This window comes from Pinus tabuliformis, chromosome 6, assembly GCF_031772625.1.
Source record: "Pinus tabuliformis cultivar Carrire ecotype Pingquan chromosome 6, CPIR1, whole genome shotgun sequence".
Taxonomy (NCBI): domain Eukaryota; kingdom Viridiplantae; phylum Streptophyta; class Pinopsida; order Pinales; family Pinaceae; genus Pinus; species Pinus tabuliformis.
In genome coordinates, this window is record NC_142292.1 from 806,111,674 (window position 1) to 806,183,762 (window position 72,089).

Below are 72,089 nucleotides of genomic sequence, written 5' to 3' on the forward strand. Positions count from 1 at the left end.
CTAATTAACTCATGGTGAATTAATTAATTTATTTTACAAACAACTTCTAAGATCAAATTCGAATTTTACTTCACTATTTTAGTTCAGGGACTAACTAAAATAGGAATCTATCCCGAACTACTAAAAATAGCATTGCTATTTTTAGCACTTCCATTTTTCATTCCTTGTTGCTCAGTCCAGCACTGGTACCTGAACTGCTATTTATAGTAGTGCTATTTTTAGAATTTCTTGTTACCATTTTCAACACTCCCTCTCAACAAGAAAGACATTCAACTCGAACCCGATCCTGTACCTTTGGAATGTTGTGCATGCAACACTTCTACCAAGTGTGGTTTCTCGAGCAACTCTAGAAACAAAAAACTCCCCACTGACCTCTCTGTTGGGCTAGAAACATACTCTGATGCTGAAGCTATACCTGTTTATGACAAGTGCTCCCTCTCTGACCTCTAAGCTGCTGCAACACTCCATGCATCTCACACCATTGCACACATCTCTGTGCCATCCTGCACTGGTGCAACACTCCTATGCCTCTTGCATTGATGCAGCATGCTAGCTCTACACAATCCTGGAACTCCTGCACTGTAGCACTCTTTTCTGTTCCATCTGCATCTATCTCTACCCACTCAGTAAGTCTTGCTACTCCTTGTCGGGGCTTTCGTAGGAAGGTCAAATCAAAGAGGTTGGGTACCTCAAAGATCCTGCCCCTATTCCAGCCTTCTTGGGACGATCTCTCCACATCACCCCACCTCCTACCTGGAGGTATGGGTGCATGTGATCCCTCTGCCCACTTGGCTCGAAATTTCCCCCTATTGGAGGTCTCTACACGAGTGGATGCCTCCACTCGGTCTCCTCTCGGCTTCACCAGTCTACTCCACAACCTCTTGAAGTTGCTTCACCAATCGTGGCTCCTCCACAATCGTTTGATACTTCTCCTGTGGCTGAATGTTGAGAGGTAATGTACTCTCCATCTCAACCACCAAGTCTCCATTAGTTTCCTTGCTCCTCAAGGCTTTTCATACATCTTGAACCTCAAGAGCATACAGGTTCTTGACTCGTGAACTGATCTACTTCACCTGTCTAGTGATGATGTGTCTAAGGAAAATCTTTCCCTTACTGAAGACTACATCATAGCCTCTGTCTTCTAGCATCGCGAGCAACACTAAATTTATCTTCAATCCTGGTACATACTTAACATCGGTCAAGGTAATATGAGCTCCATGCTCCCTCTGAAAAACAACCGTGCCTACACCCGAGACACTATAGTTTTCATCATTACCCATCGCTATGAGTATCTAGAGATATTTCTCCTCCAAAGTACTGAACAAACTCTTGTCATCGGTCATGTGGAAAGAAGCTCCACTGTCAAAAAACGAACCACTTCCCACCATGATGAAACCATGCATGCGAACAGTGTGAAATCCAACTCGAACTATAAGGCCAGTGCCTCACCTTCTGATCCTTCCACGGATCCCCTCTTGGATTTCCTCAGTGGACAATTTGAACCAAAATGGCCCACCTCATGACAACAAAAGCATCGCACTTTCGATTTGTCAAACTTCTTCCCACCTTGGGACGAACTGGATTGGGAAAGAGAATCCTTCTCCTTCCCCTTCCTCACCTCACTCGCTAAGGCGCAATTTTCTTCATCCTCCATGGATGAAGAACCATCTCTGGTGCTTCTTCTTATCTCCTCCTGCATCAGATCCGACCAAAGTCATTCCCAATCTAGCAATTTCTCTCTTCCATTAACCGAGTCTTGGTAGTTATGCCAGATCTTAGGTAGACCGAGGAGTGCAAGACTCACCATTTCATCATTAGTTGTCGTGATCCCTACACTTCCAAGTGCATCCCTGCATGTGGTAAGCTTGTTCAGATACATAGAGATCGTGTCGGCCTTTTCACAATTAATCTTCCGAAGCTTGTCTTTCAGCGCCAGCTTCCTCTGATCACTGTTATTCTAATATAGACTTTCAATGTTTTTCACATTGAAAATGGTGTCTCCTTCCCATGGAGACTCGAGACTGTGTGATCTCAAACTCCCTCCAGAAGGATTATCCTTGTTCTAGCCACACATTTCTTCCATTCCGCCAATTCTTGGGAACTAGATGTTGCAGGCTTGGGGACTTCTTGATCAATGAAGTCCTTTAACCCATTATCCTCTAATATTGCTTCCATGCGATCCTTCCAAGCAATATAGTTTGAGTTTCCATCAAGTGCATACTCAAGCCTCAAACTGTTGAACGCCATTGGTGGAAATGAGATCTGATAAGAACTCGATTTCTATATTTAGGAACCACAAACTTCGAACTTCTTCCTTCTTGTATACAATTCTCTCCTTTGATCACCTTTGCTCTGATACCATGTAGAAATTCCCACAGTAGATCAACAGATTATGCAATATACTAACACACAATACAAGATCTACTTCTACAACACTTTGCGGAAGCTTAATCAAATTGAGCACAATCAATGAGAACACATATAACTGAGAATTAAGAAATCAATCACATATAACATGAAGAAATAACCCGAGAAAACAGCCTAAAACCCCAACTCTGTATTGTCATACAAGTGGAAATATAGTATGGATTACAAAAAGAATCAGCTCACAAGCTATCTTGCTCTCTCTACAATCCATCTGTTGCTCATAGACAGTCAAAGGTCTCTCTCAAACCTTCTCCTATGCCCTCCAAGCCTCCTATTTCTTTGCACAATTTTTCTTGGGGTCCAGTGAAGCCACATGTGTGAATTGGCCTCTTCACACACTCAGTGACCTCTGATCTAACTGCGTAGTCGTGAATGAGATAAATCCTTCTCCATGGATGAGTTTCCTTTATAGGAAAAATCCATCCAACTGATAGTGCATTGTCCCTCATCTGATCTCAACTGGGTCTCTATCTGAACTAACATGCATTAGATATTCATGAGAGAATATTCAGTTATCTAAAGAACAACAATTACATGCATGCAAGCATTAACTAACTGAACTCACACTAATTTAAACAAACTATTTAAATCAATCTAACTATACTTGACTCAGTTAACTAAGCCAACTAATTACAACTCATCCTTATCTCTTTAACTGAGGGATAAATTCCTCAATTAATAGAGAAACTGTTGCATGTCCTCACATAGACTTCATGTTTGATTTTTTACAACTAATTAACTCATGGTGAATTAATTAATTTATTTTACAAACAACTGCTAAGATCAAATTCGAATTTTGCTTCACTATTTTAGTTGAGGGACTAACTAAAATAGGAATCTATCCTGAACTGTTAAAAATAGCAATGCTATTTTTAGCACTTCCATTTTTCATTCCTTGTTGCTCAGTCCAGCACTGGTAGCTAAACTGCTATTTATAGCAGTGCTATTTTTAGCACTTCTATTTTTAGCATTTCTTATTGCCATTTTCAACACTGAGGCTCCTGGGATGGCCAAGCCCAAGGATTCTTAGAGTTCTATGAAGGAAACCAAGCCTTAGAAGCTTAAAATGACACCAAACTTCATTATTAAAGTCAATCCAAGTACATCCCCGCTAGAAATAAAAGTAGAACTATTAAATAACAAGTTTTCTTCACAAGAAGACTAAAAAGCTATGTCCCTATAGGCTAATTCGAATTGGTACTTATACAAATTGATGGGGAAGCATCCTCCTTGAAAGGAGGTAGATTTCCCCTCCAAAATTCCTCAAAAAATGGATTTGGTTCCCAACAATAGGAATCTTCATTAAATACTGAGTTATCGTTTCTCCTGTAGTAGGGAACACATCTGTAGATTTTATCAATAAGTGGAAATCCATAATATGTCAATAATTTCATGATATATTATTCATTTATTGGTACATCCTGTAGTAGGGATAAAGTCCTTAGATTATCTCATCTTCCAAATCTTCAAAATCTGCATAATATTCTCATAATATTCTACAAAAATAAATAATATTAGGCACATAATAAGCAAGGATAAATCAAATTCATAAGGACCCATTAATCCTATGAATGAAATCTATGATGTGCAAGTAAATGGGTTAAATACATATTTTAAGTGTTTAGAAATAATCAAATAGGCCTAATAAAATATACAATTTTGGGGCCCATCAACAGGTTCAACAAGATGTGCATTCTCATGCCCTATAAAAATACCACTAGAGGTCAATGAACAATAAAATTGTTCTTTTAATAGCATTGGGTGCACTTTGGGATACTAAGGAGGTTAATTTTAGAAAGGGACACCAAATTTCTAAATGCATTTTGGACTACATTATGGGAGAATATGGATAGGAAGTTGAAGAGCTCAACAACATTCCATCCATAAAGAGATGAGAAAAGAAAAGTAGTTGGTGCCTTTGGTACAAATTTTGAGGGTTTAAAATCAAAAGAATCCTAAAACCCGAGATGGAAATTTGATCTATATACAAAACTCTTACAACAAATCAATCCACAATTCTACTAGTAAGTCCCCATTTGAAACTTGTTTTGGATATTTTCCACCTTCACCTTCAGATGTTGTATATTAACAACAAGGAGGTGTGAGGGAGGATCTAACTAGGGATGTTGTAAGAAAATACCAATTTATTGAGAAGATCGACTAGATCCATTTGCAAGTATTAAAGAAATTGAAGGAGTCACAAGAAAGGTAGAATGCCAAGCATGATGAACAAAAGTTAGAGAAGTGATTTAGAGTGGCAAACAAAATAAAAAACGCCTAAAAACCTGGGATACAAATTTTATCTATATACAACACTCTTATAACAAAGCAGTCCATAGTTATACTAGTAAGTCCCCATTTGAATCTTGCTTTAGATATTTTCCACCTTCACCTTTGGATGTTGTATATGGGCAATAAGGAGGTGTGAGGGAGAATCTCACTTGGGATGCTCTAAGAGTAGAACAAGTTATTAGGAAAATTAGGTAGATCCATTTGCAAGTATAGAAGACACAAAATGAATCAAAATAGAGGTACAAGGCTAGGCATGCTCAAAAGAAAATAAAGAAGTGATTAAGAGTGACATACAAAATATTGCTACAATTGAAAAAGGAAAGACTATAGGGAGCTGGTAAGAAAACCAAGGATTTGTGATATAGTCATTTTGAGATAATATGAAAGGTAGGAGATAATGCCTATAGGATCATTATACCTACATACATGCACATTTACTCAATGATGAATGTGGAAAATCTTAAACATTATAAGCCTTCCATGTTGGATAAGGAAGAAGAGTATGTCCTACCTTTCATAGAGGACCTAACACGAGATGTTAAGGTAGAGTTAACAAAGAATACAATTTTTCAAAATTGGTCTAGAACTATAAGGCATGAATAGCATGACCTTTGGTAGATTGGGTTGAAAGGGCAACTTCCATGCAAGGATAAAATGTGCTCTAGGGAGAAGGTAGAGGAAAATATTCCTCACCTCATTTAACAAAAAAATAATTGGGACCAAAAGGGAAATATGGAGGTATGATTCAAATTTGGTCATTATATAATTTTTCATCTATTTTGATTCTTTTAGAGTGGAAAATTGAAGGAATAAACTTGCAGGAGTAGTTTTATCAGTGGTACATCAAAGTTTGGAGAATTGGGATCTTAAACCTTCCAGGGCCATTTTGAGGCCTCAAGTTATCTTTTCTTGGGGTAAAAAATTATTTCTTATGTGTTTGACGTAGTGAATCCATTAGTAGATTCAGTTGAAAGGACAACTTCCAGGCAAAGCTAAAAGGTACTCTAGGGAGAAGGTAGAGGAAAAACTTCCTAACCTCATTTAATAAATATTTTTTGGGGATCAAAACGATCCCAAAATGGGGAGGTATGATGTGAATTGCGTTATTATATAATTTTTCATGTATCTAGGGTGGGAAAATTGGAGGTATCAATTTGTAGGAGCAATTTTATTAGTGGTACAAAATTTGGAGAATTGGGATCTCAAATCTCCAAGGTCATTTTGAGGCCTTAAGTGATATTTTATTGGGGTAAAAATTTCCTGCTTAAGTGTCAAACCTAGTGAAGCCATTCTACATTCAAATGCCTTTTCCAACAATGCAAGAATCATGTCATCAAAGTTCAAATGCCAAAGTTATGCTTCCCAAAATTTAACCTCTTGTGTTTGACCGCCAATGTTTGAGTGGATGCTATGTCAACCTCCATTACTCATGTATATGGGGATAACATGTGGACTATGAATAATACTCTATAACGGGCAAAATTGTAACTCTAATTGAGAGTTGAGTGATCCAGACTTATACAAGAACACAAAAGTATACAGATACAAACATAAACACCGAGATGCAGTAGAAATAAAACTTCATTTCATTAATATCAAACAATCAAAATATGCTTACATACAGAATGGAAATAAACTATCTCGGACGATGGTAGATTATCTTTGAGAAGAGATGTGGTAGCTACATGCCTTTGAACTGTGTTACAATGAGGCTTGATGGAATTTTTATCATTGAAAAATAATGAGAAACCCTAAACATCCAAAAAGCTAACCTTAGGAGATGAAGCACCAAAAGCTTGTGGGCACCATTGGGGTAAGTTGGAACATCAACTTCCCGAGGTGATAACTTTGGAATATGATATTTTTTTTACTATCATAACACCTCATTTCGAATATATCGAAGAGGAAGCCAAAAAAACCTAATAAGTGAGATTGGCACTTTTCCGGTCTCTCCGTTTCCTCTAAAAATGTCTTTTAGTCCCTCAAAACGGTTCTAGAAGTTTAGGACTCGAAAAACTACCAAAAATAGTAAGTTGTGCTACAATTAAGGAAACTGAAAAAAAAAAAAAAAAAACTGTGGGGATCCAAGTGGAATAGAAGGGTGACCAACAATATCCACCTGGATCAGTCCTCCCCCCTAGGAAGCAATGGTCCCCATTGCGTTGAGTGCTTCCATGAGATGGGGAACTTCTGCTGAACTTGGTCCCTGGTGAGCCACTTTCCTTGGTGCAGGAGTTGGTAAAATTTGACAACCCGATACAATTGGATCTTCTATTAGTGAGTGTTCTTGATCTACGTGTCCATGATCCGATAAATTGTCGCCTATTCCATGCAGTCTAGGTTTAGCTTTGTTGGTGTGAGATGTTCTACAATGTCTGGTGTGTCCAGTAATGGTGGAAAGTATGGCTAAAGGCAGTCCACATTGAACATTGGGTGCAGGCCAAGGAATGGGGGAATGTTGAGCTTAAAAGCATTGTCTCCCACAACCTTAGTGATGGTGTAATTCCCATATCAGAGTGAGCGAAGCTTGCGGTGGGCCCCAGTGAGACGCTCCTTTTGCAAATGTAACCAAACTTTGTCACCAACCTAGAACCTGTGTGGCACGCGATGTTGATCATGACGCTGCTTGTACTTAGCATTGGATCTATCTAATATGTTATGGACCTGCTAGAGGATGTGCTTACTGCACTCAATGATGATGTTAGCCATGTTAGCTTCGACCTGGACATGAGCTGAATCTACTTGAGTAGCTACAAATGGTATGGCCACATCAATGGGACATAATGGCTAGAATCCCAATCCCACCTGAAATGGTTGTGGCCAGTTGAGATATGGAGAGCTCTGTTGTAAGTGTGCTAGATATATACGAGGGTTTCATCCCATGTGTGTGGATGCTTTGATTTGTACATGCACAGAATGTGCACGATCATCCTGTTGACGACATCTGTTTGGCCATCAGTTTGGGGGTGGAAGGCCATGGACTTAGTGAGCTTGGTATCTAGCATCAACTAGAGGCTTGACAAAAATGTACTTAGGAACCTGCTGTTCCGATATGACATAATGGACCGTGGGATCGAAAAGTGTACCCACACTCATTCAAAGAAGAGCTTAGTTGTGGCTTCTGTTGTGATACTTTTCTTATAGCTTGCCATAATGGCCATCTTAGAGAATTTGTCGATGACCACGAAAACACAGTCATTGTCATGCTTAGGAGAAGGAAGGTCTGACATGGAATCCATGAAGATGGATTCCTAAGACCAACTAGGAGTAAGCATAGGAGTATATAGGCCTTTCTTCTTGATGGTCGGTTTGGAAATGGCACAGGAAGTGCATGATCTAATGTACTTCCCAACATCCTGTCGAAGGTTCGGCCAATAAAAATAATTCTGCAACACTGCCACCATTTTCTCTACTCCAAAATGTCTAGTGACCCAACTATAGTGTGCCTCCCAAATCATTTGGGCACGCTCGCTTGAAGGAACACAGAGGTATCCTAGGTGGCATAACAATGCACCCTGGAGGTGAAAATCAAGAACTTTCTTGACTAATAGGAGCATCTGGTATGCGTCGCCACATTCTGGATCGCTCTTGTAAAGATGCGGCCATCTCAAAGTCTTATGTCCACAAGAGTGAAGCACAGTGGTCAGCACCATGACTGACAGTCGGCTGAGGCAATCTGCAACATTATTGGTGTTGCCCTTCTTATACTTAATGTTCAAATGGAATTGTTGCAGGTATGTGGACCATTTCTTATGGCGATCATTTTGAAACTTTCATTGTGTTTGTAGAACTACGAGAGTTGGTGGTCTGTGTGGATGAATGTTTCCTTCCCTATAATTTAATTCTTCCATTTTCGGTAGGTTTGTACAATGGAATACATCTCTTTGTAATAGGTGCGATACTTTCGTACTGTGTCTGAAAATGTCTCACTTTAATATGCCACTGGATGCCCCTACTGAGTAAGAACTGCACCAATATCATAGTCGGAGGCATCTATCTCAATATCAAACAGTTGTTGTAGGTTTGGTAATGTGAGTACTGATGCAAAGCATAGAAGATGCTTGAACTCAAAAAATGCCTTCTGTTGGGATTTAGAAAAAAATAGTTTTTCTTTTTCTCCACCCATGGTGACTTGACTCAAAGGCCAAGTGATATGAGATAACTCCAACATGAACCTGCGGTAGAAATTGGCAAGACACAAAAAGTTGTGGAACTCCGTTAGAGTGGTTAGGGCTGACCAATCCAGAATAACTTGTATCCTAGCTAGGTCCACATGCACACCCCACTCATCAATGATGTACACTAGATATTGAACCTGGGTCATACCAAAAGTGCATTTCTCCAGTTTGACACACAATTTGTGTTGTCACATGGTTTGGAGGACCTGGCATATATGGTGGAGGTGCTCTTCCAAACTCTAGATGAAGATCAAGATTTTGTCCAAAATTACTACCATGAATGAGTTGGTGAAGGGCTGAAAGATGTCATCCATCGGCCTCATGAAGGTTGTGGGGGCATTCATCAACCTGAAAGGCATGACCAACCATTTGAAAAGGCCCTCCTTGTATTTGAAGGCAATATTCCACACATTGGAGGGTTCGATTGGTATTTGGTGATAACCAGAATTCGAGTTAATCTTTCTGTAATATCTTTCCCCCTTGAGCTGGTCTAGAAGGTCATCAATCTATGGGATTGGATACCTATTCCAGACAATGATCTTATTCAATGCCTGACAGTCAATACAAAGTCTCCAGGTCTCGTCCTTCTTCTCTACCAACATGATTGGGCTCCCATAGGGTGATGAACTCAACCTGATGTGCCCTTTCTTCAATAACTCCTTAATCAGCCTCTTGATTTCATCATTCCCCAGAACATAGCATTGATAGATCGGCCCGTTGGGTAGTGGTGTGCCCGGGGTCAGATCGATGGAGTTCTTGACCTGACAGTGTAGGGGTACCCCTGTGGGTGAGGTGAAGATATCCCTGTACTCCTCAATGACCTTTTTCATCTGCTATTATTGTGCGGAGGATCCTTATCTGGAGGCCGCAGATGTGGCTACAACCTTCTTCTTTCCCTAAGGGTGAATCATAAGGAATAAAAATTTCCCGATCAGGGAAATGGTCTTACTGCATTGCTTTGCATAGATTAAAGAGATGCCAGTAGGCGTGCTACCGATGGTATCCTGTATAACTTATTTCCCAAAGAAATAATAATAGTGTGAGGCCTAGAATCACACACAACATGAGGCTTCCACAAGTATGGTTGGCCTAATAGTACATCAAAAACTTAAAAATAGGATAGACATCACACAATGCCTCAACTGTGAAGTGCTTAATTCTATAAGGAAGGCGACAATGCTGGCTGAAGCGAAGGTCTCATCCTTGGTGAAGCCACTGAATGGTGTACGACAATGGGTGTGGTGTGGTCGGTAGGCCCAATTGCTTCATGAACTTTACTGAAATGATATTCTTTAGGCTTCCATTATCAATAATGAACTATGGTGGAGAACCCTTCACCCACATCTGTGAGTGGAAGAGCCACTCCACCTCCTCTGGATCTTCAAGCTCAATCTTATGGAGATTAGTGGTGGAAACAGTGGCACTAGGCTTCGCATCAATAATTTTCTTCCCTTTGTCATTCCCCTTGTCGGGTTCTAACTAAGAGTCAAAACATGCATCTGACTCAGAATCTTTCAGTTTGGCCACCAGTGACTACTTGGCTCGACACTGACTTGTGTTGTGAGTGGGGTTCTTATGGAACTCACACCATTTCCCTGTGTCCTTATTAGTCTTCATGGTGTTGTTACTTGCTTGCAGATTCAATGGGTTGTCTTCCGTCATCCCACCTTGGCTTTGTCCTTCGTTTTGTGGTTTGGGGGTGCCTTTCCCTTGCTTCATATTCACATATCCAAAGTCTCGCTTTTTCTGTTTAAATTTATGCTCGATCTTGACAACATATCAATAGGCGACATAAAGCGAGGAGATGCCCAAGAACTCCATATCGTCCTGTATGTACTTGTGTATACAGTTGTTTGAATACCAAATGCCACTCAGAATCCTTGATACCCAATTTCGTGCGAAGGGTATGAAAAATATTTGTGAACTTTGGCACATCTTGGTACCTTCCCTACCACATCATGGTCCACTTTATGTATTTATCTTCATAGCTACCGACAAGGTAATATTGTTCCTTAATGGCATTTAAGAAAGAATTCCAAGTGGGCGTGGCTCAAAACAGTGAAGATTCCCTCTCGTCCTTTTGTTCACAGTAGGTTCCCACCTGTCCTTGACATGGGGAGTGACTTTGAGGAGTGAAAAAGTAATATTTTCCTGATTGGAAATGTCATGAATTAAAAAATATCCCTCAAATAGATTTAACCATCTATCTACAACATCTGCATCTATCTGGCCTTCAAATATGGGAATGTCAAAGTTGACTTGTACGTTAAAGGGAGTGGCTGCTAGATGAAGATGTGTTGCCTGGGGGTAGCCACCGAAGGATATGGGAAAATTTATCCATCATCGCGTTCCTCTATCGCTCGATGGCTTCCTCGAGCAACATTTTGGAAGGATCTCCTGCTCCCTCATCTTTCTTGTCTTCCACCATGGGAGGTCGTCGAGGTTTGTGAGGCTGGTCTTGCATAGGTTCAACCAGTTCAAGCCCTAACTCCTTATACCCTGACCTTGTTGGGGACATGCAAATAAAAATAGAGAAAGAACATATTTCTATGAAACCACTGAACTAGACTTATACAGGAACGCAACAAAATACATATACAAACATAAACACTGCGATGTAGCAGAAATAAAAATTCATTTCATTAATATCAAAGAACTGAAATATTCTTAGATACATAATGGAAATAAACTACCTCAGGCAACGGTAGCTTATCTATGAGAAGAGAATGTGGTAGCTACAAGCTTCTAAACTGTGTTACAATGAGGCTCAGTGGCCTTTTTATCATTGAGAAAAATGAGAAACCCTAAACATCCAAAAAAATAACCCTAGGAGATGAAGCACTGCAAACTTGTGGGCCCCATTGGGGTAAGTTGGAACGTCAACTTACCGGCATCGTAACTTTGGAATATGATTTCTGTTTGGCTATCATAATACCTCAATTCAAAGATCTCGAAGAGGAGGCCAAAAAAATCAATAAACTAGCTTGGCACTTTTCTAGTTTTTCCATTCTCTTTAAATAATTCTTTTAGTCCCTCAAAACGGCTCTAGAAGTTTATGACCCAAAAACAGCCAAAAATAGTAAGTTGTGCTACAATTAAGGAAACTTAAAAGAAATAATGGTGGGGATCCAAGTGGAATAGACGGGTGGTCACCAATATCCACCCGAATCATTGAAGGAGTCAATCCTGATCCCTAGTTGGTTATTGGGTTACGTTATAATTGAGCCACTAGGAGGAAAAATGATTCCATTATATTCTATTGTATCTTGTTCCATAATTGTAGAGAAAAGCAACTATGAGTGGGTGTGAGAGATCAAAACAAAGAGAGTAAGTGTTTTTTACTATCCTATAAGGCTAGAGGTGTTAGGTGATTCGATAAAGAGTGTCTTCATATTTGTGCTTGAATTATTTGCATTTAAGATAAAAGAGAGTAGAGCAACCTCACCTTCCAACCAGGTTTTATCCCATAAGGGTTTTCTAGAGCATATATTTCTGTTCATTGTGTGAATTTCTTTTTTGTTGCATTTTATTTATTTCATGCATAAACAACAAATCAATAATTAACAAATATAGAATCTAAATGAATTTAACCTTCATAATATATATTTTAGTTTATTTTTACTAGATCTATTATGATGAATCGTATTTAGTGGAATTTCAATGGAAGTTTATATGTTAGTTAAGAATATTTATAAATGAATACATCATTCCAACATACCAAACTATGTTAAGGAAGGAGGTTCAAAAGGTAAATGAAGCTAGAAAGGAATGCAAATAAATAATAATTATAAATAGAATGGATATTATTAGGGATAGAGGCCAAATTGACAGTAATAAATTAGAGTTTTGAACACTCGAGATCCTTTTTTGGAATTGTAATGGTTTACCTTGTGTAAAGGTTCTATATTTAGTTGGATCATGAGTGAAATTGATATTATATTTCTAATTGAAACATGGGAACATGATGAGTCTAAGGTCCTTGACATAAATAGATTCATCTTGTGGTCAACATGGAACAAGAAATCCTGTCATATTGTGATTGGAAGAATAGCCTATACTATATATATATATATATATATATGATATTGTTTCTCCTTATATTTGGTTTCATAAGATATATCCTCTTAATCAATACATTTAGATCGAAATATCTAACACTAATGTTAAGAGGATTTATTTTGCAATATGTTATTTCACACCTATTGATTCTATACTTGATAAGAAAAACAATCTAGATAAGTTTGTCCTTATAATACCCTAGAACAAGATACTCACATTCTAAAAAATTACAATAATATCCTCTTATTAGGAGGCTTTAATGATAGAAATGCAACTAACTAAGCTATTCTTCTAAGAAATGAATCCATACCTGATATTCTATGGCTAAATGAGGACTTTGTTTAGCTAGTAGAAGAAAAATAATTTTTGAAGACATAACCGATAATGTTTTTCATACTAAGCTAGTCAAGATTTGTAGTTCTCAAGACCTAATAATTTGCAGTGGCATAGTTAAGTAGCCAAAATCTAACCAGATAACTTGTATTAATGATCTTGGAAATAGTATCATGGATTATGTGATTTCCAATATCCTTGTTTCCAACCAAGTTGTAAATTTGACCTCTTAAATGACCTTGAATTTGAATTTTATAATAGACCTTTAATGTTAAACCTAAACTTTGTCATGCAAAAATCCCAATGCAAGAGAATGTTGAGAATAGAAGGCACCTATTTTTTGAAAAAAGTAAAGTTGATATATTCTTGGAGGATTTAAATAGGTATTTAAACTTACTGAATTATGAGGAAAACATCAAATATCTCTGTTATAATTTTACTACAATCCTCTCTAGTTTCGTTAACAAGTCCTTTATGGAGGTGTCTTGTAAAAAGAATAATAGAACTACCAACCCTTGGTATGATAATGATTATAAAATTTCTAGAAAAGCAATAGAGGTCTTTCTTATGAATATTTAAAGATCAATAAGATAAATATGTGTAAAGCCCTTATTAAAAAGAAGAAAATGCACTATATAAATAGAAAACAAGAGAAACTATTGCACCTATCTAAATCAAATCCTAGGAAGTTTTGGATGAAAATTCTATTTTGCAAAACTAAAGAAAACAAAATGGTTCCCTTGAAGAATTGGAATTCCCATCTTAATATTCTTTATGAATACCCTAACATTATGAGCACCATTTTGAATTTTCCTATAGAATACAAATATTTTCTTTGCAAGACATAGAGTTTGGAATTAAGTGGCTCAGTGTTAGGAAAGCTAAGGACATTCAAGGCTACCAAGCTAAATTTTTTAAAATAGGAGGGCCTATGCTCACTCTTACATTCATAGGCTCTTCACTTTGGCTGTGAAGTAAGGCTTCCCTAAGCCTTGGACACAAATCCTAATTGTACCCATATTTAAAAATGGGGACAAAATCATTCCTTCTTATTATAACACCATTATGTTTATCCCTACTTTAGCTAAGCTGTATGGAATTATTTTGGAAAAGAAGATTAGCATATGGATGGAAAACGATGATAAACGAGATAAATTTCAAGACAATTTTAGAATATATAATTCAACTACAGACCACCTTGTTACTCTCAAGATCATTGTATAGGAGAGACATGATAAAAATAATGTCCTTTGTTGTTTCATTTTCTTTAGAATTTTTTGACATCATTCCTAGTACAAAGCTTTGGAAGAGGATGCGAGAGATAAAGGTTCCTCTTGAATTCAGGGTTGATATGACAAGGTTGGATGATAATATTATTTCCAAGCTTAGGACCATAGAGGGTTGCTTGAAAGACACTAACTACAATATTAGAGTCAAGCAATGACATATACATTGATAAGTTTGAAGGATGTTTGGAAGAAGTAGGTTGTGTTGCCCCACTCTCATTGTTAGAGTCATCACTCTTATCCTTTATGTTGATGATATCATTCTTTTGGAAAGGGGTCCTTATGATATTGGGAAGAAACTAAAAGTCCTTTAAGGTTTTTGTTCCACGATGGGTATATGACTGCTAATAATAACAAAACGAAAGTCATGATAATTAAATCTAGAAATATCACATATGATACTTTCATATATAACAATGACAATTTGGAGGTAATTCCTTCATACAAATATCTTGGAATTGATATCCATCACAAGATTAATTGGAATTATAGCACTGAGAAAGGGATAAATAAAGGATGAAAAGCTTATTTTGGAGTTGAAAACAATTGTAATTTAGTGAAATTTTAGATATGGAATAATAATAAGAAAAAAAAGTCCTCTTTGGTACTTTCATCACCACTATGATTTTATATGGATGTATGTTTTGGGATGTAATATCTCTATAGATTCCTCAAGGAAGATGGAATAGATCCAAAATTAGTTTATAACCTATAATCTAAAGATAAAAGAAATACACCTTATTCTTTTGACCTCATCCAAGCAATCGTTTTACCAATTGAAAGCATGGATATGACTAGGTATGTTATGTATAACAAGAGGTTAAACAACATGGAGGACAAAATGTTTCCTAGTTTTTTTTTAATTCTAGCCAAAAACAGCTTGGCTCAAGCATGGATGACATAAGGATTCCTAGACTTGGCTAGACCATTGGGAGATAATGGAGGAAATAATTTTGGAGAATAAGGATAATATTAAAAATATTGTTACGTCAAAATTGAAGGAAAAATTAAGGAGTGAAAAGGAAAGAGTGAAATAGGAAACTAATATAATACAAGGAGATGATAAACCCAAATATTTAAAGTCAAACATATCTCTTTGTTTTGACACTAGGCGAACTTGTTCATTTCCAAAAACACCATGGGATGAAAGAGCTTGTCACTTTTGTGATGCTAATAGGGTTGAATAAGAAAATAACTCTCTTAGATTGTCCAACTTATATTTATGTTAGATCGAAATTTCAAAATGTTTGTCACACTACCAACCTTCTTGGCCTTTTAACTCAACAAAACTATGGACATATTGGAATGTTTGTCTTAATTCTTTTCAAGCATAGAAATAAAATTATTAAGAATTTCCAGTAATATCTTACCCTTTTAAGGCCTGATAGACCTTATTTGGTCTTAGTGGATATTAATCATCATCATTACCATAAATTATTATTATTAATAAATATTATTGTCATATATTAATATAAATTATTTCATTCATTTTTATACTATATATTACTAGTAATTATTTATGATATTTATTATTTATGTCCAAGAGTTTAAACTTATCATGAATATTTTAAACTTATATTTAATAATTCTATATTATAGTTATTTTCCCCAACTAGGTTGAGCCTAGGCCAAAGTCAATCCTAATGTTGGATTGAAGAATGATTTGCCCACCCATGGGATTTTGTTACCAAGATTGTGCAAGGCTCTATTGAGCTTGGATGCCCTAGTGTGGGATACTTTTTTATCCCCCATAGGTGGCTTCCATCCTTAGTCCCTCCCCATGAGATTTGAACCAGTGACCTGATGGGCACTAAACTCCACACAAACCAATTAGTATTCTAGTTTATATGGAAATATGATGCGGCATATACAACTTTGATGTATCACACATGGTTTATTATTTTATAATTTCTTTAGGAGGCCCATTTTTGTAACAAATTCTCTCAGTAGTTTGATTTCTCTACATTTTCGCCTTTTTTTGGGCAGATTTTCTAGTCAAATTTGGCCAAAATCAGGTAGGGATTAATTGAAATTGTAGGTTTGAGCTATGAGGTAGGCATATTTTCCTTAGGGGTATTTTAGGGTGTTGAATGCATCTATGCATTTAAAAATTCAATTTAAACAAAAAAAAATACAATATTGTGAAGAATTATATCATTGGATTCTAGCCAAAAAAGGCCAAAACATAGAACAATTAGACTAATGGTTGCAATAAAAAACATGTATCATTTTCCCAAGATAGAAGACTTATTTGATTATATGAAATGATCTAAGGCCTTATCCAAGATATATTTGATGTTTGGCTATCATAAGGTAAGGATTAAGGAAGAAGACATAAGTAAGACAACCTTTTAGACAAGGCATGGGCACTATAAATTTGTGGTGGTTCCATTTGGATTACCAAATGAATCAACTATTTTTATGTGCCTAGCAAATGGAATTTTCAAAAACTACTTTAATGAGTTTGTCATTGTATTCTTTCATTCCATATTTATCTATTTCAAAATCTAGGAAGAACATAAACAAAATTTAAGGATGGTGTTACTAGTATTAAGAGAGCATAAACTCTATGCCAAGTTAAGTAAATGCTTTTTTAACCAAAATCAAATCCACGACTTGGGGCATATCATATTAAAAGAAAGCATCTTTAAGGATCCAAATAATATATAAGCAATAAGAATTTGTCCAACACAAAGAAATGTCACTAAATTTAGATTATCCATGGGGCTTGCTAGCTATATTAGAATATTTATTTGAGGTTTTTAAAACATTGCACACCTAATCACTTCTTTGCAAAAGAAAGGTTTGAAATTTGAATGAAAAACAATGTGTGAAGTCAGTTTTCATCAGTGAAAGAATTTATTAGAAGTGAAACACTTTTTAAAATCACTGATCCAAATGAAGAATTTGTTGTGTGAACTCGAGTATGCAAAGAAGGGCTTTATGGAGTACTTATGAAAAATGGCCATGTAGTATGTTATGAATCTAGGAAATTAAAGGCACATGGGGAGAATTATGCCACTCATGAATTAGCGTTGGAAATCATAATATATTTTCTTAAAAAGTGGAGAAATTATCTCATGGGCAGGAGGATTGTGTTGAGGATAGACCATAGTGGTCTGAGATATTTATTTGAACATGCAACCTTGAATGTAGGACAAGTAATATGGTTGAAATTTCTTAGTGAATATGAATTTGAGATATATCATGTCAGAGGAAAAGAAAAAAAGTGGGTAATGCATTTAGTAGAAGGATATATGATATGCATGCTACAACCATAAGCATATACAACTCATCTATACAAATATAAATTGTAGAGGTTGAAAAATCAAATCAACAATATGTGCAAGTGAAGGAAATGTTATAACAAACAAAGTTACAGCCACAACATAACATTATGAGTTGAACGATGATCAAATTCCCATGTACAAGGACAAGGTTTAAGTGCCAAATTCACAAGAACTTAAAAAAATTAATTAAAAAAATGCATGATGTTCCTTATGTTGGATATCCAGGTTATTACAAGACTCTTGTGGCCATAAAAAAATAGCATTTTTTTCCAAGCTTAAAGAAGGATGTGGCTGATTATATAACTAAATGCTTGGAATGCCAAGAAATTAAGGATGAACATGGACACCAAGCTGGTTTGCTACAACCATTGCCCATTTCAGAGTGGAAATGGGAGATAATTACCATTGATTTCATCACTCAAATTCCAATAACAGTGAAGGAACATGCATCAGTCATGGTGGTAAAGGACAAGTTAATCAAAATAGCTCATTTTATTTTGGTTAAGATGAATCATAAGACAATAGACATAAGAAAAAATTATATGAAAGAAGTGGGTAGACTGCAAGGAGTGCCCAAGGCCACTATTTCAGATAGAGATTCTAATTTTACCTTGAATTTTTGGAAAGGATTATTCAAGGGGTTGAGCAAAAATTTGAACTTCACTACAACCTATCATCCACACATATAAATAGTTAATCATATTATTGAAAATATTGTGAGGTTGTATGTAATGGATAAATCATCCAAATGAGAAAAGTATTTACACTTAGTTGAATTTCCCTATGATAATGGGTATTAGGTATCACTAAAAATGAACCCATTTGAGATATTCTATCACATAAAATTCAATACACTATTCGATTGGTATCATCCAAGGGATAAAGTGGTGTTTGGGCTATAAATGCTCAAGGAAGTGGAGGAGTAAGTGACTAAAATCAAATAGAACTTGAAGGAATCTCATGATAGACAAAAGAGTCCAGTATACAAGGTTAGAGTAGCCAAAGAGTTTTAAGTGGGTGACCATGTATTTTTGAAAGTGAGGCCCAAGAGGAGCATATTGAAATTGGGAAGTTGCAACATATCGGTAGCTAGATTTTGTGGATCATAAATATACTTAACATAACTGGGCTAGTTGCATATGAGCTTGCATTATCCACATCTATGCATTTGATAATAATTTTCATGTTTCATTATTGAAAAAGTATGCACATGACTCTAACCATGTGATTGATTTAATTGTGATTCAAGTTGAGCCCAAATGGGACTTTTAGATAGAGTTGATGTGCATCTTGGATTGGAAAAGTCAAGGGGATCTTGAACAAAACCATAGGGTTGGTAAAGGTCTAGTGGAGTTGTTACAACCATTAGGATTCCATGTAGGAATTCGAATATGTTATGAGGGAGGCATACCCTCATCTATATATAAATTTTGTTGTGTATATTATAATTATGTGTGACCCCTCTATAGTATATGCACTAACGATAGTGGAAAAGTAAAAGAGAGGGGAATGTAATACCCCTTATTTTATAACGTACTTGTACATGATTTTATATAGGATGGTGTGTCAGATGATATGACCAACGACCCAACATATGTAATGTAAATAGTGCACAACATGTTATTAATAAAAATACATTGTTCATTGTGTGACAGAGGGAGGAAAATAGTGTGAGGGGATATGACTCCATGAGTGGGGAAAGACAAGGGATAAAGAGGCCAAATCAAATATCAATGTTTAATTTATCATAACCCAAAGTACACATACTTTAAATGATGTAAAGGATAATATCCTTGGGAATTGTGCAAGTAGTTAGGAAAGTGCCTAAGTGTTAAGATGGAAACATGCATACTTAACCTTTATTTTTATGAGTTGAGGGCATTTATTCATTCATTCTTGCATGTCATGCTTACCAATTTTGTGTGGTTGTATAAGATTAGTAAGGGGGACATTACAAATAGATAATTCATAGGGAAAATTGAGGTATAACTATCATTGAAGCATTCATGGTGTGCCAACATAGACATTTTATTGATTGGCCCACATTGAGGCCCTAGAAGGGAGAGATAACCCGAGGGAATATAGTTGTAGAGAAGGGGGATATCCTCTTGGGTTGTGTGGGTGAGGGGGAGAAGAGAGAACTTGGTTATTGAGATGGATAATAGTGAGTGAAAAAATTGAGAAGAGAGAACTTTGTTATTGAGATGGATAGTAGTGAGTGAAAAAACTATGTATAGGAAGGTATTTGGTTGAGTGATAGAGTGCTCCTTTTAGCTCTTGTGGTATCATATTCCTAAAGGGGTGACTTGATGTTGAGAGACTAGGAACAACAATGGTTAAGAGGGAGGAATTTTCTTAGTCAAAAATAAATTTGTGGAATTCATTAAAGATAAGTGTTTTATGATTTTTTTTTGTTCAATGTTATTATATATTACGTGTAATTTTTTTGTTTAATTATGTTATGATGTGTAAATATGGTTACCCATGTTATTAATTGTTATGCTTCAATCTATACATTTTTATACTTGCATGTTGTTCATACTTAGGGCACAATTTAATAAATTGGTACTAGAGTCAATAATTAAGGACAAAAGAGCCAGAATAAAAGGAACCCCAGATTTAAATGGTTCAAAATAAAAGGAATTGTAATGTGCCTTAGCCTAGAGTGACTGGGTATGTTACACTTGAACATATGTAGCTTGAAGAGAGTTTTGGTGTTCTGCGTGGATAGTTTTTTAATTGACATTTTGGGCTAAGTATCACAACCCGTCATTAGGAGATTCACATAAGAATCTTGGATATATCTAGCTGATCAATATGTAAATAAATAATATTTAATTTTTAAAGGTATAATGTTGACTAAATTAAAAGGAAGGTAAATTTAAAAAAATTGTTAATTAGAAATTAGAAGATATAATACAAATTAATATAATAAATAAAATAATAAATCAAGAAGATAATTAAAGATGTAACAACCATTAGATAATAATTAAGATAATGTAATATAATTAATGAGCTAATCATAATAATATAATTAAAATAATAAAAAACAAAACAAAATAATATAATATAATTAATAATAAATAAAAAATAAACAATATTATAATTAAAATAATAATAAATTATTCTAATAGAATCACTAAAATAGTTATAATATTAATTATTAATTGTAATATTAATATGATAATTGTAATACTAATATATTAATTGTAATAATAATTTATTATAATAATGAATATAATAGTTAATTATTATAATGATTATAATTATTATATTAATTGTGATTGCTAAGCTAATAAATATAATGATGTAATTTAAGAAAAAAATAATTCAAACGATGTAAGTGAAATAATATAATTATTATAATGAGGATTAATAATAAACATTATGACTAAAATAATATAATAAATAAAATGATATAATTTAAGAAAAATTAATTTAAATAATGTAAATGAAATAGTGTAATTAAAGAAATAATAATATGAATGATGTAAATTAGGTTAATGATGAGAATGATGTAATTAAAGATAGAATAATAATGTATTAGTAAAATTAATGCAACTAATTAATTAATGAGATACTAATTTAATTAATAAAATTAAAATAGATTAGAAATGATGAAGTTAATTGAAGAACATTAAAATTGATTAGTGATAATGAGATTAATAATATGGGACCAAGACAAACTGAGTTTTCATCCATCATCATGATTAAAGTTATTAGTGTTTTTTTATCTCTAAGGCTTCTCTAATTTTTGTTTTGGAATAATGATCAGTAGAAGCAATACCTTTGACATTTTCTACGTAAATGTGGTGCTTAGTAATTTTTGAGTGTTCAAATAATGTAAATTTCTTAAATCTGTCATGAATGATACCAACACCATGTTTTTTGAGCTTCGTTTGGACCGAGCGACCAATTTCACCAATGTAAACTTTTCTACATCCACAAGGTATCAAATAGATACTTTTGTTTCTTTTAGGATCAACTTGGTCGTTGGAATGGTCCAACATTTTTGTAAAGTGCTAGGAGGAGAGAAGGAAACCCTAATTTGAATTCTATTAAAGATGTTGGCTATCTTATCGGTAGTCCCTTGATATATGGAAGCTTGATAGTTTTGATGAAATCCTTCTTACTTATCTTTTTCTTATTGTTATTCAGAGACTTTTTGATAGTATTTCTAATAAGATTTTCGTTATACCCTTGATCTTTGAATACCCGAGTAATATGTTTGGGTTCGTTATTTAAGTGATCATTATCACATATTTTCTTAACTCTAATAGCAAGGTTGCTCATGACACCAATTTTTTGAGAGGGGTGGTGGTGGGAGTCCTCTTGAATGTATTTATCCATGTGAATTTTCTTGCGATAAATTTTATGAGCTAACCCACCATCTTGCCTTTTGGAGAGAAGAACGTCAAGGAATGGTAGTTCTCCATTTTCCTCTAATTCCATGTTGAATTTAATGTTGTCTGTTTGGTTGTTCATATGGTTCAAGAATTCAAAAAGTTTTTCCCTGCCATGAGACCAATTGAAATGGGTGTCATCCACAAATATTTTCTAGTTTTTTGGCTTTAGAGGGAAAGAGTTTATGACCTTTTCTTTGCAATCACTGGGGAAAAGCGTAGATCCCCCTAATCTTTGAATACTCTAGTAATATATTTGGGTTCGTTATTTAAGTGATCGTTGTCACATATTCTCTTAAATCTAATAGCAAGGGTGCTTATGACACAATTTTTTTGAGAGGGGTGGTGGTGGGAGTCCTCTTGAATGTATCTATCCATGTAAGTTTTCTTGCGATTAACTTTATGAGCTAACCCACCATCTTGCATTTTGGAGAGAAGAATGTCAAGGAATGGTAGTTCTCCATTTTCCTTTAATTCCATTGTGAATTTAATGCTATCCATTTGGTTATTAATATGGTTCAAGAATTCTGAAATTTTTTCCCTGCCATGAGACCAAATGAAATGGGTGTCATCCACAAATCTTTTCTAGTGTGTAGGCTTTAGAGGGAAAGAGTTTATGGATTTTTCTTGGCAATCACTGGGGAAAGCAGAGATCCCATAGTGATGCCATCTGTTTGCTCATAAATGTCCCCTCTATAACTGAAATAAATTGACTTCAAGCAAATTTTTACAAGGTCAATAGTTTCATCATCAATTAGATTTTTAATGACTTTTAAAGCTTCTTCCATCGGAATCTTAGAATATAATTTTGTTACATCAAAGCTAACAAGGATGTCAAATTCTTTTAAAGAGGTAGATTTTAAATTAGATATAAAGTGAGTAGATTATTTTATGATATAGCTTGTTTTATTTACATTGAGGACCTCATAATCTAACTTGAGGGTGGCATCCATAGAGGATTGTCTATAGTGGAGTGAAAAATCACTCACTAGTTGCCGATTTCCTTGGACCAGCTTATTCAAAGATAAATGTCCAATATTTGTGTTGAATTCTTGTTTATAATTTTGCAACTAAGCTTTTGTTTCTCTTATGTATTGATTTATAAATAGAGTTTATGAATATATGGCATTGTATGCATGATTTTTGCATTATATGGATAGTTTTGTAATTAATATTAGCTCATACTTCATTGTATTGAATTAGATTTTGCATTCAAGCTTTACTATTCTTTTGAACTAAGTTGTGATGACCACATTTAGTTCAAAGTATCGTTGTAGGTTCGTATGTCTAAAGGAAAATTCCAAGTCAGAACTAAGTAGAAGCCCATAAAATGGTTTATTTTCCTAGTTAATTATCTCCATTCAAAGTACTCCTTTGAATAGGCATGTATGCCTTGTAGTATTACTTTGGAAGTTGCTAACTTCCCTTTGTTAAATGTTAAATTGTTCCTTCAATTTGGGTTTAATTCCCTTTTCCTTAGATTGAATATGCTTCAAATAGGCCTAGTTCCCTTGACTTAGAAATCAAAACCTTGTTAGATTTTGGTTGAAAGCCTAATAGGGAAATTTGAATGTTTGTTTCTTCAAATATTTCCCAATGGCCTATTGGGGAAATTCAAAGGTTATGTTTGAGATACTGGGTTGTTGGGACATCTTGTGTTTTGGCATGATGGACTTGATAAATTATTTTCTTTGAAGTTGAAAATTTATCTTTCAAAGAGGTCTAACAATCTACAAGGGCCTTTCAAAAGTTATTTTTTCAAAGAGGTGCCATCAAACCGCTTTTGATGATTTGGGATCAATTTAAAATGGTGATGTATAAGTTTCCATCAAATTGGACATAAATGAGATATGAAGACCACATGGATATACTTTAGAAGAAATAAGGGAGAAGGTAAAAGCATAAACAATAAATTCCATATATTGTGAATTTAAGTGTGAAGAGAACTCTACTCTATGAACATTATGAAATGTAATGTCCAAGCCATGTAATAGAGAGGATATTGGGGTGCCCACCCCAAACAAGATCAATTGTAGCTTAAGTGAGACTGCAAATATCTAACTCCATATATTTGAAAAATATTGAATAAGACTATCTCAAATACAATAGACATGTTTGTTAATGGATACCCAACATAGGTGAAATTAAGGGAGCAAAGCTTAGAAGGAGGCTCAAATATAAGACGAGAGTGGGTATATAAACACCCAATGCCCTTGAAAGAGTGGTCGTGGCCAAAATATAGAGTATTGATAGCTAAATTATAAGTGAATATTGGCGTGTGAATAACCAACTTGAAAATATGATACTCAAAATAAAGAAGTCAGAGGATTAACAAATACTCATCTCAGCATAGGGTTAACCCTATGCACAACATCCTTAATAAATATAGACAAGAGGTTATAATAGATCATTAAATAACACCTCCCCCTTGTAAGACTGAGTGCAGGTCATATAAAGATAAAACTTCCCAATAACATCACAGTACCACGACAAATGCAATTCCATAATGGAGCAAGGGGGGTCTCCAATGAGGTTCTAAAGGAGAAGCCATTGAATTGTTCTACATAGAAGATGTCCCATGAGGAAAAATAACATGGTGTGAAGTATAGATATCCACACAATAGCAATGGTCCAAGTGGATATTGGTGGCCACCCGCCTATTCCACTTGGGCCTACAGTTGGTTTCATCCATTTCCTTGTTTATTACAACATTTACTATTTTTAGCAGTTTTTAGGGTCCTGAAATTCAAGAGCAGTTTTGACCCCATAAATGGCGTTGTTGTTGTTGTTGTTGGTTTTTTTTTTTATATAATGTCCGCAACGCTATGGGCATGCCACCAATCATGTAGTACTCGAATAGATATTTCCAACACGGTATAGTACATGCCAAACAAAGATATTATGGCTAAGTTACGACCCTGGGAAGTTGGCTGCCCAACTAACCCCAACGAGGCCCAAAACTCTTGCATTCCATCTCCTGGGGTTAGGGTTTTGGTTGTTTAGGGTTTTCCCTTGTTGATCAATATAAATAGCCCCTTGAACCTCATTGTAACATAGTTTAGAGCCATGTAGCAGCCACATTTCTTCTCAGAGATAGGCTACCATCGCTCGAACTAGTTTATTTCCATTCTGTTTGTAAGCATATTTCAGTATTTGATATTAATGAAATGAAGTATTATTTCTGTTGTATCTCTGTATTTAAGGTTATATTTGTAATTTGTTGCGTTCATGTTTAAGTTCGGATCAAGAAATGATCCATTGGAATAATTTGATAATTAGATGTTGAATCATCACTAAGTTAAAGTGGGATAGATCTTGTAGACCTTTGAGTTGAAATTGCATTAAAGGAGTTGAGATGGATCTTCCTTCATAAGCATATGACAACAGGTTTTTTAGAGTCACTATGAATCACTCTCAAAGGTTGAGGAGTAGGCCTTGTGTCACCAAATATAATATTCAATATAAAAGTACCAATCCTCAGAATATGAAGAATATCTTAAAATGGGGTGGAGTCAATACTAGTAGTATCATCCATTGAATCTGATATAACTTGAATTGCAAAGTTCATTTCCATATTTGTAACAATATGGTAGTCATCGAGTCCATAAAATAGAAGTCTCCATGATGACCCTAAGATAACCTACTAAAGAGGTGAATAAGGGGTTTGAAACCATATAATAACAACAATAAAAAAATGCCACTATGAAGCAATCCTTTGTTTAAATAGAACCGATGTTTCCTGTTTGCATATTTTTTGCTGAAAGAGAGAAAAATAAGAGTGTGCTACCCTCGAAGAAGACACATTCTTTGCTAAAAATCTCCTTATATCCATTGAAAGAACCAAAAAAGTGCCAAAGAAGAAAAACATTAGCAAAATAAAGGGTAGAAATTTTAGAAAAATTATGCATTGTACAAAAAATATTGTTCCTAACTTCTAGATCCAAAACTAGCACTTGTCAATTTTTATTGGCCACAACTCGAGATCCACTTCAAATGAATAGTTGAATAAAAAAGAGAAGTTCACATTGGCTCTGATACCATATTGAAATAACAAGAGATGGGGATTGACTGAAATTGTCAATAAACCCTAAATCAACATGAATAATAAGCACATCAGAAAGAGAAGAGAAGGGAAGTAACCCATGAACATAATAAACATGAGATATTATGCTCGTAATCTAAACTAGCACAACCATATAAATTAAATGGTTGGTAAATGTTGATAGACACCCATCCATAATAAGCAACAAAACACTTACTTCATGATATATATCAGATTTCCAAGATTAAAAAAAATGTTGATACACATCAAAACACTTAGCCGAAGATAATTAAATGGTTAGTAAATGTTGATACACATTAAAACACTTATCTCACGATACATCTCACTTTGTCAAGATTAAAAAAATAATAAAAAATAATAAATTATAATTTTATTGTAAAATATTATTATTATCATTAATTATAAAAAATTAATATAGGAGTTGAACATATATACATTAAAAAAAAACATATAACAAGATTTTTAACCATGGAGATTCTTAACTTGTAAATAGGCTTTGTTACAAGACCATGCGCCAATATCATGGCTTACTAATACCACATGCCCAAAAAGCCATAACTCATGTTGATATGACACATGTTAGTATGTCCTTTTTTTTAATTAATTAATTTAATTAAATGACAGAAAGGGCATAACTACGTTTGAGATGAGTCTCAACCTTTGATTTGTGAATACTACTATGAATATTTGAAAATATTCTCTTGAGGTTAAATCTCTAACACCCACTTAATAATTAAATTAAAATTTGGAAGCCATATTCCAAAATACACATGCCTATAAGCTTAATAATCACATTCTTAGCTTAAATAATCAATAATTATGAATCAATATGATTAACTAGTGCAATGAAAACTTTAGTCATCTTGAAGAAACACCCCGCTCCTAGAGTTGTGTATTTATGTACGACTCTAGAAGGGAAGTGTTTCTTAAATAAATATGACACACCTTCATAATGGGGTTATGAATTCACATAGGTGTAGTCTACTTGTTAGACTGTTTTGAAAATTTTAAGGCTATATTTTCCACTTGGGATTGATTAGAATTTACTAAAAATTTCTTGAAATCATAAATTTGAGTTGTGAATTCTCTACCATAATACCTCAAAAATTTCTCACTATACTAAATTCATATATACAATAAAAAACACATTTAAAAAAATAAAAACAAAAAATATTACAAATCTAAAAATTATTTCACCTAATTCCAATCCAAAACTCTAAAACATCTAAACAAATTTATTCATATAACATTAACACATAACTCATATAACATTAACACATAACAAAAAAAGAGAAAAGAAAATCAAATCTTAAAAGTTAACACTATTCCAATTAAAAAAACCTATTTATAAATAATTAAACATTCTTTAAATAACTAACCATTAAAGCAATTTTAATGTATCTAATTCCCTTTTATCCCAATCAACCGAAGTTTTGAATTCCAAACAAGGTGTTAGGCAACTAATTTAGCGACACAAACCAAACACGAAATAGTTATGAGACGCATAGTTTATGGCATGAATCAAATCACCTTTAACAAGGAAAATATGATCCTAGATATCACTTTAACGTATTTACTCCATAGATTTGAGTCAGTCACCAAATATAAATTTTAATATTTTCAATTTAACTTTTAAATGTGTTATTGAAGTTATATGTTCAAATTCAGTGATGGGTGGAGTGAGTTGATTTACAACGGTGTAAATTTTACTCGTCAGATCTTTATTTAGAAATGAGTTTTTTTTTTTTTTTTTAATCATATACCATTTTAATTATTATTATTTTAGTTATTATTATTATTTTAATTATTATTATTATTTTGTAATTAAATTTTTATATTAAAAAAATTAATAATTTAATTTATATTTTGTTAATTATTATTATTATTTTAAATTAGAATGAGAATATAGTATTTATATGCAAGTTTACGTTTGGCTCAGAACAAAAAGATTATGTAGCACATGATAATATAGTTTTTCATAATAACGTAATATTAATATATTTAGCTCTAAGGAATATAAGAGGGTTTAATTAGGCAATGGATTTTTAAATCTCCCAATCTTAATTTACACCTTTTATTGGTACATAGGTCTACCTCTTTGTTAAGATTATGGAAAACATGGGAATATGCTATTGAAGATGACTTTTCCACTACTTTCCTAATTCTTTTCATAAGACTTTCTAATGTTTTGTGCGTTGGAAAAGAGCCCTTCACCAAATATCGAATAAAGAATCTCCCAAAACAATCCCTTGATAGAAAGCATAAGCTTTAGCTTAATTGTTTGTCAAACATTTTAAACCCATGAATACTATACAACTTTAACTTCCTTAAAACTATACAACACCTCTCCTCTCCTCTCCTCTGCCCTCCCCTCCCACCAACCATTCTATCATATTATTATTTCACAATTAAAATTTAAAATATATATATATTTTTTTTTTCCAGAATTAAAATTTAACATATTAACTTTTTTATTTCACGATTAAAATTTAACATATTAATTTTTTAAATGTTAAAAATTAATTAAAAAAGAAAAAACAACTAATTGAACTATCACAAACGCCTAAAATCAATTATTCGCCTTCATCTTCATACGATGTTAATTGAGCTTCACAAATGCCTAAAATCAATAATTCGCTTTCATCCTCCTATTTAGATAAACGCTTTTGTTTTCTTGGTTATATAAATAGATTTAGCCACATCATTTTGAAATCGGAGTGGATTTTTTTACACTAGTATGAAAATGTTTATAATATTTAAGATGATAATAAGTAATATTAAAAAAAAAAATACAAAATTAAAAAATCGTTATTAAATGTTTTTTTTGGTGTTTTAAATATAGAGAGTGGTGTTTTATATATATAAAATGGTTGTTTTTAAGTGTCATTTTTATATTTTTTGGTGAATTTTTGGCAGTCTGAAAAGTTTGTGGTTAAATCTTGATTTGTGTTGTTTAAACTAGTTTTTTGACTGGATATATTAATTCAATACCCTCAAAAACCCTTGGGGCACTTAGATTGTGAAGAGTTCACCTGTCCATGTGATTTCAATGATTCCTTATAGAATTCTAGACAAATTAGATTGGAAAATAAAAACCTGCTATAATATTTATGATGATAATAAGTTAATTTTGTTTTTTAATAAAAAAAATCAATGATATATTTAAAATGATTAATTTAGTGTTTTTTTTTTTTCCGAGGAAATATCTAGGCATATCTATAGAAGAGATTACATCTTGTTGGCTTATTAACAAAGCCTTATCTAGGCATATCTATAGAAGAGATTACATCTTGTTGGCTTATTAACAAAGCCTAAGCCCAAAGGCTGTGAGGAGAATCGGCCCTGTGACCGACCATTAGTGAGGTGCTTTAGCAATAGAACTCAGCCAACTCAGCTAACCTCTGCCTATCGATTTAGTTTTTTAAAATATAATTTTAACATAGGAGAAAATTTAGACTATTATTTAATATTTTCAGGTTCTTGGTTTTTTTAGCTATATGAAAAAACGAATATCTAGTAAATAAAAAAAAAAAACATCATACAATATAAATAAATTATTATCAAAATAATTTATAATTAACGGTAGCTATATAGGCTAAATTGTTAATTAAGTCTGATAAGTTAGTATGATTGAAGTTAAATTGTATTCTTTTTTTTTCAGAGGAAAAAACGAGATAGATTATATTAAGGAAATATAATGATCTAAATACAAACAGAATGCTGTATGATAACCAGTCCAGCAAAGAGGCTATCTAAATATTGATCCATATGAAAAAGAGAGGATGAAGTTAAATTGTATTCTTAGATGTTCTGGTGAACTTTTTTTAATTTTGTTTTATATAACATTGATTCCTTCGTACTTCAATCCCACTTTCTTTAATTCTAAGAATAGTTATAAAGCATATAGGTGTGATTTTGAAATAGTTGAAATTAAATAATAAACAAAAAAAAAATATTAACTATTATAGTTATATTTAATTTGATTTCTTTGTATGTGAAGACAACAAAATATATACATTGTTTATTAAATCTTATCTATTCATCTAATTTATTATTATTATTATTATTTCTAAAAAAAATATTTCAAAATAAACACCAACATAATAATATATAAATATATAACCTATAGGGTTAGTTCAATTAGTCAAGTCCCAATGATTATAGTACTTTTGCTATCTTTTAAGTGAATCTACTTAATACAAATGTTCCATAAAAATAAGATAGAGTAAGAATTCTATTCAAAAAATAAAATAATACTTTTTAATATATATATATATATATATATATACCTTGTAGTCTAATTTATAAATGAAACGACTATTTTTTGGAAATTTTTAATCAAAATCCAATAGAGATCTGCATAATTCAAGCGCCCCAGGGTTTTTCAGTGTGTTGGATGTGTTGGATCCATTTATACATTCAAAAATATATTTTGAACAACAAAAAATCTTGAAATTGTATTGCCAGATTTTAGTGAATTCTGATAAAAATACTATTTCGTCTATAAATTAGACTACAGCTATATATACACTGCACAACCAATTCTACTCAGAAAATAATATAATTATAGTGATTAGAATTAACAAATTTTGAAACTTGAAAATTTTATTGTGAAAAAATAGCTATTCCTTCTAGGAAATAGATTATTGCTTATTATGATTTTCAAAAAAATAGGTAGCGCAGATTAATTTTTATTATAATTTTCATAAAAATAATTAATGTGAATAGATTAATTTTCATAAAAATAATATTTTTAAATATGAATAATTTTTTAACCAGAGTTTAATATGATCCATCAACATTTTTACAAATTTTATTTTTATATTAAAATTTAAAAAATAAATCAAATTCAAATCTTCAAACTAAAAATAGATATAATAAAAAAAACCTATAACTGGATATAGTTACATCAGTACAATTGATTTTTTTGTTTTGAAAGACCTACCTAACAACTCACATCTAAAGTAAATTTCTTGCAGAGTAGGCATTGGGAAGAAGGGCCGTCTGAATGCCCTTTATTCCACACCTTAGTGAATCCCCATATTGCAGGAGCTCTGTGCATACTGCATACACATCCAAGGATACACGTATGCACATGTAACACAGACATTGGGATAAGCAGCTCCTGCCCGGTGGTTGTCAGCATTTGAGTTGGCATCTGGGTAGTAGTAAAATCTCGGTAATCAATAAATTAATCATAATAGATTTGAGATTAATAATATATATAATGTAGAAGAAGATAACACACTTTTTATTTAGAAAATTTAGCAATGTATTTTTTGTTTGTCAAGTGGTTTGAGTTTTTTTAGAGATTACATTAGGCTTGATCTGTGGCTTGAGAAACCTCGACACAGGGCATCTAAATAGTCAAAATCACTGGAATATCGCACCCAATCTGGACCAATCCGGCTCTTAACAAAACTGGATTTTTACCCACAGTTTTAAAAAATAACCTTCACATTAAAATCACTTAACAGTACACCCATCACCATCTATTCTAACCCATGATCAAATCTAACAATATAATTAAAAACTACAATTTTTTTTTTTAATTACTCACGACAATTACATAAACTTCAACATCTGAATACAACACCAAATGAATTCAACCTTATTTATAAAAAATTCATTACATAAACTTCAGCATGTGAGTCCAACACCCAAATAGATAAATTCAACCTTATTTGTTAAAAAATTCTCCATTACATTTCAAGAAAATCTCCGTTACATTGATTAAAAAAAAACCTTCCTTACATTTAAAAAAAAAAAATTTCCCTCCCCTACATAATAAAAAACATATTATTTTATATACTTAAACTCAGACATAACAATATGCCTTGTAACACAGAGATGGGAATAAGCACCCTCTCCTGCTGCTCAACATCTGAGTAGGCATCTGGGTAGTAGTAAAATCCTGGTCATCCACCGGGAGGAAAATTGGATTGCTTGTCTGAGTGAAAATTTAGTAACATTCTGTTTCCAATCTCTAATATCTTTTGTAGGCACTTAGGGTGAGCCTCTAGGTAGGCTGCATAAAATCATGGTAATCATCGCTGGAGGTAAAATTGGACTGCTTCTATGAGTGGGATTGTGCAACATTCTGTTTCCAATCTCTGATACGCTTGCTGATTTAGAGTCGGCATCCAGAGAAACGTAGTAAAATCTAGGTAATCCTCGCTTGAGGAAAATATGACTGCTCAGAATTGAGTAACACTCTGTTTCCAATCTCTGATATGTTTGCTGATTTTGTAGGCAGTTAGGGTCGGCATCCTGGTAGGTGGAGTAAAATCTTGGTAGTCTTGGCCAGAGGAAAATTTGATTGCTTGGAATTGCTTTAACATTCTGTTTCCAATCTCTGATACGTCTGCTGATTCTGCAGGCAGTTAAGGTCGGCATACTGGTAAACCCAGTAACATTTCGGTAATCTTGGCCAAAGGAAAATTAGATTGATTGGAATTGACTAACATTATGTTTCCAATCTCTGATATCTTTGCTGATTCTGTAGGCAGTTAGGGCAGCAACCATGGCACATTTCGTGTCACTGATACTAGTTGTCAATAGATCTACATAGCCTATTTTATCATGCATAGTTGTTCTGCCTCTGCTCTCAGATTATGTTTCCAATCTCTGATATCTTTGCTGATTCTGTAGGCAGTTAGGGCAGCAACCATGGCACATTTCGTGTCACTGATAATAGTTGTCAATAGATCTACATAGCCTATTTTATCATGCATAGTTGTTCTGCCTCTGCTCTCAGACAATTTTCCCTTCATAAATCAGCTATAGTTCTCAGAGATCAATAACAGTACAACACTCCATACTCTGTGCTTAAAGATTACGCAACCCTTTACTAAAACTGGGTATTGCAAAACACACAGCGACTCAAAACAAATAAACATCTGAAACACAGGTATTCCGAGTTACCTGAGTGATGCAAGAACTTGTAGGGCTGAAATCTCCAACTTGTACTCTATTCAACAAAAGATTCCACAGTTATATTGTTGGATTTCATGTCGCTATGATTGTTGGATTGGCTCAATCATGGTGAAGATAGCGCAACCCTTCAGCAGCCTCCTCTGCGATTTTATATCTGTTATCGAAATCCAGATGACCGCCATTGGTTTCAATAGAAGCTTCCCTTGCTTCCCAGAGGCGTGCCATCAATATGACCATGTCCCCATGGTGGATATTGGCCAGACTCCGGATCTGCAAAACCCCCTTCTCATTTGAAAACCCAGTCCCTGTGAGTTTCTTCACTGCAACTTGTTTCCCGTTGCCAATGATCCCACAAAGTAGCGGCCGGCGCTTGATCGGTTGACCACACCATGGCGAAGCTTCCCCATCTCCATTAGCTCTAGATGATGCAATCCATGGAAAACAGACAAACCCCATGCCACTTTCTTTTCGGCCTCAAATGCTAGGAGAATAGTGTGATTGGGGCCTTTATAATGATAGAAGAATCGGGTGGTTGGGGGTTTTATAATGATCATTTCCGACCTAGTGCGTTACAATTGCTCTATTCACTACCATTGAATCTAACCATTACACTGTATTAAAGCTGCAAAATCATTCACCAGGAAGAGAAACCAGAAGAAGCTGGGGCTGGGTTTAGGACGCCATAGTTTCTACCTATTTATCAGAGAGAGTGTACTTCTAGCCAGGTTACTAGCAAGGGCTACAGAAATTCATGATGAAGCTTCACCATTCCAGTTATAATAAAAAATAACCAACATCAACTATAATGGTGAACACTGAACATACATACCTTTTATGTGATCACTGAACATGTGTTTGCCAAGAAAAAGAGCAGTAGTACTGGCTGGGGGAAAGTAATGAATGCATGTTCTGTTCAGTTTGACTTGAGAGGTAGCCATATTCATGTGTTATGTATCATCTGATATTTACTTTATTTACAACAAACGGAAACGGTAAGCTGTGGATATGGATTGAGAATATGAATGGTAAGGTGTGTGTAAAGCTTGAGCGCTACAGTGGGTAAGCTATGTTTGTTTATTATAAGTAATTTAACTTTTATATTGGTTTATTTATAAATTATTTTTTATTATAAATTTCAAAAAAATACATTTTTTAAATATTTAAATATTAAATAATAAAAACATAAATTAAAAAAAATATTAAATTAAAAATAATAATAATATAAAAAGTTAATAAAATAATTATAATGGTTACCTAATTATTTTATATATTATTTTTAATTGATAAATCAAATTTTTACAATTATTTGGTGGGACCTGAGCATGTTCTAAAATTGTTTTACTTGGCTAAGAGTTAATTTTCTTCAGATGTGAGGAAACATGTTAAAGGGTTTTCCTCAAATGTAAGGAAGCATGTTAAAGGGAAGGACCAGAAGCATCTAGTAGGAGTGAAAGTCAACCCTTTTATATTGGTTTATTTATAAATTATTTTTTATTATAAATTTCTTAAGAAAAAAACATTTTAAAAATTATATATTTTTAAAATATTTTTAATAATTTAAATAATAAATAATAAAAACATAATTTAATAAAAATATAAAATTAAAAAATATATATATATTAAAAATAATATAAAAGGTTAATAAAATAATTATAATTGTTACCCAATTATTTTATATACTATTTTTAATTGATAAATCAAACTTCTACAATTATTTGGTGGGACTAGAGCATGTTCTAAAATTGCTTTTATTTGGCTAAGAGTCTGTTTTCCTCAGATGTAAGGAAACATGTTAAAGGGTTTTCCTTAGATGTAAGGAAACATGTTAAAGGGCCAGGACCAGATGCATCTGGGTGTGAGCGCAATTGGTCTTTCTTTGAGAGGATTCACATGAAAAAGAGAAACCGTTTGGAACAAAAACAATTAAATTTACCTAGTCTATATCCAATACAACCTCTGGGTAAGATGAAACCAATTCTTGAACAAAAGACCTGATACAGATCCCATTGTGTTGCAAGAGATTGATCCAACATTAGGTTGGGTAGTGGAGAGTCATCCAACAAAGTTTGATTCTGATGAGGATATTGGTCTTGATTTGGATTTACATATGGAGGCATTAGTTGAACATTATGTTCAGTTGAATGCAAATCCACTTGTACTAGGCCCAACCCCAAGTCCTCTAGTTGCAGGCACATCCTCTACTTAGCCACGATGGAAGCGCATATATCGTCTATCTCAGCGTGCAGTTGTTGCGCCTGCTAGTGCTACTACTTCTACAGTTTCAGTTGGAGATGGTGATGAGGAGGAGGAGGAGCCATGGGTTTCCCTATCTAACTCTGATTCAAAGTCTAAGCCATATGATGTTGCCTTCTCTAGCGGTAACCAGTAGTACTGGTGACTAGTGATGCTTTATAATTTAATTTTGTTGTAGAGGTCATTTAGAGCCTCCTTGGTTATGTGATTTTGTTTTGATCTCTATATCATGTATATATTGGACAATGCATTGGGTGCCATTTTGATATAATGGATATATTCATGAGCCTATTTTGCTCATATGTTGTCTTCTCTCTATATTCTAATGCTTTGTGTTTGGAAACATGAATGAAAATTATGTTTTTCATAAAAAATAAATATTTAATGTATTTTTTACAACGACCGAATCATTGAAATCAAACCGGTCGAGTCGATATTGAGTCGGAGTCGACCCTCGGCTGGTTCCAAACCCAAGTCGGAGTTTTAAAACATTGATTACAACTATTTAATGTATAAGTAATCATAATATTATGTTTATTTAATTACAATTTATTAAATAATAACATTTAATGTAATATTTAATTATTGTATATGATAATCTAAATTACAACACAATTTACACTCTTTTATTAATGAAAAAAATCTTTAACTGAAAACTATAACATTTATAGAATTAGCCAATATTATTGTTATGTTGTAAAACAATGCTATATTATTTTATGATAACAACATCAAAGACTAACGATGTGTTGGCCTAAAGGTCACATTAAGAGGGGGTGGGCAGGAGAGAAGAGGGTGTTGAATTTGTGCGAGATTAATTTTAATATTTCATAACTTTTCATAATCAAAACGACCATATAAAAATGAAACATAAGCATCATATCATCAACTACAACAATGCAACATTAAGCTACCATCACATCAGTAACATATCAAGAAACCATCACATTAAAAAGAGACACAAGTTTTTAGGTGGAAACCCATATGGGAGAAAACCATCAATCTTCTTTTTCTTTATCTTCAATTCCTTACATAGATTTGTTGGTTATGGCTGACTAGAGGCAAATACCCCCAAGAAATGCAAGTTGCCACTTGTGGTAGGCTACAACATGATTGAGGCACCAACCTTGAAAGAATGCAAGCAACTACTCACTGTAGGCTATAACTTGATTGAGACACCAACCTCGAGAATGAGTAGGCTACAACTTGATGGAGGCTCCAACCTCAAGAATGAGTAGGCTCTAACTTTCTCCAGGGTCCAATTTTATTGAGTCTCCAACCTTAGTGGAGACAGCCACCTCCTTCTTCAACTTCCTTTTGGACCTCTATTTCATCTCATTTTCAAATTGGATCCACTGTCATCGTATATCACTGAATCAAAAGTAATGTTACCATCTACAAGTTGCAATCTCTGTCACTGCATGGCCCATGTTCATTATCACAACCTGCAATCACTGCCATTGTAATAACTTGCCACCATTACTTCCGTCATGTCTTGTAATCGTTGTCATAAATACTCCCACAACTTTCATATAAAAAACTATCACTAGTTATCATGTTGTTTCCCGTAGTATGCTTCTATCAATTCATCATTTTGGTCATTTTATCCCCTTCTTGGAACCTATTTTATCAATGCATTCAAAACCATTGTACTCTTCTCATAGCTCAAAATATTCAAAAGGTCTTTTGGTTATCAATTAACTGTCTAAAGAGCATCACACCACTCTAGTTAGATTCATATCTAAGTCACAATCCCCCAACTTCTTCCAAAACTCAATTTGAACAAATATAGACCCCATAGCTCATAAAAACCATATAAAAACTATATAAAAATTAAGTGCTCTACATAAAACCCTTTTTCGAGTGCACTTCTACAAAATGGACATACTTCATCATTGGTTCTACAAAATGCGAGTTAGAAAAAGCTAAAGGTGCAACATGATGGCATATATATTAAAAATAAAAACTACATACCAAATCTGGTAACCGACAGAGGTCGAACTCGAGACCCCAATATTATCAACTCAACCCACTACCAATAATGTGTTATTTGATGTCACTTTAGATGGAATTAAATTGAGCTACATATAACTGCACCGTGTGCTATTCACATGATGTGGGGTTTGTCCCATGGCTCATATGGTAGTGTCCTTCTGTATGTTCCTGTATAACACGAGATGGCCCTCATGGCCTATTGTGTGTTTCTAGTGCAATGAGGGATAGGCCCATTGCCTACTCGTATGAACCTTAAGTGTGACAAGGGTTAAGCCTGTTTCCTATTCATATGAACCATCAATGCGACAAGGGATAAGGTTATTTCCTATTCATGTGATCCATTAATTGCAAACCGGAACATGCCCTGTAGCAAATTCATATGTGCCTCAGTGCACAAGGGCCAACCCTTGCAACCAATTTATATGTGCTTCAACACACAAATGTCAGGCCTTGTACCTAAATCATGTCATCACCAATCCCCATACAAATCAATTCTTCTCTTCAAACTTGAATCACAGAGTTAACGTAACAATTATAAGATCCATAACAAAAACAAAACCATAACCATCACTCAAACTTCACCTCTGAGATACAACACTTCCCATGATCAAATTAGAATAGATTCTCAGTGAAGATTTTGTTTTTGTATATTGCCTTCAATCAAAGGTCTTATTTATACTTGAGTTTGTGGCCTAGTGTTGAAAAGTGTAACTAGGTTCGGTCTTTATAATGACATGTAATTCTATTTTTATGTAAAGAGAAAAAAAGAAAAAGAAAATTATTGTAATGATTGCATCATGGATTTCATGAGCAAGAGATTTTATTTTTAAGTCAAGGTTCCCATTGAGAGCCTTTAGGAATTTTTTCATCTAGTAATAAAATAATAAAAGAGTCATTGTCATTGGTGAGCCCCAGTATTGTAGCAATAATGCTACAACTCCTGGAACTCCCTTCTTTAATTTTATCAACCCGGTAGTTCGTAACAAACTTGGAAGCGACGGTGCTGTATGCACAAGTACTAGCTCTTGCCGCAGCTGTCACTTGGTCAGCTGGCACAAGTCCGCTAGGGGCTTAAGCCAACTTCTATGAGCCCTTAGAAGAAGCTTTTTAACTGATGGATGAAATCTAACTCAAAGGAAGCTAATCTACTTGCAGAAAGAGACTGAAAGTAAAAAAGAAACACAAACCCTAGCAAACCCTAATTCTACCAGCTAGTCCTACTGATGCAAAGATGAGAATGAAAACTACAAAGAGAGATTCCATTACTTCTATGAAGGTAAGATACATGTGTCTAGACTACCTCTACCTGAAGAAAACATCTTTTTGTATTTTTGAATAAGTTATTAGAATTATCATGCATGTGCTTTTAACTGGCTTTTTACTGTGCAGAGGTGGATCAAGGAGGAGAAATGCTTGGAAGAGGCCGGGAAGGTTCAGAGAGGGTCTAAGGAGTCCCTAACACCCTTCTAGAGAGTTTCACAAAGTTTGGCTACCAAGAAACCTCATTTGTGAACTTCTACAGGAAGTCTGTAGGGGTTCTACAGGATGTTTCAGGGATTTCTACAGGATGTTCATAATTTCTACAGGATGTTCTAAGGTTGGGTTTTGGATGATGGGTGAGTGAAAGAGGATGCATGAATGGATAGGGAGGTAGGGTAGGGGTCTGAAATAACTCGGTGACCGAGGGATGAAGTGATAAGAGGGTGTGGAAAGCTAGCTTGTCTTAAAGAGGGCTGAGGCAATGGAAGGGCAAGAAGGTAGGGTGACGTGGGCAAAAGAGTAGTTGTGAGACGAGGGATCTAACTTGGAGATGGAGCAGTTGGCCTGGACGAAGCTTAGATGGACAAGAGAGTGATGGAGATGCACCGCACAGTGTATACTTAACCAAATCAACCACGTCCTGCACACAATCAAAATATTAACTAATCTATCCTAACTATTAATGAAACCAATGAACAACAACGTTATTTCTAAAGAGAACCATGTACAGCACTGAAGCAAAGAAACATTCCAAGAGGTCTGAACGCATGAATAACTCCTACAAATGAAAACATTGCACCAAAGATTGCATGGGTAAGCAAACTAGTGTTTTTCTTGGGCAGCACTGTCTGCAATTCCAACCCCTAGGAAGAGGTGAAAATGAGAGTGCAGGCAACCCTTTTCTGGAGCTCCTATCAATTCTTATCTCATTACTTTATTCTAGATATCTGAAGCAACTCTACTCATCAACAATGACCTACTTAACCACACAACGAAATCGAACTCAACAAATTGCGTTTCAAATGCATACAAGGAAAATCATAATGCTGAAAGGAAAGATATCAGTACAAAGAAGGAGGCCCTAGGCTCTCAGGTTGGGCCCAACCCCGAGAGCTATGGCTCCTCTAGAAACTCAGAGCTGATATCAAATTTGACTGCTTCCCATTAAAAAATAATAATCATAAGTCAAGAGTTATGCCAATAATGGCTACAAAAGAACAAAACAGAGCTGGCAGCTCGTAGTGCAGAATGTGCAAAAGTTTTTCCAAAAGTCCTTTTCGAAGGCTGAAGCCTTATCATTTATACATCACGAGGCCTAAGCTGGCCTCCTAAATCTATGGGACTTGGCTGACCAAACTGGGAGTGAACAGCTGCTTCCACAAAATCTGTTTGGCTACCTTCTAGATCCGGTTTTGGTGGCTTTTGGAGCTCGGAGTTGGGGGTGAAGATCCTGAGGAAGGCTATTTAATGCCGTGGACAACCCCCCTACGAATCCTCAACCCCAGCTTGGCTGTCTCCTAGCCCTTGTCTGCTCGGTTTTGCTCCAACATGTGTCAAAAAATCCTGAAATGAGCACGTGTTAGCCACCTAGGAATAGTGACTACCCTTATTCATACAAATGACATAAACATACTAAAAAATGATGCATAAGTTATGAAAAATGAAGGATTGAGCAAGGGTAGTTAGGCCAAATGAGCCCAAAATGTTACCAAATTTGGGGCTCATCATCACCCCCTAGCTAAAATGATTGCTCATCCCTGAGAAACTAATCCAGCTCCTCGTCCTTCATTGCTTTCACCGCCACTCTCACATCCCAGGCTTCTGAAGTAGTATCCTCCTCACTGACATGGAACCCAGCCTTCCTTTCCACCTCTTCCCACTGCTTATGCTCTTCTTTCTCTGTGTTGCCTTCCATCAATCCTAAAAGCAAAGGTGGGCTTAGCTTGAGGCCAATCCAGCTGGCTTGGAGGTTCTGTATGGACTTCTTGTAGAGGGGCACCCGTACTAGAGCTTCCCTCATTCGAGTTGGAGTGTGATATTCCCTGATTTTGAGGCTGTGGGACAATGTGTTCCACCGGCGGGTGCAAGCATGGACACAATTGTCCCCTAATAGTCGCTCCATATCTTCGAAATGTGCTATAGCCTGAGCCTGCTGATCCATGTATTTCAATAAAGCTTGAGAGTCGGTTGCTAAGTGTTGGTGGGCTGATATCAATGCAGTGGGGTCCTCTGGCTCTGCTCTAATCAGCAGTGGCTCATGTAACTCTCGGTTCATGACCTCTTTGACCTCTGCTGCTCTCTTTTCTTCATGGTTCAACCATGAGGCAAATGCCATCAACTGCATATCTCCCACGACTGTGTTGGGATCCCATGAAGTCACATTAGGAAGGGCCAAATTATGGAGATAGAACTCCGATAGCTTGGCCTTGTCCTCTGATGAACTACTATTGCATAACTCTGTGAACTACTGGGGGTCTTGGATTTGGGAGATACCCCTCTGTGCTAATGCATTAATTTGGAATTGCAGCCACTGGTTGCGTAGGTATAGGCCATAAGATTTGGCCGGTTGTCTACATTGTAGAGCATCCATGGCCCAACTGGCCATGCAGGCCAGTTGTGCCTCTTTTTGTTGCAACTGCTATTTGAGATCTTGTATCTCGATTTGTGCTTGCAATTCCCTTTCCTGTAGATGTTGGTTTAGTTCCCCAAGACCAACTTGCAGTCCTTCTTTGCCTTGAGGTTCTGTTGTAGTGTCCTCTGATGTTGTGCCCCTTTCTTTCCTCTGTTCCTATAGCTGCAGTTTGAGTTTCTCATTCTCTTCCTGTAGGAATACCCGCTGGTAGTTTCCCACGTGTTTTGCCATAGCTAATTCTCTTCTTGCCTCCTTGAGTTGTTCCTCCAAGGGGCCTATATCTGCTACTCCTTTAGATTTAGCTATCCTCATCCACGTGTGGGTTCTCACTCTTTCTTCCTCCAACGCAAAGAAAAGCGGCACTGTGAATTTTTGTGGAATAATTTTTCCAGCCTCCAAAAAGTTATAATACGAGCTCAAGCTTGGCTAGGGACTAGGTTCTGGAATGTGCTCTACCTCTTCTTCCCTCCGTGGCTCTCCTCCGTCTTCCCTTTCTGTGTTCCTTTCTCAGGACTTCCTGTAGAAAGCCTTGTAGCGGCTGATTTCTAGCTTCCTGTAGAAGCCGTTTTTTATTTTCCTGTAGAAACAGGTGGCACCGTTTTAGCCTGCTTGGCTGAGGGTGCTTTGTCTTTTGACTTTGCTGAGGCTGCCTTAGAGGTGCCTTCACTGACGTGGACTTGTTCAGTCCTTCCCACCCTGCTCTGTAACCTTTTCTCCCTGGGTGTTAATGTGGGTTTTTCATCCTCTGTTTTGGCAGCTTGGTGTTTCTCTTGTTTCCCCTTGTGTTCTTTCTTTGGTGCTTTGGCCATGGTTTCTTGGCCTTTTCCTTTCTTCTCTGCTTGAATTAGTTCCTTCTCCTCGCTGCTGGAGGAGGTGAGCTCCTCAGCCAAAATTTTGATGTCATCATCCTTAGTCAAGTTTCGAAAGGCTTCCCACGAGAGAGGGACGGTGTATGTGTGGAGTGCATCCTCCACGAGGAGCTTAATGAGCCCATGATGGGCTACCTGGTCTGGTGTTCCCTCTCGTAACTTGGTTGCACATTCAGTCATGGACTGCAGGAGGAAGTAAGGAATACTCAACTTGTTTTCTAAGGGTAGGTCCATTTAGTGCCTAAGTTCTGTGAGCAGCCGGAAATGGTATCCATACACGATGCTGAATCGCCCCTCGCACGTGATATACTTCATAATTTGGAGGCTGACCTCACTCCAGAGAGGCTGTAGGCTGGCTCTTCGAACTCCGTTCTTGTCCTCTGAGAATTGCTCCTCCGGCAGAAAGAACTCCTTCTTAGCCTTATGGCCCAGTTTTCTCTCCTCCTTATCCCACGGTACCCCCATCGGGAGATCAGTGAATTATCTGGATTTAAACAGGAACGCAATAAAATACAGAGATAACCATAAAGACAGATATGCAGCGGAAATAATACCTCAATTCATTACTGTAAAATACTGAAATATGCTTACAAACAGAAATGGAAATAAACCAGCTAGGGCGATGGTAGCTTATCTCTGAGAAGAGATGTGGTGGCTACATGCCTCTGAACTGTCTTACAATGAGGCTCGAAGGCCTATTTATTGTTGAGAAACAATGGAAAACCCTTCACATTCCAAAACCTAACCCTAGAAGATGAAACGCCAAATTGTGGGCCCCGTTTTTGGGTAAGTTGGTACATCAACTTCCCGGGGTTGCGAATTGGTCGTACTATCTCCGTTTGACGTGCATGATAGCCCATTGGAAAGATCTCTCCGAGGACTACAACGGAAAAGACGATTTTTACCAGAAAAATCTTTGGCGGTAGATTTCCCAAAAAACGTCGTTTAGGGCCTCAAAACGGCTCCGGAAGTTTAGGACCCGAAAAACTACTAAAAATAGTAAATTGTGCTATAATTAAGGAAACTGAAAAAAACTGTAAGAAGCACTAGAGGGGATCCAAGTGGAATTAGCGGGTGGCCACCAATATCCACCTGGATCATTCCTCCCCCCTTAGGAAGCAATGGCCCCCATTGCATTGAGTTCCTCCGTGAGATGAGGGAACTTCTGCTGCACTTGGTCCCTGGTGAGCCACTTGCCCTGGTGAAGGAGTTGTCCTGCTTTGACAACTCGATACAGTTGGATATTCTGCTGGCGAGTGTGCTTGATCTGTGTGTCCATGATCCGATCAGTTGCAACTTGTTCCATGCAAGTTGGATTTAACTCTGTGGGTGTGAGTTGTTCTGCAATGTCGGACGTGTCTAGTAATGGTGGAAAGTATGGCCGAAGGCGGTCGACATTGAACATCGGGTGCAGGCCAAGGAATGGGGGAATGCTGAGCTCAAATGCATTGTCTCCCACAGCCTTGGTAATGGTGTAAGGGCCATATCGGAGTGGTCTGAGTTTCCGATAGGCTCCGGTAAGGCGTTCCTTTTGCAAATGCAACCAGACTTTGTCGCCCACTTGAAACTTGTGTGGCATCCGATGTTGATCATGTCGCTGCTTGTACTTGGCATTTGATTTCTCCAAAATGTCATGGATCTGCTGGAAAATATGTTGGATGTGCTCAATGAAGCTGTTTGCCTTATCTGTTTCGGACTGGACATGAGCAGAATCTGCGTGAGTAGCTACAAATGGCATGGCCACATCGATGGGACATAGTGGCTGGAATCCCAATCCCACCTGGAAAGGGCTGTGGCTAATCGAGCTGTGGAGAGCCTGGTTGTAGCTGTGTTGAACATAGGGGAGGCTCTCATCCCATGTGCGTGGATGCTTTGAGTTGTACATGTGCAGAATGTGTACGATCATCCTGTTGATGACCTCAGTCTAGCCATCAGTTTGAGGAAGGAAGGCTGTGGACTTAGTGAGTTTGGTGTCCAGCATCGACTAGAGGCTAGACCAAAATGTACTGAGGAACCTGTTGTCCCGATTTGAAATGATAGACTGTGGGATCCCAAAGTGTACCCATACTCGTTCAAAGAAGAGTTTAGCAGTGGCTTCTGCTGTGATATTCTTCTTACAGGCCGCCATAATGGCCATCTTCGAGAACCTGTCGAAGACCACAAAAACACAGTCATTTCCATGCCTAGTGGAAGGGAGGCCTGACATGTAATCCATGGAGATGGATTCCCAAGGTCGACCAGGGGTAGGCAGCGGGGTATAGAGGCCTTGCTTCTTGATGGTCGGTTTGGCAATGGCGCAAGTAGTGCATGATCTGATGTACTTCCCGACATCCTGGCGAAGATTCGGCCAATAGAAATATTTCTGCAGTACTGCCACGGTCTTTTCGACCCCAAAATGCCCAACGGCCCGACTGTAGTGTGCTTCCCAGATCATCTTGGCACGCTCGCTTGAAGGAACACAAAGGTGACCCAGGTGGAATAACAGGTCGTCCTGGAGGTGAAAATCTGGAACATGCTGACCCTCCAAGAGTGTCTGGTATGTGTGGCCGACTTCCGGGTCGCTTTTGTAGAGCAGTGGCCAATCAGAAGTCTCGTGCCCACAAGAGTTCAGCACGGTGGTTAACGCCATGATCGGTGGTCGACTGAGGCAATCTGCAACATTATTGGTGCTGCCCTTCTTATACTTGATATTCAAATGGAACTGTTGCAGGTATGTGGACCACTTCTAATGGCGATCATTTTGCAATTTCCCTTGGGTCTGTATGAACTGCAGGGGTCGGTGGTCTGTGTGGATGACCGTTTCCTTCCCCAAAATGTAATGCTTCCATTGTCGGCAGGCCTGCACAGTGGAATACATCTCTTTGTCATAAGTGGGATACTTCCGGACTGTGTCTGAAAGTGTCTCACTGTGATATGCCACTGGATGCCCGTGTTGAGTAAGGACTGCCCCAATAGCATAGTCAGAGGCATCTGTCTCGACCTCAAATGGTTGTTGCAAGTCTGGTAATGCAAGAACTGGTGCTGTGCAGAGTCGATCTTTCAACTCTGTGAATGCCTTCTGTTGAGATTCAGACCAAAAAAATTTTGCTTTCGCTCCTCCCTTGGTGACCTGACTCAAGGGCCAAGTGATATGAGAAAATCCCAACACGAACCTGTGATAGAGGTTGGCAAGGCCTAGAAAGTTGCGAAGCTCTGTCAGAGTGGTTGGAGATGGCCAATCCCGAATGACTTGGATCTTGGCTGGATCCACATGCACCCCCCGTTCATCAATAATGTATCCCAGATACTGAACCTGGGTCATGCCAAAAGTGCATTTCTCCAAATTGGCACATAACTTGTGTTGTCGCAGTGTTTGGAGAACCTGTCGGATGTGGTGGAGGTGCTCTTCCTAAGTCTTGCTAAAGATCAAGATGTCATCCAAGTATACCACTACAAATGAGTTGGTGAATGGCCGCAAGATGTCGTCCATTAGCCTCATGAAGGTTGCAGGAGAATTCGTCAATCCGAAAGGCATAACCAACCATTTGAAAAGGCCCTCCTTGGCTTTGAAGGCAGTCTTCCATACATCGGAGGGTTCGATTGGTACCTGGTGATATCTTGACTTCAAATTGATCTTGCTGAAATATTTTGCCCCCTTTAGTTGGTCCAGGAGGTCATCAATCCGTGGGATTGGGTACCTATTACGGACAGTGATCTTGTTCAGCGCCCGATAGTCAATACAGAGTCTCCAAGTCCCATCCTTCTTTTGTACCAGCACGATCGGGCTCCCACAGGGCGATGAACTCGGACGGATGTGACCTTTTTGCAGCAGCTCCTGAATCTGCCTCTTGATTTCATCGTTCTCCAGAATAGAGCACCGATAGATTGGTCCATTGGGCAACGGCGAACCTGGGGTCAGATCAATGGAGTGCTTGACCTAACAATGCAGAGGAACCCCTGCGGGGGAGGTGAAGATGTCTGCATACTCCTCCACGACCTTATCCATCTGTAGTTGTCGTGCAGAGGGGCCCTGTCTGGAGGTCGTGGCCACCGTCTTCTTCTTTTCTTGAGGGCGTATCATCAGGAAAACTAACTTCCTGGTTTTGGAAATGAGCTTACTGCATTGTTTTGCAGTAACCAAAGAGATGGCGGTAGGCGGTGCTACCTCTGGTATCCTGTACAACTTATTTCCCAAAGTAACAATAACAGCACGGGGCCTTGACTCATACACAGCATGTCGCTTCCACAAGTATGGTTGTCCTAATAACACATCACAAACTTCAAGGGGAGCAATGTCACACAATACCTCATCCGTGAAGGGCTTGATGTTGTATGGAAGGCGACACTGTTGGCTCACGCGAAGATCCCGTCCTTGGTGCAGCCACCCAATGGTGTATGGTTGTGGATGTGTTGTGGTCGGTAAGCCCAGCCGTTTCACGACCTCTGCCGAAATGAGGTTCTTTTGGCTCCCGCTGTCGACAATGAACTGTAGCAGGGAGCCCTTTACCCACATCTGGGAGTGGAAGAGATGCTCCTCCTCCTCTGGATCTTCAGGTTCCTCCTTCTGGATCTTTGTGGTGGCAACGGTGGCGTTGGGCTCCGCATCGATAATCTGCTTCCCTTTGTCACTCCCCTTATCGGGTTCTGACTCAGAGTCAGAACATGCATCTGATTCTGAAACCTTTAGCTCGGCCACCGGTGACTGCTTGGCCCGACACTCACTTGTGTTGTGAGTGGAGCTCTTATGGAACTCACACCACTTTCCGATGTCCTTTTTCGGCTTCGCGGCGCTGTTCTTTGCTTGCAGCTTTGGTGGGTTGTCTTGGGCCGCCCCGCCTTGGCTTTGTCCTTTGTTCTGCGGTTTGGGGGCACCTTTCCCTTGTTTCGGATTCGTAGACCCAAAGTCTCGCTTCTTCTGTTTAAACTTTTGCTCGACCTTGACGGCATATCGGTATGCCATGCCGAGCGAGGAGATGTTCAGGAATTCTATTTCTTCTTGGATGTACTTGTGCAGGCAGCCACGGTATTTGAGTACCAAATGCTGCTCTGTATCCTTGATACCCAACTTTGTGCGAAGGGTATGGCAAATATTGGTAAACTCTGGTACGTCTTGGTCCCTTCCCGGCCGTAGCGTGGTCCACTTTATGTATTGATCCTCATAGCTTCCGACAGGGTAGTACTGCTCCTTGATGGCATCTCAGAATGAATCCCAAGTCGGTGTGACTGAAAATAGTGAGCCTGTGCTTTCATCCTTCTGCTCGCACTAGGTTTCCCACCAATCCTTGACGTGGGGGGCTGCTTTGAGAAGAGCGAAAATAATTTTTTCCCGACTGGAAAAATCATGAACAAAAAAATAACCCTTTAGCACATTTAACCATTTATCGACGGCATCTGCGTCTATCTGACCCTCGAATATGGGGATTTCAAAATTAACTTGTACCTTAAATGGTGTGGTGTTTCCAGAGTTGTTGTTGGAAGTCGATGCGTCGCCCCTGGGTAGCCGCTGAAGGATTTGGGCAAAGTTGTCCATCATCGCGTTCCTTTGTCGCTTGAGGGCTTCTTCGAGCAAGATTTTGATAGGATCTCCTGCCCCCTCGTCTTTCTTTTCATCTGCCATGGGAGGCCATTGGGATTTGCGAGGATGGTCTTGCAAAGGTTCGACCAGTTCAAGCCCTAACTCCTTATATCCCGACCTCGTTGGGGACATGCAAAGAAAAACAGAGAAGAAAAGCAGACCGCTCTGATACCACTGATCTGGATTTAAGCAGGAACGCAATAAAATACAGAGATAACCATAAAGACAGTTATGCAGTGGAAATAATACCTCAATTCATTACTGTAAAATATTGAAATATGCTTACAAACAGAAATGGAAATAAACCAGCTAGGGCGATGGTAGCTTATCTCTGAGAAGAGATGTGGTGGCTACATACCTCTGAACTGTCTTACAATGAGGCTCGAAGGCCTATTTATTGTTGAGAAACAATGGAAAACCCTTCACATTCCAAAACCTAACCCTAGAAGATGAAACGCCAAATTGTAGGCCCCGTTTTTGGGTAAGTTGGTACATCAACTTCCCGGGGTCGCGAATTGGTCGTACTATCTCTGTTTGACGTGCATGATAGCCCGTTGGAAAGATCTCTCCGAGGACTACGACGGAAAAGACGATTTTTATCAGAAAAATTGTTGGCGGTAGATTTCCCAAAAAACGTCGTTTAGGGCCTCAAAACGGCTCCGGAAGTTTAGGACCCGAAAAACTGCTAAAAATAGTAAATTGTGCTATAATTAAGGAAACTGAAAAAAACTGTAAGAAGCACTAGAGGGGATCCAAGTGGAATTAGCGGGTGGCCACCAATATCCACCTGGATCAGTGACTCTGCTGATGAACTGTGGGGTGAGTCTGAGGTTCAAACCTCTGAAATTGACAACAGCCATCGTTTTTTATTTTGGCTTCAAAGCTCGCAGGAATTCCTCTGCCACCTCGTCATCGTAACCTTGAAGCTTGTCACAGAACACATCCACCGTGCACGAGAAAGCAGGTCTACCACCTCAAGGTTTTCCCGTAGCTTCTTTGAGTCTGTCGGCTCTTTCCTAATGAACCCACCCGGCATGGTGAAAGCTTGCTGTGTTAGCCGGAGTTGGCTGGCGCGTATAAAAAGATGGACCTTTGGGATTTCCTTAGACAGAGCGCAGAATTACGCCTCTGTCATGCACACAGTTTGTGAATTCACGACTGTCTACAGGTGAGCCTTGACAGTGGCTTAATTATGAATCAAACCCTGTAGAAAACCCCGCATATACACTACGACGACAATTCCCATGCAGAAGTAAGACGACGCTTGCAAATTCATGCGCAGACTGTAATTCTACTGTTTTAGGACGTCGACTTCGCCACCCTTCGAACTAATTGCATGGGAGGACTAGGTTCAGGCTTACCTCGTTCCAACTTGCCACCTTTGACATGAATAGATTAATTTCCTCCGTAGTGGTGAGCTTCCTGTAGCGCAGCTTCCTGTAGAAGTCGTGCACGGGTTCTGGAGAGTGCGTCAGTGGTTCTGGGCCTTCTGTGCAACCACCGGACATTTGAACAGGCCAAGGACTCGGAGTAACAGTCTTCAGGAAATTTCGTATGCTTACTCGACTGCAAAGCGGTTGAGGATAAATGAGTGGAGTGCCATACGCGATCTAGCCGGTGGATTTGAATCCCTGCGGAACTCGTGGCTTGGGGGTGAGCTGTCCCTGCCGGATCGTTGGACGACGTCACTTGTTATCATTCCACTGTAAGTCTTCCTGACTGCCGAATCATTCCCTGCATATCTACCGCTGCCATTTCTGTTAGATCGTCGCTTCTCCTCGACTGGACGCTTCCCACGTTTCCATTGCCTGTCTTGTTTGACACAACCAACGCTTTCCGAATCGGATGAGACCATTGGACTGGTCATGGTGGCCAGTTGAATGGCTACCTGACTGGCTCAACCCATTCATTTCCATACTCGCACACATTTTAGAGCATTGTTCATGTAATTTGACGAAAAAGGGTGAGGCACTTACCTGTGCGGCCGCGGCGTTATTTTCATGCTTCAGGACGAGGGTGATGGATCCGCTTGCTGCTGCTTCATGCACAGGTACGGGAGTTCCTTCTTGCCAACTGCTGCTGGTTACGAGACCGGTTGCCTGGCTGCGGATGGTGCATGCGCCAGCTTTATGAGTTGCAGGTGCCTTCATGGTGTATGCTCTAGCGGGATCAACTGCTACAAGATTCCTGTAGGATATCCTGTAGTCGTTTCTCCTCCTAGGGTGCATGCCAAAACGGTGGAATCACGATCACGATTGCAGGGTCCTCGGATTGCTTTGATAAGCAGCGCATTGGGCCTCTGCATACTTTATTCCATTTGAGAATTGTTTCTTCTGAGAATCCAACGTTCTGATTTGACTGTGCAGGTATTTCCATTGTATGGCAGCAGGGGTGGTAGAAGGAGGCGACAGCAGTTGGTGATGGAGAGAAACATTGGTTGCATGCCTCCTTATTGCACTTCGGGCTTCAAATTCTTCCACACAGTCGGTCCTGGGCCATCCAAAGATTCTACAGGAAGTTTCCTGTAGAAATACAGAACTTCCTGTAGAAAGTCCTATAGCTTCTTGTAGAAGGCTAAACTGTGATCAAATCATGCCCAGACCCTGGAAGAGATGAGTGTTTCTGGAGGGAGTGCTGGTGAGGTCACCTGGTAGCATAGTAGGGACCTTTGTCTTTGAGTTGAGAGACCTCCTTTTCTGCATGGAATACCTGCAACCTGCATGAATTGTCAAATCTTGAGCCTGTTTTCCTGTTTCTGCTTCCTTCTTTTCTGTTTTCCTTTTCATTGTTTGTTTTTTTTCTTTCTTCTTTTTATTTTTTTTTGAAAGACAGCAGGGGCGCCTCAGTGAGGTTTTCACCCCTACCATCTGCCTTGAGCGCCTCAGAGAGGTTTTCACCCAAGGGTCTTTTTTATTCAAAAATTTTCAGAAAGACAGCAGGGGCGCCTCAATGAGGCTTTCACCCCTACCATCTGCCTTGGGAGCCTCAGAAAGGTTTTCACCCAAGGATCTTTATTTTTTCTTCTTTTTTCCTTTTTTTTTTTTGATGTTCAGGGTATGCCCAAAACAGAGGCAGAACCCTTCTATATGACCAGCACTGATTTTTCCACAGTTTTGATGAATTCTTGCCTCGAAAGAGGTTTCCTGTAGATCTTTAGTCGATGCCCATTGACGAGCATGGGGATGGCTTCCTCATCAATGGTCCGAACAAGAACATACCCATTTTCATTACACTTCTCCACTGCATATGGTCCCAGCCATCTTGTTCTCAGCTTCCCCTTAAAATCCTTATGTCTGGAATCGTACAACAGTGCCCAATCTCCCGGCTGGAATTGCTTGTCATTGAGGTGTCGGTCATGCCATACCTTCCTCTGAAGTTGAACCACCTCTGAGTGGAGAATGGCCTGCATTCGGTGTTCATCCAGCCCATTCAACTGCAATAACCTTTCTTGTTGGGCATGGCTGAGATCTAGGTCCAGCTGAGTTGCCATCCTCAAGGTGTTGTACTCGAACTCAATTGACAACAAAGCTCTCTTCCCATAGGCCAGCTCATAAGGTGTGAAGCCGGTTGTGGTCTTCCAAGTGGTGTTGTAAGCCCAAGTGGCCTCAACCAGGCGATCTGCCCAATCTTTTCTACTGCTGCTCACCACCTTAGTCAAGATCCCTTCTAATGCTCTATTGGTGACTTCCGCCTGCCCATTTGCTTGACGATGATAGGGGGTGGAAGTCCTATGCTTGATTTTGTGATGAGCAAGTAGGTCTTCGATTAAGTTGGAGGTGAACTGGCTTCCTTGATCGGTGACTAGCTCTCTTGGGTAGCCAAATTTGTAGAAGATGTTTTCTCTTAAAAACTCAGCCACCTTTTCTTCTGTCGCTGCTTTGATTGCCTTGGTTTCTGCCCACTTTGTCAGGTAGTCTGTGCACACAATGATGTAAGACCTTTTCCTTGAAGGAGGATTGATTGGACCCACAAAATCCATACCCCACTTCTCAAATGGCTCAAGAGTCACTTGAGGTTGGAGAGGCATTTCGTCCCTTGGAGTCGGTTTCCCCATCCTTTGGCATCAGTCACATTGGCTGATATATCTTCTGACATCTTGATGCAGCGTGGGCCAATAATAGCCTGCCTGTAGAATTTTGAAGGCAGTTCTTTTGGCTGCAAAATGTCCTCCACAAGGCCCGTCATGACAGGTTAGGAGGATGTCAAAGACTTCCTCCTCCCTTACACAACGCCTTAAGATCTGATCGGGGCCAAGCTTGAACAGGTTGCCCCCGATCCAAGTGAATGAGGCACTCTTCTTTACAATTCTGCTCTTCTCTTTTGAGGATAGGTGCAGAGGGAACTGTGCTGAGACAAGGTAATTTGCTATATCAGCAAACCATGGAGAGAGTACTAAGATAGTAAACAGATGTTCATCTGGCATCTGGTCATCCACTGTTCCATCCTCACCTGCAGGTAAATCCAATCTAGACAAGAAGTCAGCAACAACATTTTCTTTACCTGGTTTGTCAACGATAGTCAAATCAAACTGCTGCAACAAAAGTAGCCATCTAATAATACGAGCATTCACATCCGGTTTATTCATTAAATATCTAATTGCAACATGATCAGTATGTACAAATGTTTGATAGCCAGTGATGTAATGTCGGAACTTGTTCAATGCATGGACCACAGCCAAGAATTCTTTCTCAGTTACAGTATAATTCAGTTCTGCCTTGGATAAGTTTTTGCTGACAAAGTATATGGCGTATGGAAGTTTTTGTTCAACTTGTCCTAAGGCTGCCCCTATGGCTTTGTTCAAGGCATCAGTGTGGATGTGGAAAAGTAGGGCCCAATTTGGACCTCTCAAGATTGGGGCAGACACCAACTTATCCTTTAATTCATTCAGAGCCTTCTGACAATCGTCAGTCCATTTAAACTCAACATCTTTTGCTAAGAGGCCAAACAATGGCGAGGCTAGCTTACTGAAGTCTTTAATGAATCTCCTATAATACCCTGCTAAAACTAAGAAACTTCGAACATCTCTTACCTTTTGAGGAGGTGGAACCTTTTTGATGAGAGCAATTTTGTTAGGATCCACCTGTAACCCTTGGCGAGAAATGGTATGTCCTAGCACGGTCCCTTCAGTCATCAAGAACTCACATTTTTCAGGACTAAGGGACAGGTTCATCTCAATGCACTTGGTTAGGACTTTTCCTAGATTGGACAATGCTTCCTGGAAGTTGGACCCATAAGGAGTGAAGTCATCCATATAGATTTCCACCGAGTCATGGACCAGCTCAAAAAAGATGCTCAAGACGGCTCTCTGGAAGGTGGCAGGAGCGTTGCATAGCCCAAAGGGAAGAACTCGGTAAGCAAAGGTACCCCAAGGACAAGTGAAGGTGGTCTTATCTTGGTCTTCCGGGCTGATTTGGATCTGATTATACCCGCTAAACCCATCTAGGAAAGAGAAAAACTTCTTTCCCGCCAGTCCATCCAACACTTGATCTATGAAGGGTAGAGGAAAGTGGTCTTTCTTGGTGGCTTTGTTCAGTTCTCGGTAGTCCACAAAGATTCTCCACTTCCTGTTTTTCTTGGGAACCAACACCAGAGGGGACACCCACTCGCTATCTGAGATGGGGTAAATGAATCCTGCATCCAACAGTTTTTGCAATTCTTCCTTGACGATGTCCTTAAGGGCTGGATTCATTCTCCTTTGGGGTTGCCTGACCGGTTTACAATCTTCTTTGATGTATATGTGATGGGTACAGACCGAAGGATGGACTCCTTTCATCTCCTTATAGCTCCAAGCAAAAGCATCTAGATGACTGGCCAACAGACTACACATCTCCTTTTCCTAGGAAGGAGATAGGGAGGAGCTGATCTTTAACGTTCTCTCGGGGCCAAACTCCACATTTTTGACTCTGGGAGTGATTGGATTGGTCACACAAAGGTCCACTAAGGTGTTGGCTTGGGTATCCTCCACCAATTTCTATAAGGACAATGCACTGGGAGGTGGATTCTGAATCAAGGTCTCAATCAAATCATCCTCGGTTTGAGGACCTCCCCTAGTGGTTTCTAAGGTGCACAAGGGTGCAGAGTACACCTCATCCTCTTCTCCTTCTTCCAACCAAAGTGGTAAGTCATGCTCTAATAGAGGTTGGGCAGGAGGATATAGGACTAGCTGCTTGGACATAGGACCATTTTTTATGGTCATGTTTCCTGCACGGCAGCTTATGTAAGCATCCACAGTGGCTAACCAAGGCCTTCCCAAAATAAGGGGGTATCCAGTAATCTTTGCCTTTGGTTGAAGAACCAAGAAGTCCGCAGGGTACTCCCAAGAGTCAACAGAGACCAAGACATCCTCCACAATCCCTTCGGGAGTCACGGTGGAGCGATCTGCTAGCTGCAGGACTATCGAGGTCTTTCTTAAGGAACCCTAAAGGTTGAGTTTGAGCATGGTATCTCTGGTCATCACATTAATGGCAGCCCCTAGATCAATCAAAGTGTGGGGTATGATGGTGCCATTGATGTGGACATCAACTACAGGACTCCCAGGATCCAAATACTTTGGGCAGATTACTTGCCCCAACATAAGATCAGATAGTTGTCCTATGACGTTGATGGTTGAGGCATCTCTTTTTCGCCTGCCTGGGTGTCTGAAACACTTTTCCTTAACTAGTTTGTTGTATATCGGTACATCTTTGATGGCTTGGAGAAGTGGTATTTTCACACACAACTGTTTGAGTTCTCCCAGAAGCTCATCCTCCTCTGGGTTGGGTTGTGTGGTTGCTGTTAGTCTCTCAGGAAAGGGTGGAATGGCTTTTGGTTCACTTTCCTGTTTATCTTCCTCGTCCTCTGGGGGAGGAGGTTGGCGATCCGGAAGAGTCTTTCCAGATCGTAGGTTGATCTCCTAGATCTCCACAGCATAGGTAGGGCATGTTGTTTCCCTAGTATATACCTACTGGGCCTGTCGGTTGTTGGGATTCGGGTTCGGTTGAGCAGGCATTTGGGGTTGTCTTGGAGGAGCAGGAGGTAATGGTTGTGGTTGAGCTGGTGGTGGAGGCAAAATAGTGGGAGGAGTATTGTACTGGGGCCTCCACCCCGGTTGAGGTGCATTCCACTGAGGCTGTGGCTGGGCATGTGAGTGAAACAAATGAGTAGTGGGTTGAGTATGGTACTGAGGTGGGTAAGACCATGGGGGAGGTACAGACCAGGAAGGATGAGCAAGGGGACCCCAGGAAGGCATAAGAGCAGATTGGTTGGGGCTATAATAAGCTTGGGATGTCCCTTGCATCCCCTGCTGGTAAGGTCTAGGTCCATGTGGCCTCCTTTGGTTGAGGAAATAGAGAGGTTCAGTGGGTGCCTCCGTTCCTTGGTACATGGCTTTAAGCCCAGGTAAGGTTGGGCATTGGTTTGTGGGGTGGTCCTCCTCACAAACGAAACATACCTCTACCGAATGTAATGGGCACTCATTCTTAGGGTGCTTCCTTGTACACCTAGGGCAGAAGATAGCCAAAGCCCTCTCAGCTTCCTCTTTCTTCTGCTGGATTCAGAATGTATCAAGTTGCATGGCAATGGTCTGTCTCACCTCACTCTTGAGGTCCTCTAACTGATTTGCAAACTCATGTTTGGAGAAAGGAATACTAGCTGAGAGGGAGTTTCCTCTACCTCTTTTCTGGGCTGCCCTAGAGTGGTTTCTAAACACAGTCTTTATATCCTCATAAGGTAGTTGGTAAATATCTCCTCCAGCTAGCATGTGAAGGGTATCTAGAAGGTCTTCAGGGACTCCTCAGAGCAGGACCAACTTGAGAGATTCAGGGTCAAGTGTGCACGTGGCCCGTTTATAGCTAAGTTGGAACCTTTCCTCATAATCTTCTAAAGACTCATCATTTCCCATGGTCATCCGAAAGATTTCTCCCTTGGCTTCCTTGGACCTACAGTAGTCCCGATATTTGGTATTGAAAGCTTGCTGCATCTGAGCCCAAGTGGTGACATTGTTCCCAGGTAAGCCCATGAACCAACGTAATGCTGCATCCTTAAGGGTAGAGGGGAAGATTTTCAATTTTTTCTCGTCTTCGGTATAGTCATAGGTTCAACAAAGGACAACAAACTTAAACAGGAAGGTATCAGGGTCTTCAGTAGTCAGTCCATGGAAGTGAGGTAAAGCGGAGGGGCTTATGTTTTTCATTTTCATGTCTCCATTGGTCTCTCGGATGGGAAAGACACCTTCTATTCTCTCATCTTCTCTTCTATTGTCAGCCATGGCTTCAGATGGAGTGTTCTCTAACTCTTCTTCTGTTATAGGATCTTCGTATATCTCAGGAGGCTCGCCTATAGGTTCTTCTGGATCACTGTCACCAAAGAAGAGAGAAGGGTGACTCAGTGAAGTGGTGGGGGTGTTGGGTAAGAATTTGCCTGTTTTATCTCGATTTCTACGAGGCATGAAATGGGAAGACTTTTGATAGCTTTTGTTTTTTTTTTCTCTGGTACCTGCAAAACTAAAATAGATTGAACTGCAACTAACTATCTTGTTGAAATGGAAATGCAGAATTGAAATGAAAGCATGAAGGGACTAATCTATCTTGCTCAAATGAAATTGCAGGAATGAAATGCTAGGCTACGCTTGCGGAATTGAAATGCTAATCTACGCTTGCAGAAATGAAATTGCGGAATTGAAATGCTAATCTATGAAAACAGGAAATTTCTACACTACTTTTGCAGAAATGAAATTGCAGAATGGAAATGAATTAAACTACTTAGCAGAAGGTTGTAGTGGAAAATTGAAGAAAAGAAACAATCACCAATACTCTAACGCTTCCCCGGCAACGGCGCCAAAAAGATGGTGAGCCCCAGTATTGTAGCAATAATGCTACAACTCCTGGAACTCCCTTCTTTAATTTTATCAACCCGGTAGTTCGTAACAAACTTGGAAGCGACGGTGTTGTATGCACAAGTACTAGCTCTTGTCGCAGCTGTCACTTGGTCAGCTGGCACAAGCCCGCTAGGGGCTTAAGCCAACTTCTATGAGCTCTTAGAAGAAGCTTTTTAATTGATGGATGAAAGCTAACTCAAAGGAAGCTAATCTACTTGCGGAAAGAGACTGAAAGCCAAAAAGAAACACAAACCCTAGCAAACCCTAATTCTACCAGCTAGTCCTACTGATGCAAAGATGAGAATGAAAACTACAGAGAGAGATGCCATTACTTCTATGAAGGTAAGATACATGTGTCTAGACTACCTCTACCTGAAGAAAACATCTTTTTGTATTTTTGAATAAGTTATTAGAATTATCATGCATGTGCTTTTAACTGGTTTTTTACTGTGCAGAGGTGGATCAAGGAGGAGAAATGCTTGAAAGAGGTCGGGAAGGTTTAGAGAGGGTCTAAGGAGTCCCTAACACCCTTCTAGAGAGTTTCACAAAGTTTGGCTACCAAGAAACCTCATTTGTGAGCTTCTACAGGAAGTCTGCAGGGGTTCTAGAGGATGTTTCATGGATTTCTACAAGATGTTCAGAATTTCTACAGGATGTTCTAAGGTTGGGTTTTGGATGATGGGTGAGTGAAAGAGGATGCATGAATGGATAGGGAGGTAGGGTAGGGGTCTGAAATAACTCGGTGACCGAGGGATGAAGTGATAAGAGGGTGTGGAAAGCTAGCTTGCCTTAAAGAGGGCTGAGGCAATGGAAGGGCAAGAAGGTAGGGTGACGTGGGCAAAAGAGTAGTTGTGAGAGGAGGGATCTAACTTGGAGATGGAGCAGTTGGCCTGGACGAAGCTTAGATGGACGAGAGAGTGATGGAGATGCACCACACAGTGTATACTTAACCAAATCAACCACGTCCTGCACACAATCAAAATATTAACTAATCTATCCTAACTGTTAATGAAACCAATGAACAACAATGTTATTTCTAAAGAGAACCATGTACAACACTGAAGCAAAGAAACATTCCAAGAGGTCTGAACGCATGAATAACTCCTACAAATGAAAACATTGCACCAAAGATTGCATGGGTAAGCAAACTAGTGTTTTTGTTGGGCAGCATTGTCTGCAATTCCAGCCCCTAGGAAGAGGTGAAAATGAGAGTGCAGGCAACCCTTTTCTGGAGCTCCTATCAATTCTTATCTCATTACTTTATTCTAGATATCTAAAGCAACTCTACTTTTCAACAATGACCTACTTAACCACACAACAAAATCGAACTCAACAAACTGTGTTTCAAATGCATACAAGGAAAATCATAATGCTGAAAGGAAAGATATCAATACAAAGAAGGAGACCCTAGGCTCTCAGGTTGGGCCCAACCCCAAGAGCTATGGCTCCTCTAGAAACTTAGAGCTGAGATCAAATTTGACTGCTTCCCATTAAAAAATAATAATCATAAGTCAAGAGCTATGCCAATAATGGCTACAAAAGAACAAAACAGAGCTGGCAGCTCGTAGTGCAGAATGTGAAAAAGTTTTTCCAAAAGTCCTTTTCAAAGGCTGAAGCCTTATCATTTATACATCACGAGGCCCAAGCTGGCCTCCTAAATCTATGGGACTTGGCTGACCAAACTGGGAATGAACAGATGCTTCCACAAAATCTGTTTGGCTGCCTTCTAGATCCGGTTTTGGTGGCTTTTGGAGCTCGGAGTTGGGGGTGAAGATCCTGAGGAAGGCTATTTAATGCCGTGGACAACCCCCCTATGAATCCTCAACCCCAGCTTGGCTGTCTCCTAGCCCTTGTCTGCTCGGTTTGGCTCCAACATGTGTCAAAAAATCCTGAAATGAGCACGTGTTAGCCACCTAGGAATAGTGACTACCCTTATTCGTACAAATGACATAAACATACTAAAAAATGATGCATAAGTTATGAAAAATGAAGGATTGAGCAAGGGTAGTTAGGCCAAATGAGCCCAAAATGTTACCAAATTTGGGGCTCATCAATCATGTAATGACGTCATGTTGCACACTGTAAAGAGTCACACTTGTCTATGTAAAGTCATCCTCCAAGACCTTGTCACTATCCCTCACGATGTCGGTCTACAACAAGGAGATGTATCTAGAATATGAAGTTGACTTCCCTCCAAGAGATCATTTTGGCGTAAAGGTCATGAAAAAACTTGTATATATATCCTACTTAGTGTCATTTGGAGACAATGAATTCAGTGAATAAAGAACCTACAATCATAAGTGCGAAGAAGGACTAGAAAAGAGAAGCAAAGGAAGGGATACTTCTGGGAAGTTTGAATTGGGCCTGTATACTCTCCCATGTGCGAAGGTAGCAAATCCGAAGGCATATAGAGAAGGTTGAAGAACTTGTTGCTGCATTGAGGTGATTGTGTTTGGTTAAAGGATATCACAAGAGGAAGTTGAGTAGAAGTGCTATAGGTCTCTCTCTCTTGAAGAGACTAATTAAGGAGCGAATATTGTTCTAGGGTTTCTGGAATAGGGTTAACCTAAGAGACTGATATTCTCTAGGAAGCCGAGAAGAGAAGTTCGAGAAGGAAGTTTAGAAAGGGAAGAGAAAGAGCATAAAGGAGTCTACTGACTTGGTCTTGGGAGGACTCTAGTGTCAAGGGTCTTTGTCATAGTCTTGGTATTCGTCAATTGAAGATCTATAAGAAGAATTTCTAATTTGGTTTTCCTCTCAAAGAGTGAGAGGTTTTGGCCTTGATTGACTAGCCTACATACTGTGTCTCTTTTCTTCTATTGTTTATTTGGTAATTTTCTTGATGAAAAGAACACAATAATAACATAACGAAGAGAAGATCATAATTTAAGAAGTAAAAGTATATCACAAGCAATTATCAAGAAGAGAAATCTCCTAACTTCTGATGCCCTAGATTTTTCAACACCTAGGACTCTAAGGAGTCGACATCCCACACAAATTTACTAGATTTTTTAAGATGTTTTTATGGCTGGCTAATGCTACCATGTGACCAAAACTAGTTCTTCCTATGTCCTATCAACTTGTAGCCTTAGCGAAATCCACCGATATGACCATCCCATGTGACCTTGTCTTGGGGATCACTAAGAATTTGATTGATGATGTCATCGAGCCATGTGGAAGCCCATGAAGGGGGCCACATGTCACTTTGTTTCAACATTTTCACTAGTCATAACATGCCAAATAAGCTTGTCATGTGGCAGCCTCTGGCTATGCCAGTGTCATGCCACATTAACATTGTTGTCACGTCACACCATGTGGTTGATTGTCATGTGTCTAGGTCATGTTGTTTATATAATCATATCTAGCCAAATAGACTGTGCCAAGTGTCATAGAGGAATTAATCCATGAGGCATAATTTTATTGGGACATAAATAGATGTTAAAGATCGCACAACTCTTGTCTGCATCCATCATTTTTTTTATCCATGTTGATCTTGAGTCGTCCAATTTGCATGAACGTGGATACTCTTTAGCGCAATTAAGGGTCATGCAAGTTTCATTGAGATCCACTGTTGACTTGGACAATGAACGGTAGATTCGCCCAAAAGGTGCACAATGTTTAACACTTTAATATTTTGGGTTTCGTCCTATAGTTTAACCCTTCAACTAATGTTGATTCTCAACTAGCTATAAATTCTTATCCAGGAGGAGTTTTTTAGAGAAGGATATACCATTGGAAAGGTATCGATGAGTTCTATGCAATCATTTAGTTTATAAAATCATTTGGATATCGTAGCTACATCAAAATCTCAAATAACTTCAAGTACCTTCAACTTCACTTGATGAGAACTTGTAAGAGATATATCTATCATATTGCTTCATAGAGAGGCCGGTTGCTTTCTGATAAATCCCATTTGACATCAACAACATATTTTTATCATCAATGATAACACTATATGCAACACAAAAAAATACAAAATTTAATTTACTCAAAATATCTCTATAATTTCCTTATTATATTAAAATTTTACAAATAAAACAGAATGAATAATAAAGTTAGATTAAAATTTTAAATTAAAATAGCATTTAGCATATCCCTACTCAAATTATCTTAAATCTCTTTTTTAAAAAGAAATTATATCATATATGTAAACACATGAATATTAAAATAGTATTAACTTTATGATTATTATTATTTTTAAATATTTAAAGTTTTGTTATAGATGTCATGTTGATAACCTAATATTCAAATTATTGTTTTATTTACAATATGATAGACATTATGAGATTATAATTAACATTTTTTTTGTCAAAGAATGCATTAGTGTGATGTGTGATTTAGTCAGTGCTCAACCTTGAGTTGACACATGTCTATTTTAAAATAAAAATAAAATATTCTCTAAATAAAAATACAAAGTCGGCTATAATAAAAAATAATAATGAATATAGATGTTTGGTTAGTTTTATTTATCTCATTGTATTCACTAGATTAATTGATATTACAACTAGGAGATGTAAAAATCATAAGGATCACTCTTAACCATAAATAAAGTATCGAGATACCATAATTTTATAACAAATTTGGAGAGATAAAGTAATTAAAAAAAAAATCTTAAATTTTCTCTTTTCAATGTTAAAAATGTGTAATTCTTATACATTTTTTAAAATATTTCAATATAAAACTTAAATAAATTATTTGAATATCAATGTTTATATTAATATCAGAGAGAGAAAGAGAATGTTGACCATATTAAAATATTTCAATCTAAAGAAAGAAGTAATTGAAAGTAAAAAAGTTCAATTACTTTTTTATAAGAATAATAAAAGGGAGGTCAAAGGATCTTAGCTCTAGTGGTTTGCTGAATAATTTATTTTCCCCACTTCAAGTCTCCAGAGAAATCTTGTAATTGGTCAGTTAGTGACATTTATGAAGTAATTGTGTATGGTGCAATAGTTCAGGTTAAAAGAAAATAGTGTGCAAGGAGATTTCAAAGGCATTCACCTCAAAATATTTGATCCCTCTCGGCACTTGCTAGATTCATGATTAAGATAGATCTGTACTGATTTAACTAAAATTTAGAACAATCACGAATTTTTCTAAATCATCATTTTATATAAAATTTCATATATTATATAATTATAATTAATAAAACCCTTAACTAAAAACTACAATACTTATAAATTAAAACTTTGATAAATTAATTAAATAAACTATAAATAATCTAAACCTTTAATTCCAATAATACTAAAAAAATATAAATAATTAAGTTGAAATTGGGTTTTCAAGATTTGAAGAATGATGCAGAAGAAGGGTTCAAAGATTGCAGAGGGGGCTGAGAATGAAACCGTAGGGCCATTATAAGCCATTCTCTTGGCGAATAGTTTCATTCTGAGGTTTTGTCTTGCATGGCTCCATCACCTTGGCAAAGGCCTAGATATGGACTTGATTTGATGTTGACTCGATCTTGACAGAGGCATGGGCATCCTATTGCCATATTATTTGAACACTCAAACCTCAAGGCCCTCACATCTTTCGTGTTTTCCCTACGCCTAGGAGGAGTTTATTATTGCAGATATGGAGTATTTCTCGATCCTGGTGAAACCAATTTAGGGGGGTCCTTTTGTTTGAATGTTACAAACTCATATCTTATATCCTCAATTGTGATGAGGATACAAGAGAAGGTGCAAATCCTTCATGGATGTTTTAGGCTCATTAATGGAGGTCAACAACTTCATGACCAAAAACCCCACAAACAATACGACATAACTAAGGATGCCTTGGTTCACGTAGTCATAATAATTTGAGGTGGAGCTAAAGGGGGGGGGGGGGGGTTGTAATATTCCTTAGCTCCACCTAGATCCTTAAAGGATGTTCTAAAACCAAGGTCTTCCTTGCTAGACCCTAAAGATATCTTTGGACCTACATTCATGGTGGAACAGGCAACTGACCCTTTTTCTTGAAGTGGATAATATTTCTTACATATTCATAACCGAAAATTATGAATGACAAGTTATTATCTATTGTTTCAATGGTTTTTTTGCCTATATAATCAACTCTTAGGGAGTGGGTACACCAGAATTGGTCTCAGGATGTTGGGATACACTTCTGCTCAAAAGGATTTTTTATTGTGCTTTTTCATAAGTTGGAGGACCAACAAAATGATTTTTATCAAGGACCATGGTTTTGGGGTCGATCCAACCTCTCCTTTGAACCTTGGTTTCTAAATTTTAATTCTCCCTGTGTGTTGACTTTGGAAACTCCAATATGGGTAAGACTCCCCAATTTTCCTATCCATATGACACATCCAACTATCTTAGAAGATGGGATTCTAGCCATAACCATTACATTTGGTAGTAATAAAAATTATTCATTCCTCCATACCTGCTTTGACCAGAGACAATGAAACATCAGATTCTTCTTCTCTAGATATTCAACATGATTCTCCTTATACATATGCCAAAAAATTCCATTAAAATTAGCATACTTGCATAACATTTTAAAATTTACATAAATATTAAAAAAAGTCACTGCTACTTGCTAGCTATTCAACTCCGTTTGTGGATTGTTGCGCAATGTCCTCCATGTCTTCCGCTTTTGCATCCCCTAGCTAACATTCAACCTTAGATTCATGCTTCTTCGCTTCTTGCTGAATCTCCATTTGCACAATGAGCTCCGGAAGGGAGGCTCCCAAGTCATGCGGTGGTTCATTGGAATCACCCTCCTCAACTCCGAAAACTTCTTTTAAAACATACACCACAAGAATCTCCACCCTCTCATTCAAATTCTCAACCTTCCTGTATAGATTCCCAATCTCCGTCATGATAACTTTCGCTGACGCCTGGACATTCTCTACATCCTTCCTCAAACCCTCCAATTGATTTGAGATGAGGGTGAAATGAGACTTGAATTTCAAAATAACTTTTCCTCCGATCCTTGAAATCATATCCTCCACCTCATGCCTGAGTGCTCCAAAGGAATTCCCAGATGAATCTCCAACACCATTTTCTAATGGAGAAGCCATGTCTTCGGCTCGAAGGGAATGCATAGTAATCCACAATGCATAAAATCTCCAAAGCCATCTTCTTATAGTTAAGATCAACTCCATCTTGATGGCGCGTAAGGGATTTTCATGTTTAATGCACATCGTTAATTACCTCCCTGGAACCAAGCTAGAATTCATTGCTTCTTTCCTTGAGTTGAATGTCCACAGGATCGATCTAAACCGATCCTCCTCAAGCTCAGAGATCATTCTTCACAATCTCTCTGCCTTAAATTACATCCTTTGTGTTCCCATTTGTCCTTCATCCTACCATTAGTTTTCATTATTGTCCATCTATGGATTGATGGTGCCAACTTATCACCAATACTCCCCTTGCTTAATTAATTTACCATGACATAATTATGATACTTAATCTCTGTGTCAGATAGAGCTCTTCTCTCAATGCTCTTTTGCATTTTCGATACCTTCCATTCATTTGATTTCATGGGATATGGCATTTAATGGGTGTGCTTTCGTTTATTCTTAGTTCTCCTTGCTCTAGCATTGCAACTAGATTCTCTTTCTCAGTCGTTATGCCATTGTGATATAACTATATGAAAACAGATTTATCAAACAATAATATTATTCTTTGCATTGTTGGATTTGGATCTAAATCCTTTTTTTTAATCCACTTAATACTCTTTTCAATGGTGATCTAGGAGTCTCTAAACACTGTTAGATGGGTAATTCCTTCATCTACCACCATCCTTAGTATTTGCCATAAGCTATATTCTTCCGCTTGGTTGTGTGTGGATATTCAAGTTGTATCGATTGTTCTACTTTCAGGCCTGGTCCTCACTCAGTGGTTGTTATTTGGCATTTTTCTTCTCAGCTGCATAAACATAACTGAGTGTATTCACTGTGTGCCCAACACTCATTGTTTCTTTCGCTGCAACAATTTCTTCCTTCTCTTGTGTTAGCTTAGTCTACTCATCAAAAAGTATTCTATCAATAATATGCACAACAAGAGCATTCATGTTGTGGTTCCATTGTGGGCATGTTTTTTCTAAATGATATTCTTGGTGAAACAAACAATATTGGTCCATGCTCGTACTCTCAACATTCAACACAATGTTCGAGCTCTATGCAGACTTGGTCTACTAGTTGTTGCCATTGCCGGAGTTGGCAGCCCTTCTTAGAAAGTTGAATTTAGGAAGGTTGTTTCTCATGGTGGTCTCACTTGACCTCTGTTTTAACTTTGCCAACTCATTGGACAAACACTTGATAGTACGGGTCAAGCTCTCAAGATCAGTTGCTTCCCTTTCCTTGGCCTTGCTTGAGGAGGATTGAGACCTTTTTCCTATGTCTTTAGAGTCTTTGGATGGTTAATCGTCTACGATCTCTAATCGCATGAAAGTCCTTTTCAACTGTGATTGCTTCTTCATAATTTTATTCTAAAGTTTCTTTTGCAGTTCTTTTCATGAACTGCCTGATGCTTGTTAGTAAGGGAAGATGTGCAGTAATAAATAGTGATGGAGTCATGAGTTTTCATATTTGTGGGGAATGTATTCAATATGTGATTAAACCTCTTACTAAAATATTTCACTTTCTCTTTTTTCTCCATCTTAAGATTTCCCAACTCTCTTAACAACATGACGGGGGTTTTGTCATCAGTGAATTTTTCAAGAAAAATCATTTTAAAACTCTTCCAATTCTAGATAGAGTTCAGAGGCAAACTGTGGTGCCATACAACTGCTCCGCTATCTAAGGTACATAGAAAAAGTCTACATGCAACATCATCGTAATATACCTCTAGCATTTACAGATGTAGGTAGAAGTTGTCTAAATGGTCCTCCACTTTCACTACCTTGTCAGGGTCATACTTCGTTAACAACTTCTCCAGGTGCCTCGACATCTTATGCAGAAAATCCAAGAGTGCAAATGGGCCTTAAGACATCCATTCCATATCTTGGTCTTCCATATCTATTTTCCTCCTCTTAATCGGAATCTGATGGATCTTCTTCTTCTTCGTCACCGCCTAACTCGCGAAAGGTGTCATCTGAGAGTACAATTTTGTCTCCATCACTACCGTTGTAAGATGGAGGTTTCTCTAGTTTCTCTGCATTCTCTACAGACTCTACTAACTCTTTAAGGGTGACAAGAACCAAATATTCAACTGTCGAAACCACTATCCCAGTAGGAGTGGTTGTGTTCTTCTTTGGGAAATAAGGAAGATTTTGTACTCCCAGAATTAATCCAATAACTCTTGTAGACTTATGGGTTATAGGATGGATGGCCCAAATCTGGTCGTAAGAGATTTCACAAGTTTGTACAAGCTTGGGTTGAGAAGATCCACCAACTTCAGGAATATGAGCAAGGGAGGTGTTGGGAATATTACTGGCTTGACCGGAGGAAGTCATATTAGGGTGGGTGAGGTTATCAGCCATAAAAATATGGTTCCCTCATTATAACACAATAAATGTTGACATTGTTGGACCTGCCAACATTCAAGGGGTCTCCCCAATATGTGGTCCCAATTATACCTCACACAGTTTGGGATAGGAGCCCCATCCAGAATGTGGCCAAGTTACTGGTTTCTTAAAGATTTCCTTTTCTCTAACTATCAGCAAGACAGGGGAGTGTAAATGTTCCTTCGAAAAGCGAGTAAGTGTGCTTGGTGAGTGTTGGGTTGTAGGCATGTCAAGATTCTTCTACTATGAAGGGAGAAAGTGAAGTGAGCCTCGAAGAGAGAGGTAATAGTACCACCCTAGAAGAGACACACATGAACATAAAGGATCTATATAACATCCAACGAAATAGTCCACAAAGATGTGACAGCCATTACAACCAATATAACACATTCTCAATATGATAAGCATTAAAATAAATGAAATAGTTCAACTACATTAATACAGGTTAAAACAAACATGAATCATAAAAATTCACATAAAAATATTAAAAATATTCATAATGCATGCATGAAGAATGTGTTGGCCATTAGGCTTCATATATCGAGTAAAAGTCCCAAGACACATGTATACATCGAACACTACTAGCTCCAATAGTGGAGCATTGGAGCCACCACTTGTCTCTCTAATGCCTTGCAGGAAGAACCAAGGTGAAAATTGCTTTGCTCATATAATGAGGGTGTATGTATAACCAATGGGGTGATGCTTCACCTCCCTTGTGACTCTTTGACTACCCTCATGACTGTTTAACTTCCTATGAATTTTCAACTTTACACGACTCTTCATCTTTTGTACATGTCCTTTGGACTTCCACTTTACAATACATTTTCGAATAAGAAATTACATAACCAACAATAATGATGTGGCATATGATGACATGACATGACATGACAATGTTGACATGGAAATGTCAAGCCACTTTTGCTGCACCTTGCTATGTGTTCTTGAGATTGTTCTTCTATCCACCTCCATATGGCTTAGAGGTAAGGAGTCTTCAATGATATCAAGTCTTGAGTTGTGCTCGCAAGTTGGTGTCCCTTTTCTTTCTCTTGATTGATCAGCTTTCATAATCAGTTACAAAGATGTCTTTCAGCATGTTTCCCTTCTCCATCTCCTTCTTCATCATCCTGACATGGTATGAAAGTCTCTGCATCTACAATTCACTCACGACGAGACAACATCATTCCGATAAACCCGTATTCTAATATGTTGCATGATGATCCAATGTATGAGCCAGAACCGAGTGGTAGGTTGAGGGAGAGGCTCAGATACTACACAATTGTGTAGCTTAGGAAGTCAAGGGTGAAGCTTGAGCTTTGAGACTACACAATCTGCATCTCAGGCTGGACTAGGCAAGCATATTGTGCAGTTTGGGAGCTCAATGAGCCAAGTTGAGGGGTTGAACATTGATTCTACCTACTGCGCAGTTCTAGAAGGCAAAGAAAGTCTAGTGATTTCACAATTACACAGTTCAGGAGCTCAAGGGCTAGGCTCGAGGTGAAAGATTGCATAATGCATAGTTGGAGCTAGGCTAGAGGGATGAATTGTGTAGTTTTGGGAGTCAAGGTCCAGGCTTGAGTACTGAAAATGCGCACTGCACAATCCTGGGAGGCAAGACCTCCGCATTGCATAGTGTTAAGAGGTAGGTTTGCAACTTGAGGGTTGTAACTACACAATGCCCAGTTCAGGAGGGGCCTATGAGGCTAAGTTACATGGTCGAAAAGCTTTTAGAATTTGACTAAGTGTGGGATTGATGAAGTTGATGCAAATAATGATAAGACTTGACTATAATCACACACTTAGAACACTTGATGACACAACAACATAGATCATCCAGGACACATGAAAAACATACTTCCCTTAGTGCGACAACTTTGTGACAACTTATGATAAGTGTTACACTAAAGATATACTTTGCGACAACCGTGACGACACTTGTGTGACAATGCTTATAACTTTGGGAATGAGTGCAGTGAATGTTTACATGGTAAGATCAACTCATTTACACAAATATAACCCCTTGAAACCACCAAAACAAGCTTATATACATCGTGCGACACTTAACATGCGAAAAGACGACATTTTGATTTTCTTGAAAAGGGGACCAAAACACATAGAGAAAGCACATAAAATGGATTTCAATGCTTGCAACGATAATATGAAAGACCAATATAGGCTCCAAAATTTGATGCATGCCAAAATTTTGGAGGGTGTTGTAACAATGACAATAGGAGGGATTTAAAGGCATAATAATCACTTTACTCTTAGCTATTATTAATTATGATCAATGTTTTTGTTTAGACATTATGTGAAAGTGATCACTATTTATCCTAATATTGTTGAGTTGTAATTTATAATGGATATTGTTCGTATATTGTTTAAGGAGAATTGATTATAGATTTATGTCATGCCAATAATTTTATAATAACAATTAATAATTCATGTTAATTATGTGAAAGTAATTGTAGTTCATTTTGATATTGTTTAGCTATCATATATGATTGATATTGTTTACATATTCATTCTTAGTATTGAATTGATCATAGAATGTGGAACCAATTAGTATGCATATCAATGAGTTATGAATGACAACATCACTAAAAGGTGAAATACAATATTCTAACTCATGAATAAAACATGTAATGATAAAAATGATATTTGAATGAGAGCTATGTTCTATGTATATATCTTAATGATTAATATTGGATAAATATTGGTATATATGTGTATGTGTGTGCTATGAGCATGAGACATCTAATATCAATCAGACTGAGAAAATAGAGAATACAAGTAGCCTACAAGAGCCCATATTTATGACATAATGTTTGCAATATCTTCAAAATATGGATTGAGGACAATAAAGTACCTTCATTAAACCTATCCTAATTAACCTAGACTTAGTGTACCACTTGAAGCTAGAGAGATGTGCAAATAGTGGAAGGCTGCAAGCCTTATAAATTACCAAAATTTGAATAGAACCTTAGAGCAATATTATGACATTAAATGATTATTGGGATAAACCATGAGACAAGTTTATATACCATCCCATGAAGCATCACGATTAGTCTCAATAGAGAGACTTGTGCCATGGTGAGTGAGGTCACTCATGCACCATGAAGGGGAAACATAGGGCTTGTGAGTTAATAGAGGTTGATTGATTATTCGAGCACTAAGAAGGTGGAAATTGTGCCACAGATGAAGAAATATCAAAGGAAGAAAAATAATGTTTTATAGATTTTGTTTACATTAATAGACATTGTTGCAAAATCATCTTGTATTGCACATATTTCCATCAATAAATAAATGGTTAATCTTGATATTCAGGCATTAGACAAGAATTGGTGCCTTGTAACCACACAAATATATGTACGTATGTATAACCATATGTATAATCGCCTCACATTACACATAATTCCATTAACAAATAAAGAGTAATCATGGTTGCCATAGAATGGCTAGGATTTACTGTGTATTTGCATGTGTGTAACTATATATATATATATATATATATATATATATATATATATCTTAGCCATTGTATGGAAATCTTGATTACTCCTTATTTATTGATGGAATTATGTGTAATGTGAGGTGATTATACATATGGTTATACATACATATATTTGTGTGGTTACAAGACACCAATTCCTATGTAATGCATGAAAATCAAAATTAACCATTTATTTATTGATGGAAATATGTGCAATATAAGATGATATATATATATATATATATATATATATATATATATATATATATATATATATATATATATATATCCAATTTTTTTCCCTAATTTATGGACGATAATTAAAAATTTTGGTTAGGAGAATACTTCTATTAAATGAGCTCCATTAAATGCACTGCTTGGGAAGCTCTAGAGGCCTTATGTGAAAATTTTCAAAGCTCATGATATAATGAGATAAAGGAAAGACACTTAGCCCCTACTCTTTCAGACATGGCTATGGAATAAGAAGATTAGACCAAGGAATAATTGCAAGAAAATATATATTCTCTTCATAAGCATGTTGTTAGTTTTCTTCAACATCTAATTGAATCAATTGTGGTATTTTTCTTCTTTAGGAAATGGGTTACAAATTTGTGAGTTGTGGATGCCTTAAACATGGGGATGCTTGTTGACTTTGTGAAGATATTATATAAACATGTAAGAGATTTGAAGGCATTTTAGATAGCAATCCCCTTTGCATTTCCTTAAAAATATGTCAAAGTCAAGATTCATCTAACACTGCGAGAATCACTGAAATGATGGGAGCATGATTCATAAAGCATTTACAAGTTTGAAGATGACAAATACAAGCTTACAAAACAAATGGGAATAAAGCTAGTGAGTTATCATTAGAATAACGGTTACTTGAAGGCTTGGGCATTGCTTCCTATGGATAATTATCAAAAGAACGTACAAGGGTTATGAAGCGGGTTAAATATATGTAACTCAGAACTCTAGAATTCATGATAATCATTATCAATTCATACCACAAATGTTGATGAAAGGTGTGAAGATGGAAAATATACTCATTGTGGTTTGTGGTGTGCATGAAAGGGAGTTAATTTTTTAGAAAGTTACATTATTTCCTAATTTTAGTTTATTTGGTTTTTTGGTTATTTTTGTAAGCACATATATTCACAATATATTAACATTGAAAAATATATATTAACATTGAAAAATACATAGATTGTATATTAACATTGAAAAATAAATAGTGTACAATCTGGAGAACATAGGGTCTAAGCCCTTCACCTATCGGAAAACTCTACCTTTGAATGGGGAAACCAAAGATTAAGGCACAAAATATCCTCTATCCCTATGATGGGAGACCAGAGACAAAAACGTGAAGTACTAAATTGAAAGTCATCAAAATAATAAAAAAATTCCAAACTATAAACTGAGTGGTGTTGGGCCACCCACAGACTAGCCAAAATGGAGGGACCGAGAGAGAAAAATGGACCAACCTAGTGAGAGCCATGAAAACTTGAAACTTTAACGAGAGCCTATAGATGAGTCAACCTTTTGGAGTTGAACTAGAGCTGCACTGTAGGACCTAGATGCATTACCCATGTCGCTTGGGTTCTCCTCAATTATGTAGCTATTGTTAGGATCGAGGCAGGGAGGAGAGGTCAAGAGTACCAAGGCGTGTGCAGAGGGCAATGACGTGGCTGATTCTAAGTATCTGCAAACAGGAGATGGTCGACGACTAAGGGCCATGGATATGGGGGAAGAGGCTGAGCGCTGATAAAAACTGAATATATTAAATATATATTAAATGGGCTCTCCAAGTGAGATACCTGGAGAGTGTACAAACAGTCATACACACCCTCTATTCAATCAGGAGAACAACCTATTACATATAGGCTTTCACACTAACGGGGTGGTTTCAACCACTCCCTAGATAGTAGGATCTGAGGTCTAAGATTAGAGTCTCAATCCTATCATCGGCATAACATTAATCTAAGTTTAGCTTTCTCCATTACTTCCAACATTCCCGCTTAATGGAGAAAGGGTACTGAACAACAACATACACCTGCTGGTCTAGTCTCAGCTAGGCTTACAATTAAAACATGAAAAACTTGGTAACAGAGTTTTCATTTTAGTCTTCTTGCAACAGAGCCCATACTTGTTCATTTTTGGATGAAGCTTCATCTTCACTTTCTTTGCCATAAGAAAATGATGGAGATTTGCCTCCTTTTTACGTTTTCTCCCCCACCAAAGGGACACATGAACTCTTATCCTCCTCTTTGAGTATATACTAACATTCTTTGCATTTGATGTTGCAGGTTCTTGGGATTCTTCAATTGCTTCTTCTTGTCTCCCAATATCTGCACAAAAAACAATGTTAGATTTATAAAGAGGACCACATTTGCTTTTATCTTCCTTCTCCTTCAGGAGAGCTTTCATTTCTCCATCTCTCCCTACTCCATCCCTTTCTGTTGTCATAGTTA

The 72,089-nt window shown here is 37.6% G+C and overlaps 1 protein-coding gene across 1 annotated transcript; it reads right to left on the bottom strand.

The window, feature by feature from the left end:
• Positions 1–33,366: 33,366 nt before the first annotated feature.
• On the bottom strand, positions 33,367–33,723 carry LOC149261253 (leucine-rich repeat receptor-like kinase protein CLV1B). The gene has a single exon (XM_089368298.1). It carries the CDS (start codon positions 33,721–33,723, stop codon positions 33,367–33,369), a length of 357 nt encoding a protein of 118 aa, XP_089224424.1.
• Positions 33,724–72,089: the final 38,366 nt, after the last annotated feature.

Bases quoted from the DNA above. Each gene is read 5' to 3' on its own strand.
- LOC149261253 (XM_089368298.1), bottom strand. From the start codon at position 33,723: ATGGGGTTTGTCTGTTTTCCATGGATTGCATCATCTAGAGCTAATGGA.